This window comes from Acomys minous (assembly GCF_964271855.1).
Source record: "Acomys minous genome assembly, chromosome: 14".
Classification (NCBI taxonomy): domain Eukaryota; kingdom Metazoa; phylum Chordata; class Mammalia; order Rodentia; family Muridae; genus Acomys; species Acomys minous.
In genome coordinates this window covers 58,811,911-58,883,272 of record NC_140496.1, presented here as the reverse complement: position 1 = coordinate 58,883,272, position 71,362 = coordinate 58,811,911, and the positions used below count along the sequence as shown (strand labels likewise).

Here is a 71,362-nt window from a genome sequence, read left to right as displayed (position 1 = left end):
TAAAAGAGGGGTTCATGCCAGTTGGCTCTTCTAGACCCCTCCCCTGCCCTGCAGACTCACTACACGTAGCACTACAAACAGCCGCTAACGTCCGTAGAGTGCATACTGTGCATGCTGCATTACACGGCGTCGAATCTTCAAAGCAGCCCCGACAGTGAGGCAGTTACCCTGCATTTCCTAGAGGAAAAAGCCACAGAGACTCTGAAAGCTTAAGGGCTGTGTGTGCTGTCCTGCAGCTAAGTGGCAGAGCCGAGATGGGGACTCGGACAATCTGGAGCCTAAGCCCACGCTCTTCCCACTCTGCCTCTGAGCCTCTGCTGCATTCCAGGCTCCAGACAGGGTCCTCGGCGTACATTTTTTTTTTCAGCTCTTCACACCGTTCCTATAAAAGAGTTGTATCCTCAATTTTACATCCAAGAAACTGGAGTGTCAGTGGGATTAAGTAAACTTGCCCACGATCTTGGTTAGAATGGAAAGTTTGGGTTTGCACCAGATCTATGCTGTCCTGATGCGATGTGTCCTTCCGCGCACTAACCAGGTTCCCTGTTGTGCACCCAGGATCTGGCCGAGAGCTATAGTCTTGGTCTCCATTCTGGGCAAAGGGGAAAAGAGGAAAGAGACGGACAGAATAAGGTGATGTCTGCCAGCGACTGCTTCAAACAAAATACACCCACGTTTACAAAGACCCTGGAGCTGGTTGCCTAGCAACATCTTTCTGTTTCCTCTGTCTGCTCCATCCATCCTGACCCACCACCACACATCCACCCAGCTTGGTATGCCAGACCCTTTGAGCCCTCTTGCTTCCAGGCTACGCTGCTCACCTTTGCCTGATTCACTGGGGAAATGCTGACAGCTTGCAACCTGCAGGGAGTGCAGGTAGCATAGCTTTTTGTGACATGCACGACCCTGGGACAAGACAAAAAAACAGAGCTATTTTCCCTGCACGGCCTGCCCTTCAACAGTCGCAGGATATCTGATGCTTTGGGAAGGAAGGGTCTCCTTTTAGGCTTTTTGTCATGTCTCTACAGGTTTAAAAAAGAAAAAAGAGAGTTTTGTGTTTCCCATATACAAGGTACTTTAAATAGTCCTTTGAAATAAAAGCTTGATTGGGATAGAATTAGAGCAGGCTGTCTGTGTTCTGTTTTGAATCTTATCTTCCACATTTGAATTTAGAGCCTCTTAAATTTAAACTTATCTTCCTTTCAACCACCCTGAACAGCCTTGGGGCTCTTCTTGTCTTAGAGTCAAGTGAGACAGGGTAAGACGGACAGTGCAAAGTTTTCTGAGCTCTTTAAACATAAAGGCTGCTCAGAAGCTCTCTATTTCAACAAGTGTGGGAAGGAAGCCCCACTGAGTCTGGGCCATGTTACCACTCTCGCTGGCACTAAGCTCTTCTGCTTTTCCTGCCTCTTGATCTGTCAAAACCAAGACAAACATCTAAGAAGCCATATTTTGTGACTGTACTGCTAAAACAAAAGTTATGTACCCATTGTCTTAAACGATGTTCATTTCCCCCTTAATTCTAAAAGAAAGTGGAGTTTCTTCACAGTCTTCTGAGAGGACGGCGACTTGTGACACTGTGCCTATGATGCCAGCCGGTTAGTGACTCTGCTGAGAGCAGGTCAGCATGCAGCAATTGCTGCTGAGATACTGGGGACAGGAAAGATGCAAATTGTGGCATCTGCCTTCATAGAACCAAGGACCTAGCTGGAGGGCTGCGGTTTCTTACTTCATTGTATTCACATTTAAATAGCCAATACATGTCCCCTAAATATGGTCTTCATTTTTTTTAATACTCCCCTTAAAAGTCATCTAAATCGTCTGAGTCACTAAATTTCGAATGCAAACTGAAGACGCCTTTACCGAAAGCAACCAGAGAGTTGGCCCACGGAAGTGGACCTCCACCGAAGAGCTGAACAGTCTATTGTGAAAGCCCAGATTACAGGGGAATGCCCAGAGAGGTGAGAAGTGATACTGGTCCATGTGAAAACAGCTTGGATATAATATTTATAGAAAAGTCAATTGAGCTTCCGGATTGGGTTTTCATGAACATCTGTCCCAGATGGGAGATGCAGGGACAATACATCCAGTGTTGTGCTAAATGGCTTGAGATACTTTTGGAGAGGAAAAGGCAAAAACCAAAGTTATCTTCTTCCATACTGGAGTCTCATCTCTCAAGTCAGAGCCTGACATCCTATGTGTATTAAGTAAATACTTAATAGAATCAGTTGAATAAGCCTAGTGAGAGACTGTCTTTGTAGTTCTGGTGTCCAGAGCAGAGGCCTAAACTAAAGCTAATGCCATATTGTACTAGTTATTTTTTTTTTATCATTGCTGTGGTCATATACCCAACAAGAAGTAGCTTAATAACTGACTTGCCTTGCTCAGGGACCTCTGGCTGCCTTGCTGAGGTCAGGGACAAGGAGGTCACCACTGTATCCTAGGGCTGTGCTGACAGCAGTGGAGGTTAAAAGTAAAGCCAGGAGACATCCTGAGACCTGCCAACCACCTTGCAATGTGGCATGGACAAGGGGAAAGATGCCCACAGACTTGCTGTCTGTTGTACAGCAGGGCAGTCCATAGCCACACAGAGGCCTGCCTGCCCCAACTCAGGAGGGGGAAGGTCGACAGAGTAGCCTGCCACCACGTCACTGTAGATACCTAGAGGGCCACTTGCCATGCATCATGGACAAACGAGGTCACCCAGAGGCCAGCCAGACACAGGGCTCACCTTCAGTGGAGCCACTACAATGTGCAAATATGTGATGGACAGATGGGAGAGAAAGAAGTGGAATAGTTTGAGCATTGTGAAGGGAGCTGGAACTGAAGATGGGAAGGAGAGAGGAATAACCTGTTGTGAGAAGCCAGCCCCATGGCCCGAGGCCATGGGAGACATCCTGGCCTATGCTGCCACTGAGGACCATGTCTGGGCCTGTGGCTATGCAGAAACAGGGATCAGTGTCCATATCCATGGCTCATGTTACCAGTAGAGACCATGGGGAAGTCCCTAGCCCAGGCAGACACCTGGGACCATGTGGATGTCCAGGGGCTATGCAGAACTGGCCCTGCCCCTCACTGGCTGCAGTGGCTCTGAAGAGCTGGCCCTACCTCTCACTAGAGGTAGCACCTCACTTGGGCAGCACAGTGGAGCTGGCCTTGAGGGCAAGGGCATGGGTGAGGTGGCCCCGAAGGTATGAATATGAGGGAACTGGCCCCACCACTTGTCTGCTGTGAGGTGGCCTAGGCGATGCCCTCTGCACCCTCATCGCTCCCCACCTGAGGCAATTGGGAGAGCTGACCCAGGGTCATGAGAGCAGGTGAGCTGGCCCTGCCCCTCACTGGCTGCAATACTTAGGAGAGCAGGCCCTGTACATTGCCTACTCAGCACAGTAGCCTGGCCCTGGGGGAGGGGCCTCAGGAGAGCCAGCCCTGAAGGCAAGAGTGAGAGAGAGCTAGCCCTACCACCGACTTGCCATGAAGTGACATGGGTGAGGAGGTGATACCCTCCCCCAACTCCTTGCACCTTGCACTCCCTGTAGTAGTTGGGAGAGCTAGCCCCAGGGTTGTGAAGGAAGGTAAGCTTCCCTGCCCCTGATTGGCTATAGCACTCAGGAGAGCAGGCCTTGCACCTTGCCTGGGCAACACAGTGGAACTGGCCCAGATGGTAAAGGCATGGGTAAGTCAGCCCAGAGGATGTGAGAGTAGGAGAGCTGGCCCTGCCACTTGAGGGCTGCAGCACTTGGGAGAGTGGAGCCCACACCTCTGGGCAGCACAATGGAGCTGGCTCTTGGGGTGAGAGTGTGGGTGGAGCCTGCCCCAAAGGCATGAAAGGAGGAGAGCTGACCCTGCCTTCTGCTGATGGCAGCATGGGGTGGCCTAGCTGGAACAGTGCTGTATGGCTTGCCCTAGTGGTGCAGATAAGGGAGAGCCAGAGGGCTGACCAGCTCAGCTACCACCCAGGCTCAGATCCAGGGCTTTGAGTTGGCACACCTCAAAATCTATATTATCTGTGAACTCTTGGGGCATGTTAAAGGGCCAGTCCTGCTGTTCCAAAGCTGCATGACACGGGGCAACAAGATGATCAGAGGAGGCCTGGTGAGAATCCAATATTGATGGTTGTCACAGAAGCCAGAGACCCTGAACAAAACCAGTGTCTCATTGCAATGAACATTTGGAAGTGAAGATGTGTGGACAGAGGGATTTATTGTGGGACACACTGTGACACACTACAGCTTCCACGATGAAATATTTTCTATAATTTGCTTTGTTTGGTGTGTGTGTGTGTGTGTGTGTGTGTGTGTGTGTGTGTGTGTGTGTGTGTGTTTGCGGGGTGGGGGGGAGGTTGCAAGGATGGACAGGAAGATGAGTGGAACTGCGGTGTATGATGTGAAACTCATGAACAATCAATAAGCAGCCAGAGGAGGTGGTGCATGCCTGTAGTCCCAGCACTCAGGAGGCAGAGGCAAGTGGATCTCTGTGAATTTGAGGCCAGCCTGGTCAATAAACTGAGTCCAGGGCAACCAAGGCTACACGGGGAAACCCTGTCTCAAAAAAGAAAGAAAAAAAAGGAATGATGTAACCTAATAAAGGGTGGGTTTATTGGGGTTCACAGTATCACAGTGCAGTCCATCATTGTGGGAAGACATGGCAGCAGGACCTTGAGGCAGCAGGTCACAGTCCACTCGGTCAGGAAATGCAGAGAGCTGAATGCTGGTGCTAGATTTGATTTCTCTTTTCTATGTAGTCCAGGACCCATTCTGTGAAATGGTGCCACCCACATATTAGGTTGGGTCTCTCCACTTCGATTAATCCAATCTGGACACTCTCACACAAACATAGCCAGAATCTTGTTGCCATGGTGATTCTAAACTTATCTAGTTGACAGTCAAGGTGAACCATCACAGCTCTACCCCTAGTCATACTGACACCTAAACGCATCAATTTTAAGTCATTACTAATCTTCCAGACCTTCTAGCCCATTAACCTTCCAGTTCCCAGGCTCATGGCCATCCCATAATGCAAGATGCACTTGGTACAACTTGAAATTCCCATACGCTTTACAGTTACAATTTTGTTCAAAAGTCTACGTGCAGCATCTCTTCTGAGCCAGACCAACTTGTGGTAGTGAGCCCCTGCACAGTCCTAATCTAGGTGATGTACTTCCAATGCACAGTGACACAAAAGTAAGCAGAAGAATAGTGGCTGACAAAGATAGGCGGGGACAAAACAAGGCTGAAAAGCAACAAGGTCAACTCCAAATCCTATTTTCTTTCTCCTTTCCTTTACCTTCCCCCCCTCCTCCTTTTCTTTTTTGGAGAGACAGTGTCTTATAGTTTACTCCTAACTATGTCAAACTCACCATTATCAATGCCTCAGATGCTAGAACTACAGGTGTGCCCACTCACAATCATCAACATCCCAGGTGCTGGAACCACAGGTGTGCCCACTCACAATCATCAACATCCCAGGTGCTGGAACCACAGGTGTGCCCACACACAATCATCAACATCCCAGGTGCTGGAGCCACAGGTGTGCCCACTCACAATCATCAACATCCCAGGTGCTGGAACCACAGGTGTGCCCACTCACAATCATCAACATCCCAGGTGCTGGAACCACAGGTGTGCCCACACACAATCATCAACATCCCAGGTGCTGGAGCCACAGGTGTGCCCACTCACAATCATCAACATCCCAGGTGCTGGAGCCACAGGTGTGCCCACTCACAATCATCAACATCCCAGGTGCTGGAGCCACAGGTGTGCCCACTCACAATCATCAACATCCCAGGTGCTGGAGCCACAGGTGTGCCCACACACAATCATCAACATCCCAGGTGCTGGAACCACAGGTGTGCCCACTCACAATCACCAACATCCCAGGTGCTGGAGCCACAGGTGTGCCCACTCACAATCATCAACATCCCAGGTGCTGGAACCACAGGTGTGCCCACTCACAATCACCAACATCCCAGGTGCTGGAACCACAGGTGTGCCCACTCACAATCACCAACATCCCAGGTGCTGGAACCACAGGTGTGCCCACTCACAATCATCAACATCCCAGGTGCTGGAACCACAGGTGTGCCCACTCACAATCACCAACATCCCAGGTGCTGGAACCACAGGTGTGCCCACTCACAATCATCAACATCCCAGGTGCTGGAACCACAGGTGTGCCCACTCACAATCACCAACATCCCAGGTGCTGGAACCACAGGTGTGCCCACACACAATCATCAACATCCCAGGTGCTGGAGCCACAGGTGTGCCCACTCACAATCACCAACATCCCAGGTGCTGGAGCCACAGGTGTGCCCACTCACAATCACCAACATCCCAGGTGCTGGAGCCATAGGTGTGCCCACTCACAATCATCAACATCCCAGGTGCTGGAGCCACAGGTGTGCCCACACACAATCACCAACATCCCAGGTGCTGGAACCACAGGTGTGCCCACTCACAATCACCAACATCCCAGGTGCTGGAGCCATAGGTGTGCCCTATTAAGCTGGGCTTGGCTTTCCCCTTTTCCATTATAAAATCTCTCTTTGATTAGAGAAAAGAACAATTAGAGATGAACAAAACCAAACACATAGTATTCGAAGACACATGAGAACAAAGCAAAGTGGGGAATAAAGAAGCAGAGCCCATGGGAAAAGGGGAGGAAAAGGAGGAGGAGGGGGAGTTGGAGAAAGAGGAGGGAGAAGGAGGAAGAAGAAGGAGATGAAGAAGCTAAAAGCAGAAGAAAATAAATAATTATGGGAGCAAGGGAGAAAGAGAGTGGAAAACAGCATAAAGTGATGACGGCAACAGAGCTTGTTACTTTGAAAAGATCTACAATGTTGACAATTAACTAGATGGACCAAAGAAAAAGATGGGAGACTAAATTGTCAGAATAAAAACTGAAAATAGAAGAAAAGAAGAGAAGGGAGAGAGCGAGAGAAGGGAGACAATGAAGAAATAAAAAATATTATAAGACACTGAGAAATTGTACACTAACAAACTAACTAACATAGATGAAACCAACAAATTCCTCGAAGCAATAACAGCCTACCCCCTCGTTGTCAGAACAGAGCTACCACTAACGAGGAGACTGAATCAGTAAAAATAAAATCCTGGGCCAAATGGTGAGTTCCAGTAAACATTTTAAAAGCTATCACAATCCTCAGTGATTTTTTGGATTTTTGTTTTTCTGGGTTTTTGTTGTGTTGGGGTTCTTTTTGGTTTTGGTTTTGTTTGTTTTGTTTTGTTTTTTGTTTGCTTGGTTTTGGTTTTTCAAGACAGGGTTTCTCTGTGTATCCTTGGCTGTCCTGGACTCGCTTTGTAGACCAGGCTGGCCTCAAACTCACAGCGATCCACCTGCCTCTGCCTCCCGAGTGCTGGTATTAAGGTGTGCTCCACCAGCGCCCAGCTTATTTTTTTTAATAATAGAGAAGAAATAATGCTTCCTTACTCATTCCTTGAGGCCATCTGTGATTTTGTTACCAAGGTGACTGAATTTAGAATCACGCAGGAGACACACCTCTAGAAGTGTCTACGAGAACATTAACAAAGACATTTACCTGAGGAGGTAAACTCCTGCCTCCCCAACTGACTGCACAGCACCATATCATAGCTAGGATCCTGGACTGAATAAGAGGATGAAAAGGAGCTGAGCCCAGACATTCATCTTTCTGGTTCCTGATTGAGGACACGATGCGACCAGCTGCCTCACACTCCTTCACATCATGCCTGCCCTGCCATAAGAGATGTCCCCTTGCACTGTGAGCCAAAGAGACCCTCACTTCCTTGAGTTGGCTTTAGGTATCTCATCAGAATAATAAGAGAAGTCATAATATTGTATTGGCATCCTGATTTGAAAGGAGGACAAACGCGCACTTGAAGTCTGTAGACCAGTGTCGTTAAGAACAATGCAAATATTCCCAGTAAGGTACTAGTAAACTGTGTTTACCAGCATCCACACACTGAGACCAAATGAGATTGTTTACAGAATGCAAGGATGTTTCAACCTATGAAAATCAATGTAATGTGCCACATTAACAGAATTATGGGGGGGGAGAAAATACATGATTATTTCTAGGTAGAAAACAATAGACAAAAATGAACCCAATCTCATGATAAAAATGTTTCACAAACCATGAGCCGGAGGAGACTGTCAACATGAAAGAAACCATGCATGGAAACAGCAGAGCTAGCGCCACAGTCAGCAATCAGAGACTAGACTTTCCTTTTATGAACAGAATCAAAATGTTCATTATCTGCCATTTCTTTTGCATATAGTTCTGGAAATTCAAGAAATGAAATGAAAGTCATCCAAATCTGGAAAGAATAAGTAGAAGTATCTCCTTTCACAGAGTATCCAATCTATAAAGAAAACCATAAAGGCTCAACCAGTATTAGCCCTAACCAATGAATTCAACACAATAGCAGGACATGAAGTCAGCATACCATCAAAACAAACACAGTTGCGTTAGCTGGGCAGCCGTGGCACATGCCTTTAATCCCAGTCCTCAGGAGGCAGAAGCCAGCAGATCTCTGAGTTCAAGGTCAGCCCTGGTCTACAGAGTGAGTTCCAGAACAACCAAGGCTACAAAGAGAAACCTTGTCTTGAAAAACCAAAATAAACCAAACAAAAAACAGTTGAATGTTTATATATTAACAGTGGGTAATCTATAAAATAAATCACGTGGCCTGCCAAGATGACTCAGTGGATAAAAGTGTTTGATGCCAAACCTGATGACCTGAGTCCCTAGACTAACGTATTGGAAGAAGACAACCAGTTTTCCTAAGTTGTTATTAACCTCCACATGTGTGCCATTAAACATGCATCCACTCGCAAACACATACAGCCTCCCAACATACCCCAAATAAAAGTGCTAAGAGTCTTTAAAGAGAAATCACAAACTATTTTAGTAGAATCCAAAAGATTAAAACATTTAAGAATCATTTAATCTAGGAAAATTTTTTAAAATGAGTACAATGAAAACTACAAAATGCAGATGAAAAAATAAAAACTAAATAGAAACACAGCCAAAGTTCATGAACTGAAGGATTTACTGTTCTTAAGATATCAGTATCATCCAAAGGAATATTCACGTGCATTTCCTATCAAAGTCCCAACAATTCTGTAGAAATAAGAAAGCCCATCCAAAATGCATGTGGGACTTCAGGGGACCCTCAGTAGCCAAAACAGTCTTGCAAAAGAAAAAGAAAGCAAGATGGAAGATGGATGCTTTCTAACTTTGGAACCTACCACAAAATGTAGTAATCAAAATAGCATGGTACCAGCACAAAGACAGATGGACAGAAACGTGCAATGGAATAGAAAACTAGGAAACAAAACCTTGTATAGATGGCCCAATGATATTTTAGGGTTTTTTTTTTAAGCTTGTTTATTTTTTTATATGTATGAATTTTTTGCCTGCATGTATGTATGTGTACCAAATGCATGGCTGGGACCCACAGAGACCAGAAGAGAGTGTTGGATCCCTTGTAACTAGAGTTATACGTGGTTATGTACCACCATGTGGGTGCTGGCAACTGAACCTGGGTCTTCTGAGAGTAAGAGCTCTCAACCACTGAGCCATCTGTCTAGCTTGGTCCAGTAATTAAAAAAAAAAAAGATTTATGTATTATTATGTATATATGTATATACCTGCAGGCCAGAAGAGGGCATCAGATTTCATTATAGAGGGTTGTGAGCCACCCTGTGGTTACTAGGAATTGAACTCAGGAAGTCTGGAAGAGCAGTCAGTGCTCTTAACCTCTGAGCCATCTCTCCAGTTGGTCTAGTAATTTTTGTACCCGTTTGGTAGAACTGTTTGGGAAGGATTGGGAGGTGTGGCCTTTTAGGGGAAGTGTGTCACTGGGGGGTGGGTTTGAGGTTTCAAAAGACTGACCATTCCTAGTTAGCTGGATCTCTGTCTCACGTTTGTGGGTAAGATATAAGCTCCCAGCTACTGCTCTGGCATCACAAATGCTGCCTGACCCAATCAATGCTCACCTTGACCATGAACTCAGCTTCTGCAACAGTGAGCTCCCAAATTTAATGCCTTCTTTTATAAGTTGCCTTGATCGTGGTATCTTATACAACAATAAGAAAGTCTCTAAGACTGTACCAAACCGGTCAATGGGAAAGGATCAACTAGTGCCAGGAAAACTAGATTTCCACAGATGAAAAAATAAAAGTGGACCCTTGTCTAACGGTACATAATATTTTTTTTTTTTTTGCTTTAAATGATCAATGACCTAAGTATAAAAGTTAAAACATTACAATCGGGACACCAAGATAGACTCATGCATAAAGGAACCTGCTGCCAAGCCTGGTGACCTGAGCGTGATCCTTAAGAGTCATATAGTGGAAGGAGAAGTCAGCTCTCACAAAATCTTCTCTGATCTACACAATGATGTACACACACACACACACACACACACACACACACACACACGGTAGATAGATAGATAGATAGATAGATAGATAGATAGATAGATAGATAGATGTAACAAAAGATTTAAACCATAATACATCTAATAGAAATAATGAGTCAAAATGCTCACAAAATTGGGTGGAGCAATGATTCCCTGAGTGCAGTCTACTAGGCTAAGATCACTGGCTGCTCTTATAGATGATCTGGGCTCCATTCCCAGCACCCACATGGAGTCTCATACCCTCCTCTAACTCCCATTCCAACAAACCTGGTGCCCTTTTTCGACCTCCTTGGGCACTGCACACATATACATGCAGGCAAAATACTCATACACATAAAATAAAAATAAATATTTTAATGAGATTTTTTGAATTTTTTTTATGTAGCCCTGGGTAGCTTGGAACTCACTGTGTAGACCAGGCTGGCCTTGAACTCACAGAGATCTGCCTGCCTTGGCCTCCAAAGGTCTGGAATTAAAGCTATTTTACCACCACACCCAGCCAAACTCATTCATTTCTTTTTAATTATGCATTAAAAGACAGTATTAATAAAGGGAAATGGCAATCCACAAAAATGAAGAAAATATATGTAAATCACATTTATGATAAAGAATTAGCACCTTAAGGACTTCTAAAATTCAACAATACTAAAATACCCAATTAATAAATAGACAAACATCTGGACATGGTTGTGAGTGCCTCTAATCCCAGCATCTACAGAATTCAGAGGCTCCAGAGTTCAATGCCAGAGTGGGCTACATGAGGCAAGGCTAGCCTTGGGCTACACAGGGAAGCTTTATCTATACACACACACACACACACACACACACACACACACACACACACACACACACATACACACTGGGGAAGGACTTGCATAGACATTTGTTCCCGTTAGGCTTTATTGTTTATTTATTTGTTTGCCACCTTTGCATAAGTCAGGGACAACTAGGAAGAGGAAGACATCAATTAAAATGTCTCCGTCTGATTGGCCAGCAGGCAAGTCCAGAGAGTAATTTTTGGACTAATGATTGATGCGAATGGGCTCAGCCCACTGTGAGCGGTGCCACTCCTGGGCTAGTGGGACTGAGTTGTATAAAACAACAACAACAAAGCCAGGCTGAGAAAGACATTGGGAGCAACGGGAGCAAGGCATCAACCAGTGTTGCTCAGGGCCTCTGCTTTGGTTCCTCTTTCCAGGTTCCTGCCTTGAGTCCCTCCCCCTGGCTTTTCTTCATGAAAACCCGTGAGCTGTAAGATGAAATAAATCCTCTCTTCCTCAAGTCGTTTCTGATCATGGTGTTTATCACAGCCACTGAGGGCAAACTAAGACGTTTCTCCTAAGACAATGTGCTAATGGCCAGCAAGCTCAGTGAAGGATGCTCGGCAACACTAACCATTAGGAAAACAGAGATCAATACATCAAATAGAAGCAACCTCACTCATATCCATTGTGATAGATACTGTGAGAAACCAGAACAGCCAAAGAGCTGTTGGCGGGAACGCAGAGGATACGGACATCTTGTGCATTGTTTGTGGGTGTGCAAAGTGATATGGGATGTGGCAAACAATGTGGCAGTTCCTCCCCAAATTAAAAATATAGTTATCACACTGTCCAGGAAGATATATGGCATGTCCTTGAGCTTGTGCTCACTCCCCTTACACACACACACACACACACACACACACACACACACACACACGATAGATAAGTGTAAAGTAATAAATAGTGTAAAATAATGAAACCGCAGATCTGGACACTGAACATTGATTAACGTGGTACATGTCATGTTACGTTACGTGTGCTTCGGCACACTAAGAAAGACCGAGCGAGAAGAGTCTTTTTTCCCTCCAGCAACATTTTTGAAAGTCTCTTCTGTCTGCTATTAGTTGCATAACTTACACTGCTTCCCTATTGTTTCAGAAAACAAAGTGCATCAACTTAATGGCTTAAGCAACAAACTTGTTGTGTCATATTGTGCAAGTCAGAAGCTCACAAGAACGTGATTAGGCAGTCAAATTCCCTGTGAAGGCTCTGGGAAGAATTCATTCTCTTCCCTTTTCAAGCTTCTGTTGTTGTTGGTTTTTTGTTTGTTTGTTTTGTTTGGGGGTTGGTTTTTTGTTTGTGTGTTCGTTTGTGACAGGGTCTCTCTGTGTAGCCTTGGCTATCCTGGACTCACTTTGTAGACCAGGCTGGCCTCAAACTCACAGAGATCCACCTGCCTCTGTTTCCCCAGTGCTGGAATTAAAGGCGTGCACCACCACGCCCGGTTCCCTTTTCCAGCCTCTGAAGTCTGAGCCTTCATTGGCTTCCCACCTTCTCCACCTTGGTCAGCCACACAGCATCTTTCCCTTCTCCCTCCTCCTCTGCCTCTGTCTGTCTCCCCCTGATCTCTTCCAGGGCCCTTTGCTTTTGTTTCCATGTCTCCTTCTCTGTGTCTGCCTCTCCTGCCTCCCTCCTTTTAGGTCCCTTAATAACAATTAACTTTGGTCAACCTTGATAATCTAGGATTGTTCTATATCTGAGGAACCCTTTGATTGATCACATCATTTTAATCATTTTTGGCACATAAAGTGACATATCCCTAGGAACTCTGGAACCTCTTGGGGAGCCATTATCCACCCTACGAGACCACTTCATCTCTGTCGCAGTTCCTCTTTGCACCATATACCCCATGAATGCTTGAGTTTTCCTGCTTTATTTTAAAACACAGTAAGGGTGTCCCCCTGTACTTCTTCACCAGCGACCATACCATTCTTTAAATGTCAAGGTTTAGACTTTGTCATTATTCTTGTCTTCCCACTCTGTGCGACTAAAAATGTCTCAGGGGTGGGGAGGGGGCTCACAGTTAGAAATAGATGCTTAGTAAATGCCACCATGTGCCGAGACCTCTGCTAGCCTCTCTGCGTGCTCGTGATCTGCAGGTCCTTCTACAACCTGTGAGGCACACGCTGCTTCATGTAAAGGAGAAGACAGAGCACTGGTGTTTACAGGACCGACCAGGATCTCACAAAGGAACTGCACACCTGAGTAGTGGGATCCAGGAGCCTCAGAATATGGTGCTCCCTCCATTGAATTCAAGCAAAGTGTTTTATAATGGGGAAATAGGGCACATGACAGCACTTTGGAGCACTGCTTGTCTCGGTTGAGCTGTAACCTGTAACCTTGCCAGTGAGCCCATAGAGGCCGCAGGAACGATGTTTTCCCCTGTGGGGACCATAGTTTATTTCTGGGTGGTGGGATTTAGGACATGTTTGTTTGTTTATGGTTTTTTTTTCTTGTTTGTTTTTTTATCTTCTTCCTCTTGCCTCTTCCTGATGAACATCTTGATGTGTAGTATGAATTAACAACTTGACAAGATATAGAATCACCCAGAGATCTAGGTGGGAGTGTCCATGAGGGAGCTTCTAGAGGGGTGAACAGGTCAATGTGAGCTGCTCCATTTTATGGGGTGGGGTCCTAGGCAGGATAAAAAGGACAAAGCAAGCAAAGCATCTCTCTATCTCTATCTCTCCCCCCTCCCTCCCATCTTCTCTCCCTCCCTCCTATCTTGTCTCCCTCCCTCCCTCCTTCTGTCTGTCTGTCTGTCTGTCTGTCTGTCTGTCTGTCTGTCTCTCTCTCTCTCTCTCTCTCTCTCTGCTTTCTGACTACAGATGCAGTGTGACTGCCTGCCTCTTAGCTCCTGCCTTACCCACCACGATGGACCGTATCCCTGAACTACGAGGCAGGATAAACCCTCCCTTCCTTAAATTGTTTTTGTCAGATACTTTTTCACAGCAATGATACAATTTCTACACCATAAAATTCACTGAACTCCTCGATCTTAGCATATTGATGGAACTGTGAACATATCCGTATAATCTAATTTACAGCTGCTTAGTCATTGAGTGAGCCTGGGCTGAATTTTTTTTTAAGAAACTGCCAATTAAAAAAAAAAAAAAAAAAAAGAAACTGCCAAACTGCCAGTCCATTTTACTGTGGTACCAGCAGTGTTTCAAGAGCTCCACATTCTTACCAGGACTTGTTACTGTCCTTCTGTGTGTATGTGCATGTGTGTGTGCGTGCATGCGTGCATGCGTGCGTGCGTGCGTGTGTGTAGGTCAGTAGGCCAATCAGAAAACCCCAAGGACCCTCCCATCTCTACATTTCAGCAATGGCATTACAAGCATTCACCATCATATGGCTCCTGGGCATCAATTCAACCTCATGCTTGTGGGGCAAATACTTTCACCAACTTATCACTCCAGCCCCGCCCTTCTTCTTTATGCTGGTGATTCCAGTCGGTGTGGGGTGGTACTTAACTATGCATCGGTTTCCAGCTTCCAGTGGCTGATGATGGTGAACATCTTGTGTTAATTGGGGAAAAATACATCACTTTTATAACCATCTAAAACAGGCTAGAGATGTAATTCAGTTGACAGAGCACCCATGTAGCATGCACAAAACCCCCACATAAAAACAGTTATGATGCTGCGTCCATGCCTGCAACCTTTGTATTTGGGAAACAGAAAAAGGAGGATCAGAAATTCAAGCTTGGGCCGGGCGTGGTGGCACACATCTTTAATCCCAGCAATGGGAGGCAGAGGCAGGTGGATCAATGTGAGTTCAAGGCCAGCCTGGTCTACAAAGGGAGTCCAGGACAGCCAGGGCTACACAGAGAAACCCTGTCTCAAACAAACAAACAAACACCCAGAAATTCAAGGTTATCCTTGACTAAATAAGGAATTTGAGGTCGTGCGTGAGACCCTGACTCAAAAACTAAAAACAAGAACAACCAACCACAATACTAAGAAATAAAAAAGGATTTGATACCTTTTATTGTGAATGATCATCCAGATGACCTTAGGCCAACTGATTGCAGTATGAGAGGTTGCCTGGGTGTGTGTTCTGCATCTCATTAATGCTGCCAAAGCCTTGGGCTAACCTCTGCTGCCAAAGCCTTGGGCTAGCCTCTGCAGCAGCCCGATGGCACCACTGACTAAAATAAAACCTTCACCCAACTCACTAAGTGCTGGTATTAATGCTTTGCCCTATTAACGGGTTTTCTTTTGTGTGTATGTGTGCTTTGCTCTATTTCATCCTGTCAGTTTAGAGCCAATATTGTCATCTATAAAATAATATGTCATCTTTTCTTGCTTAGGTAATCTACTTCTGCGTGTCAGAAATATCCAGGAGATGCTTTTTTAAAAAGTGTGTGTGTGTGTGTGTGTGTGTGTGTGTGTGTGTGTGTGTGTGTGTAAGTACCTCCAAGACCAGAAGACAGCATCAGAGCTCCTGGAGCTGAAGTAACAAGCAGGTGATTGTGAGCAACCTAACATGGGTGCTGGGAGCCCAGCCCGGGTCCTCTGGAATAGCAGCAACAGCCATAGTAACCAACGAGCCATTTCTCGCCCCTAAGAGGTAGATTTTTTTCACCATTACATTTTCTGTCTTTTCTGAATCTAAATGACACTATAATTTTCCATAAGTAACACAAGCTCTCAATTATGATACATGAAAATCTGTGTTTAAGTGTTTCAAAGATTAAAACAAATGCTGGAGACTCATACAACTCTGTAGTCTCATTTTTTTTTTAACATAGCGACACAGTTTTAATAGATTGGAAAGTGTTCCAGGTAATCACTGCCTCAGAGAAGCTTGACCTCAGAGAAGAGCCACGTTTAATATAAGTTTGTATTAATGAGGAGAGCGAGCATGCACGTGATGTCATTGAACGTAAGACATGCCATTGAAGGATTTGTTCTGTCACATTTTAAAAATAGCTTGTATTTAGTCTTTTACAGTTTCAGACGTGTACACAGTGCATCCTGATCAAATCTATTCCCAACTTCTTCCTCCCGTTTTTATTTTAATTTCAATTTCAACCACAGAGGGAAGTTTTTCTTGCAATTGTAACTTACTGTTCACCTTTATGCATGAATTTCTTTAAATAATGCTTTTAGATGTGTTTATTTATGTGTGTGGATATTTTTCCTGCATGCGTGTATGAGCACCATGTGCATTCAGCACCTCTGGAGGACAGAGGAGGACATCAGATCTCCCTGGCAATGGCGCTACAGATGGCTACGCACCATCATGAGAGGCCTGGGTACCAAATCCAGATCCTCTGCAAGACCAAGTGCTCCTAACCACTGAGCTCTCCAGCCACACACGCATGTATTTCCTTATCTGCAGTCATTCATGAGCTAGCTCTTCCTTAAAGTCTCTGGGGTCTTCCTAAACAGTTGGGGGTCCTTCCATCTCTTTGACACCCCCTCACCATGTGCTTCTTACTTGGCATAGACGTCTGTTTTATTTTTGCCCATTTTACCAGCTGCCTTAATTTGCTCATCTGTTGCAATAAACACCATGACCAAAAGCGATGTGGGGAGGAAAGGGTTTATTTGGCTTGCAGGGTATCTGGTCCAGCATCACTGAGGGAAGCTGGGACAGGAAATAGACATAGAAACTGGGAGGCAGAAACTGAAACAGATGCCATGGAGAACCACATCAGCTACCTATCCCTAGAGATGGCTCCGCCCACAGTGGGCTGGGCCCACCTACATCAATTGCCAATAATAAATAAAAATACCCCCAAAGACATGGCCACAGGCCAAGCTGAGGCTCTCCAGTCCTAGGAGTGTCAAGGTGACAACGGAGCCTAATCATGGCCCCTGCCGTCCTCAGTCCCTTTGGTGCTCCCGACTACAGCTCCAAATCAAGTGTATTTAAGTCTCCCAGCCCAGCTCGCCTGTGTTTGTTTAGGCAAATGTGCAGTCATAAGGGAACGTAGTATATGTCTGTGTTTTAAAAAATGTAAATTGAGTGGAGCTTTAAGTCCTGTTTGATTTCTTACTCAAACATTGTTTATGAAAACTACCCGTGTGCTACATGTAAATCTAATTTATATTCCTGCGGGATGAATTCTCTTCCATCACACACCAGACGTTTTAATCTATATACTTCAGAATGCGTGCTTGCCTTGAAACACCACTTCTTGAACATCTCTGTAAATTCGCTGTCTTTACCCTGTTCTAGATGTCAGAGGAAAAATTCCCACAGATAGGACCCTGCAGTTTCTTCTAGTGACCAGTTCCTCTGGGGTAGGCACACAAGAAGGAGATTTCTGAGTTATAGACCCATGCGTGTATAATTTCTGTAAAAAAAATAAAAAATCTGCTGTGCCCTCCCCCTCTGGAAGAGCTGTAGTAGTTAACCCTCCCTCGGCAGTGTTCAGTCAGAGGCCTTGTTTCATCTTCCACCCTGCAACCCTTAGTCCTGGCTGGCTGTCTAGATTTTTCCAGGCTCGTGCGGTGAAGCCACCTCTCAGTAGTGCCCTGTGGTGCTCTCCTGTGATTGCTGGTCAAGGTGAACGCCATCTTTTTATAAGATATGCAAATTGCCTCTGCCTTCCCACTGTCCTTTTTGTATGTGGGTGTGAGCATATGTGGAAGCCGGAAGCCAAGCCAAGATATCACTCTTTTTAGGTGCTTTCTACTGTGTTTTTATCGAAACAAGGCTTTGCAGTGGCTAGAACTTGCTAAGCTGGCTAAGCTGGCTCACCAGAAAAACTCCAGGGACCTGATCTCCTGTATCCATCTTCAGTGTATTGGGATTACAGTCCCTCGGTATCAGGCCCAGCATGCTCACATGGGTTCTGCAGATCAAGCGCGGGGCCTCGTGCATACACAGTCAGCACAGTTCTCTCCCCAGCTCTTACTGTCCTTTTAAAAAAAAATCATATTTCTACTTTATTATTGTTGATTGCCATTCATTCTCCGTGCTACCGGTACTTTAAAGATTTCAGACCTTGCAGCTGCTTCCAGTGTCACCAGCCATTTGTCATTGTTCACTTTGTCTGGGATGTCCTTCACTAGAGTCAAGTCTTTTCGTGTTTGATTATTGTGAAATCCAACCATTTGTTTCTTAAAAGCTTTTGATTAGAGCTTTGCTTAAAAATTTCTCTACCAGCCAGGTGGCGGTGGCACACGCCTTTAATTCCAGCACTAGGGAAGCAGAGGCAGGCCGATTGCTGTGAGTTCGAGGCCAGCCTGGTCTACAAAGTGAGTCCAGGACAGCCAAGGCTACACAGAGAACCCCTGTCTCAAAAAAACAAAACAGAACAAAACAGAACAAAACACAAACACAAACAAAAAGAGATTTTTCTATCACCCAGGGAAAGACAGATATCCCTGTCTTTTCTATTAGCTTTAGAGTGTTCTTTTTGCATTTTGACATTTGTCCATCTTGAGGTGGACAATGTTTTGTTAATAGGTCAAGACAGGACTTCAACTCGTGTGTGTATGTGTGTGTGTGTTTGTGTGTTTCCCTCCACATAAACCTTTCTCCAAAGCACACTCCAAATAGCCTGCCTTAGTTGCTGTTCTATTGCTGCCAAGAAACACCAGGACGGAGGCAACTTATACAGGGAGGCGTTGATTTAGGGCTTGTTTATAGTTTCTAAGGGTTGGCCCACGATTGTCACGGCCAAGAACTTGCAGCCGACAGGCAGCCATGACGCTGGAGCAATAGGCAGTAGTTGAGAGATTGCATCCTGATCCATAGGCAGGAGGTAGAAAAAGTGAGACTGTGGGCCTTCGAAACCTCAAAGCTCACCCCTAGCATCACACCTCTTACACCACGGCTATACGTCATAATCCCTCTCAAACAATTCATCAACTGGGAACCAAACATTTAAATATATGAGTCTATAAGGGCCATTCTTATTCAAGCCACCACGCGGCCACGTGCTTATTACTTCTCACTGCTTTGTTACCCCTTTCCCTGGGGAAATGCACCAATGACAAACCAAAGTGTCATTCCACCAAAGCCCAGCTTGGAGAGCTCATAACTTTAGTTTTACTTACAGAGTATGGGTGAGGGATTGCTTATAGGTATATTTAGTGACCCCCCCAAAGTAGCCACACCATCACTCCCAATGTCAATGGTGAGTGACACTCCCCCCCCCCTTAGCTGTAGACGTAGAGTCACTCCGTTCCATTAGCCTGCCACAGACTACGTACACCGAGACTGTGAGACTGCAGGCAGCTTGAGCAGAATCACATACAACTGCCTGGGAGGTCCAAGAAGAAAAAGCTGGAATCTCAAGCAAAGGTCTAATGAGCCTCTTCTTCTGCTCCCCACCTTTCCCTCCCATGAGGGAGCATCAGTGGTCAACAGACCCAATCTTGAAGGTATCTACCTTTACATGGTCGCAGCTGTCCCATGGAGAGAGCGGCTGCTGTGTTGTGCTATGTCAGAGCTCTGCGAGCAGCGGCCCTAAACCCCACAACGGTCCTTATGGCATCGTTCTCAGATGTCTCACTCACCAGTTGAATGCTCCCATGCCTTTGGTATTGTTTTTTCAGAGCCTTTATTACTTCCATAGAAAACTTAAAATGAGTTTATCATAATTCCACAAATTCCTGCTATGATTTTGATTTGAATTGTGATGAGATATATAAAACAATGCCACCAGAGTGCTATTAAATTTCCCCAATCACTTGCGTAATCTTTGTTTTTCCTTTAATAAACCAATGGAGTTATAGTTCTGTGTGTTACTAGTATAATGCTAGTAATTTGACACTGTTTGCCATTATAAATAATGTCCTTTATATCAATATCATGTATTATCATACATATGTAACTTTATGAATGTCATATGATATATTTGAACTTTTGTGTCCTCTTCAGTGTTACATTAGAGGCGAGGGACATTAAGATGTGAGGGCCTCACCCCCTTGGCTGTAATGGTATTTAATCTACGCCATGAACACATTCACTGTAGGTTTCACTTGCGACTGATGGTCCCAATGAAACAAATCTTTACAAAGGTGCCTACCTGCACATTAAATTTGATCTTGATTTCCTCAAGATGTGAGTTAATGCTGTGTACAGAAAGACAAGTAGAGCGCTGCAGGCTGTAGACCCATGCACTGGGGTCAAACTTGAATGTGTTTCTCCCCCTGTCTTTGACTTTGAGCTGGATCCTAATCCTACAAGTCTTGTCTTGTCCATCCTTAAAATAGAGGAACAAGCCATCACAAAATCCCGAGGAGACGTGGCTTGCATAGGACTTGGCAGGGAGGGCCAGTAATGGTTCTTTGAATCTAAAGGCAACAGATACTTAAAGTAGCTACAATAAAGAGAAGAAATGAATTGAAAACTCCCAAGGTGTCTGTAATGGGTGGAAAATTATGCCCAAGCTTACCTATGATGTCTAAGGCAATTGATGACATTGTGAGCTAATAGCACATGCATTCATCAATCATGGCTAAAGAGCAAGACGAAAACAGAGTTCTCTTCTCCATCCCTGGGCTTTCTAGAACAGTCTAAGGAACTTTATTTTCTGGGAATGTGTTCTGGGTGAAGGAGGAAGCTGCTGTGGGTGGTGAGATATTCTTCCTCTGCAAAGAGATAATTTCAGCAGAATCCCAAATAGTAAAATAAAGTTAGCTGTACTGAAATGCAAATCTTATGTGTATTAAAATATATATGTCCCTGTTATCCAAGAAGAACCATTCCAAGACCCCAGGGGATGCTTGAAACCCAGACAGTACCAAATACTACATACATTCTTTTCCCCTACAGATAAATATTAATGTTATAGTATAATTTATAAAGGGGACATAGTAAGACATTAGCAACAACAAAGAACAAATAGAACCTTAAAGCAATATACTGTAATAAATGTTATTTAAATTAATGAATTACTTACTTCTGGGATTTTTCCATTCAGTGTTTTCTCATGATGATTGACCACAGGTAACTAAAGTCTTGGAAAAGGAAGGGGAGATTACTGTGGTTGAAACAAATAAGAATCACTTTCACTGCTAACCTCATCCTACTTCCCGTAGGGAAGGTGCCGGAACGAAGGACCATTATAGAGTGTGGATTTATAAGTAGTAGGACAGCATATGGTTGGCTGTGGGAGTCTCTGAGAAGCCTTCCCGGCGTCCCACAGCTGAAAGGGTGGAAGAAAGGCACTCAGGTTACGTCATGAAAGACTTGGTACTAAGGGCCAAGAAGATTTGAAGCCCAGGCAACAACATGCATGAAGAACTCAAGGACAATGTCAAATGCTTGCTCAAGAGCTGCCCTCCCTGGCCACGAAGCAAGTATATTCTTCTTGACCCAGGCTACTCTGCACACCATCTGGCTTTATGGTTCTCACTGGGCTAAGAGCTGCCATCACGGTGTTCGTCTATTCATTTGTGCTCGGGCTGTTTTCTCTCATCTCTTCGGGGCTGGGAATTCTGTAGGCGCTTCTATATCTAGGTCAGTAGTAGTAGGGTAGATTGGGCATTCAGTACACGCTGTGTGGATTAATGAGGGGAGCCCAGATCCAGCAGAAATGGGCTAACAGCTTGGATTAGTTACTTTCCTCTTTGCTGTGACAAAACACCCAGTGCAAGTGACTGGAGGAAGGAAAGGTTTCTTTGGGCGGCTGCCAGGCGCATCACAGAGAGGAAAGCAGTTGACCGCACCGCATCTGCAGTCAGGAAGCAGAGAGAGACAAACGCTGGCGCTCGGCCTGGTTTCTCCTTTTGATGCAGCTCCAGCCTACTGACCCGTGCCTCTGGTAAGCCTCTGGAAACTTCCTCCAGGACACACCCAGAGGTTTGTCCCCGTAAGCATTCTAAAACCTACCTGGCCGGCAATTCCATTAGGAGCCACACAGTAGTTTCTTGCTTCCTCCCATCAACAGTGACCTTTGTGGCAGAATTAAAAGGCACTTGGGGTTAAGGGCTATCTCACTCCATCTTCCTGGAACTTTATCCCTAAGAAGTCCCTGCCCTGATTTAACACCCCGTGAGTGCACACATTCCTGGTTTATCTTTAGATAATTATCCCTGAGAATAGAGTGATGTAAGACCCATGCCAGTGACCTTGGACGGATGAGTAACACCAGCAGGTTATGAAGCCCTGCAAAGGCGTGTTTTATTGCACGTGATGGGTGGAGCTGGGGGAAAGGATTTATATGAAGAGATATGCGATTGTTTCTTTTCTTTACTGCTACCCATCTCAGTTATCATCATTTTTAGTATAATTATCATTGACAGGGTCTTGAAGTTATCATGTAGCCCATGCTGGCCTTGAACTCATGACCCTACAGCTTCAGCCTCTGGGGTGCTAGGATTATAGATTCGTGACATTACATCAAATTTTAGTCTTTTGTTGTTTTTGTTTGTTTGTTTGTTTGTTTGTTTTCAGGGACAATAAAGAAAATGGGAGTATAAAGATGGCAGAGAACTAACAAAAACTTTTGAAAAGAACTTTTAAGAAAAATAACAACCCTAAAAGCATCAGGCAAACCAGTAGGGGGTGTTAAAGATAAAATGACCACTAAGAAGTCAATGGAAATGCAGTTACAGCAATTACTACATGCTCTGTTTCCCCATGAGCGAAGGAACTGACCTTTAAAAATAAAATTGCCTTAGATTGTTTTGAGGTGGTTTTTTTTTTCTTAATCTTATTTTCTGTGTTTCTGAGTTTGTTTTCAACTGTTGTCTGCACACACACAGACACACACACACACACACACACACACACACACACACACAACTGCAGCCAGGTTTGAGGGTTCACTACAGTAATAATTCCAGGACTTGGCAAGCTGAGGCAGAAGATTTCCCACAAGTCTGAGGCTAGTATAGGCTACAGATCTTTTCTTAACCCCTGTCAAAAAACCCCAAAACTCCAAGCATATTGTTGGAAATAAAGGTAAGAAAAATATGTTTTATTTCCTCTCCTGCTTTAAAAATCAATATTCTATCCCTTGCTACAAATATATAAGCTATGATGTTGTCAAAAAAAATTGAATCATCTGGGCCCACAAGTCTGTACGTTTTTAAACCATATTTTATGATACTCAGAAATGTTCACCTATAAGGTCTTCTATTTTTAAAAAGCCTAGGAAACTAAAGATAGAGAATCTTCTTCATTTGTATTACCTTATATTCAAAATGATTATGGGCTTCTGGGTATAATAACAGATGAATTTTATTTCTTATCTTTTGTAACAATTCCTCCACCATAATTCTGGCCAGCAAAAATCGCCCTTAAAATTCAAAAACGTTAATAAAAACTCTTAGATAGTTTTGTGGAAAAGTTTGTGCTTGATCTATCTTTTGAAGTAGGTCGGGGGTTGATTTTACTCTTCTATTTTAAAAGGGAACTCTTGAGGCATTGAGGCATTGTATAACCGCTCTGCCTGGAACCACAGAGTCCACACAGCAAGAGCTGGAATCTGAAAGAGAAACTGAGCTCCTGCCCTGACAGTGCAGATTTCCCACTCCACACACTTGCAGGGAGACACTCGGCCTGGGTGGCAACCTCTCGAATGACTTCCCCTTCACCCTGGCTGCACTTCCAAGAAGGCAGAGACTGCTGGGACAACCCTCTAAGCGTTGGCCAGGGGAAGGAAAGAAGCCTGGAATAGTTGCCAGCTTTCAATGGTTTATCGGTCTGAGACAATGTCAGATACAATTGCTGTTGTTTGCAGAAGCAGCATTCCCAGGCTTCTAGGTTACTTCAGTAGCATCGCGCTCTTTTCTCCTGGAGACGTCTGGAGAACAGGGACTGTGCCTAGTCCTTTTCAAGGGCTCCGGGACAAACCCTAGACACCAAGACATAGTTACTGGGGACTTCTCATGGGCATGCAATAACTAGACATCAGCTCTGGGACTTTGTACCCTGATGAGTTCAGCCTTGAACTGTGAATGCAGAAAGCAACAGTTTCACTAGACAGTGAGATGAACTGTTCATCAGATGGGCGGGGGAGGGGCGTGACTTTCTCCTTAGAGAATGAAAATTATCTGTTCGCTTTCTTTTCTCAGCCCAGTTCTTTTAATTTGTTGCAATTTCTTTTAACGTTAAAATATAATGACACCAATTTCCTCTCTCCTTATCATTGTCCTGCATGTGGCTCTTTTAATGTTTTAAATGCCGGTGCCACTTTTTTTTCTTTTACTTAGTCTCAGTTCTTGATGAATAAAAATACATCCCTCTAAAAAGGGGGAGAAATAGCTACCTGGATGCACCCATGGAAACCGGGCTTCAGCTGGTTCCAGATGGAAGCAAGGCATCAGTGTTTCTCCTTCAATCTCCTTTGACAATTCTGATGCTCAGTTGGGTTTGAGAACTGCTGATTTAAACTGTGAATCTTTGCCTCTGTGACATATTTAGTATCTGTGATTTATCTGATGCCAAGTCTTTGGTCAAGAATGCAGCATCCAATTATAACACGGATCCCACGGGGAAGATCAGTTTTTAGGATTTTCCATGTGGCTTCCAGAAATGTATTGTGGTGAAAAGCAAGTATTGTTGGGTAGTTTATATTTTCCCAATGTCTCAATGACCCCAAAAGAAGTTCCTGGGAGAATATTGTTTTCTTGATGTACACAGAGGCTGTGGCCCTCTTCCACAATCACAGTATGGGTTTCCTACAAAAATCCAATCTTTTATTATTGACAGGATGGTGTGAGAAAAGCATCCTTTAGACAGCAAACAAGAATACTCAAGCTGACATTTGTATTGAAACAGGACATTTACATTGCTAAGAAAATAGCTCTTGGGGACTGGAGAGATGGCTCAGAGTTTAAGAGCACTGTCTGCTCTTCCAAAGGTCCTGAGTTCAATTCCCAGCAACTGCATGGTGGCTCACAACCATCTATAGTGTGATATGAAGCCCTCTTCTGGCCTGCAGGTGTATATGAAAGTAGAGCACTGTATACAAAACAATAAATAAATACATCTTTAAAAGAAAGAAAGAAAAAAAGAAAGAAAATAGCTCTTATACCTGGCATTCTGGGACCCATGGCTCCCTCCAGTCTCCTCTCTCTTGCACAGCAGTTGGACCTAGACTCAGTATCTGCCCCCAGCACTCCCATTTTCCAAAGTGTTTGACTTTCTGGGCACCATGCATGGATCCCAGTGTAGGAAGATGAAGTCTTAACTGATTCCAGCCCAGAGAAGGGTGTTTCTGCTGAAAGGGAGAGGCGAGGGTAATGGATGCCACAGCAGCAGGAGCACAGAGACTTGATACTGTTCATTTGGCAGGAGAAAGGAGTGTAAAGAGACAGTAATCTCTCTAGGCTTAAAATGTGAGTAACTGTAGAGCAGTGGTTCTCAACCTGTGGGTCTCCACCCCCTCAGAGGCCACATAGCAGACATCCTGCATATCAGGTATTTACATTACGATTCATAGCAGTAGCAAAAGTTATAGTTATGAAGTAGCAACAAAATAATTTTATGGTTGGGGGTCACCACAGCATGAGGAACTCCTAGGAAGGTTGAGACCCACTGTCATAGATGAAAACTCAAAAGAGCCAGATTGATTGGACAAAATTCATTTTGCAAAGGAAAATAATGATCTTAAACACTTGAGGACATGATACTATGGGTGGAATAATATTAAGGCATCATATTTAAAGCCAGGCTTGGTGGCGCACGCCTGTAATCTCAGCACTCGGGAGGCAGAGACAAGCGGATCACTGTGAGTTCGAGGCCAGCCTGCTGGTGTACAAAGTGAGTCCAGGACAGCCAAGGCCACACAGAGAAGCCCTGTCTTGAAAAACCAAAAAGAAAGAAAAAAAAGAAAAAGAAAAAAAATCATATGTAAATGTAAGGAAGAGACCTTTTATTGGATTAAGAAAGAAGGCAGATGGTGAGGCTTCTGGAGCATAAGTGAGTTGGCAGGCTGGAAGTCGGTACTGACCGGCCAGGATCCTCAGCTAACTCCATCTTCTCCCTCTGAAGCACCAGTACATATGTGCAGAGCTCATGCCAGATTCAGGTCACCTCTCACCACAGCCACTGCCCTGCATGTCCTCCTGCTGGCTCCCTTGGTGGAACAAGAAAGCTCGGAAGTGGAGCTGAGTGGAGCCACCCTGCAGGGTAGGACACCTCCCTGAAGCTGTGCTGTGGAGCCCTGGCTCTGTGCTTGGAGGAGGAGAGGCCTTTCCCGGGAAAGAAGCCAGGAAGGGGGGCCGGGGTGGGGCGGGGTGGGGACTCCTCCTGAGTATGTAGCCCAGGCTGTCCCCACGCTCACAGAGATCCTCCCGCCTCTGCTTCCCAAGGGCTAGGATTAAAGTCATGCACTACCCTGGTCTGGTCCTCATGATTTTATTCCCTGAGCCCAGAAACCTCACAAAGTATTTTTTAACTTAATTTTACCTTGACAACAAGTTAGAAAGAGAAAGATTTTTTTTCCTACTCTGCAGTTGAAAACTATAGTATTTATGTGTGCATTTAGATACAGGTCTAACAGTGGGTAACAGAGAGAGGAGAGAGAAAGGAGAGGGAGGACGGGAGAGGAGGAGGAAGAGGAGGAGGAGGAGGAAGAGGAAGAAAGCTCAATGTTTTCTTTTTGACACAGAGTCTCTCTATAAAGCCCTGGCCACCCTGGAACTCAATATGTAGACCAGGCCGGCCTTGAACTCTGAGATCTGCCTCTTCCAATGCTGAGCATGTTGCCACCACACCTGACACATCCTTTTGCTTTGTTTCTGCTTTATTTTGTATTTCTGAGACAGGGTCAGGCTATTATGCCCATGCTGGCCTTGAACTCACCCCAGCCCTCCACTCTCAGTAGCTACATCTCTCTGGAGAAATGAGGTTTTTACGATGAACCATATGAATACTGAAGCCATCATGGAAAATTCCATTTTAAAGGAATTGTTGTGCGTGTGTGGTTTTTTTTTAATTGCATGTTTTAGATAACCCTCTTTTTATTTTTTTTTCCTTTTCATTTTGTTCAGAAGCAAACATTTCTGTTCTCAGAGCTGATTCTTTTTCTAGTTGTCCTACAGTGAGGGAAGTAAAGGAAGCTGCATGGTAGCTGGAAAGGGAAGGGGCTGGCAATCTTTCTTTGCCCTAAGTGCCAGCTCTGTGACAGCAGCAGGGAAAGCCTTTGTCCCCTGCCAGCCTCATCCCACCCCATATAATGGTGCAGAGCCTCATGCCAAATTATTCCTCCTGTAAGATTCTTTTTTTAAAAAAAATATTTTATTTAATTTTTAATTTATGTATATTGGTGTGAGGGTGTCAGATCTTGGAGTTACAGACAGCTGTGAGCTGCCCTGTGGGTGCTGGGAATTGAACCCGGGTCCTTTGGAAGAGCAGGCAGTGCTCTTAACCACTGAGCCATCTCTCCAGCTTCCTCCTGTAAGATTCTTATTCCATAAGCTCCTCTGGAAAAAAAAAAATCCAACAAGCCATGGGAAGAGCTTCATCCATGCAGAGGCCCTCTCCCAACTGAAGAACCGACTGTTGTCTGTTCGAGGCACCTGGTTGTACCCAGCTCTGCTACGGACACTGCAGGTACAGAGGAAACAGGCTGAAACACAAGGACTTGCTTGTCACATTCCCAACAGCTCTGCTCCTGGCTCTTCTTGTCCTCGTCCTCACCAACCCTTCCTCTTGGCATTAACAACGTCATTCCATGTAAACACAAGGCATTCTTGGCCCAGACAGCCTCGGTCAGGAAGCCCCACAATTAGCTCTCTGACTCCTGTGTTCTCCGAGGTGTGTGGTTCTGAGGTGGGACAGGGAGTCTGGACTGCAACTCCACATGCTGTGCACGCTACAGAAGTGTATCTCCTCTTGGGGAACAGGGATGGCCAGCCCCATAGGAAGCAGCAGAGTAGGGGGGCTTGACACTCCTCCCTGGCTGCCTACTCTTCCTCCTCCCCCTTCCTCTCCCCCTCGCCCCCCCCCCTTCCTCTATTCAAGAACTGCAAACATTCAATGCCCTTCCCTGACTCTTCAAGGACAGCAAGGTGATTTAAGCCACTCGTGTTTCTTTGACAAGGATGTCCAAACAGGAAGCCAAAAGAAACTGGCTTTTCAGTTCTCTGGTTTATAAAGGCTGTGTGTGGCTAGGGACAGACGAGGCCAACCGTTCCTGCTGTAGCTCTCAGAGTCTGCAGCCAGAGAAATCTCCCATGCATCGAGGTAACATGATATAAGGCGGCTGTCATTACTTAGAAATGAAGGTCTCTCCACTGCCCCTGGAATGCGAGCGAGCCTGTGTTTAGAAGTTAAGGCAGGATTTGTGCTGATGCTTTCATACCTGCCAAGAACAGCTGATGTGAACCAGGTGGCCTGCTTCAAGCAGAATTTAATTACCCAGATGGCAACTGCTTCTTAATTCAAAACTTTCATGGAGTCCCCCCCACACACCCTCAATTATGAAAACCGAGAGGGGGAAGAGAATATATTGAGTCTGAGTACTTCTGGTTTATGAGATTAGAGCCATGGGAGGGAAGTGTGGCCCTGGCCTGCTCCAACTCCTTGCATGCAGGTCCAGCCCCAAACATGATGCCTGCCTGGCACGGTGTGGCCACTGGTTCCTGGAAAAGAAGTGACCGGCCTGTAATTCAGCTCCCTCTTGGGTCCGTCCTTAGGAGGATAGAATAGCTCTCTCTGGCTAATTAGAGATTTTATTAGCAGATGGCATCGTCTTCTTTTTGGAAAAAAAAGGAAGGAATAATGGAAATAGGTTTTAAATTGTATCTGGAGGCAATGCGACAATATTTTCCCCCTAAGGCTGTTCAATTTCATCTCCTGCAGTGAGGGCCCTGGGTTTTCAGGCTTCTTACTCAGAAGGTGAAAAAAAAGCTCTTGTCTGGACAGCGTCTGCGGCATTTGGGTGGCCTAGTCTCCTAGTTCTTAACAGGTTCTGTAATAACTAGCTATTCAGACAGGGTGTTGGGTGACGTCTGCCACCTGACTTTGGGGGGGGGGCGGGAATAAGTTGGCAGCTAGGTTGTGTGTTGGATGAGAGCTGGAGGTAGAGAGGGAGAATGGGCATTCTGCTGTCATTCCACCCCCATCTCTTTTACATCAGTGTCTGTGGCTCTTCATCCTTCGCAGGCCCTTACTTCTCCCAGGCTGAGTCAAGTGTTTGGAATCAAGATAATCCTTTACACATTTGGAATGGTAACTAATAGTGGCCATGTTCTAGTGTTCCATGTATGCTATGTCAACACATTCAAGCCCTTATAGCAGCACAGGATATAGCTAATAAACCATGTAATTTTATAAATGATGAAAACACTACAATTGTGCGGGAAAGGCATATATGGTTGGGATACTGTTTTATTCAACAGTTTGGCATCTATCACCACCACCACAATCACACACTACCACTGTCAGCATCTCCACCACCACCAGCAGCATCTCCACCACCACCAGCAGCATCTCCACCACCACCATCAGCATCTCCACCAGCATCAGCACCATCTCCACCACCACCATCAGCATCTCCACCACCACCATCAGCATCTCCTCCACCACCATCAGCATCTTTACTAATCACCAGCATCAGCACCTCCATCACTTTCACTATCATTTCTATCATAATCACTATCATTTTCTCTACTGACAACTTCATCGATTTCATCAGCATCTGGAGCACCACCCTAATTATTGTCACCGTCATCACTGTCTCCACCTCTACCACCATGTCTGCAATCAAATATCAAATGGCCAGTTGGCAGGGACCTTTCAAGAAAGCAAAATGCTAAGATTCATTGCCACAAAGAACAAATATAACTTGAGCTTTTTGGGCAATCGAAGCTAAATTATTCATTAATTTGGGCTCTCCTTCCTTTCTCTATCCACTGTAATTCCAATCTTTATTGTGAGGTTGGTTGCCAGGTGGCTTAAATTTTCTTTAGTCACTGCAATTGCATTAAGCACTGGTTTCTGACAGTGCCAATAACAACAGAAAGACTTTGGTCTATTTGGGAGTATTATTTAACAACTTGTATCAAGAAAACAGGGTCAGGGGCGGGAATGCCCTGTCTTCCCAGCAAATTGTGTTGTCTCTGGGGGGGGGGGGGGGGGGAAGGGGGAAGGGGATTGTATGTTAACTGATTGTGAAAGGTATGTTTTAGTTCCAGTTAGTTTTTGCTCTGTTGGGAGGAAGTAGTGGATAATGGGAATTAAAAAAAAAAAAAAAAAAAAGGACAACAAATGAGTAAGCCACCAGGAAGGTATAGGGAGGAACAGATGTCTTGAGATTCTGAATTCAACAGGGCTAGAGGGGTGTTGATAAGAGGCTGGCTGTGGGAACCACGCACACTTTCTATTCTGCCAAAGAATTCTTTTCAAAGCCACACCCCTTGTCAAAACCCTGTCACATCTCCCTCTGGCCTCCAGGATGACGCTCAAGCCCCTGAATGGCTTCTAAATCCTCAACAGTTTGTATGCCACCACCATCCCTTTCCCTGCCCCCCTCCCACCCCCCCTCCCACCCCCTTCCCCCGCAAGCAAGCCATCCCCTGCTCCTCTCCCTCTCAACCCAGGCTCCAAGCATTATGAAGCGCTAGCAGACCAGCTTCGTGTGCACGCCCTGTGTTTGATTTGAGTTTCCCTGGTCCTAAATCAGTCTCTCCAGATCCAGTCAGGAATGTTGCCCCTCTCTGGGCCAAGCTGGCTGCTTCCTCCTCCGTGCTCCCATGATGCTCTCCTGAGACCCAGCTCCTCCCACCAGGTTGTCTCAGTGCTTGTCTCTCTTTCATGCTCAATGGTCAGTACTTCAAGGATGGAGTGAATTTCTTTTTAGTTTTTAATATCAACACCAGGCACATGTCGGACTGTGATAAGCCTTGAAACCCAATAATAGTTATTCTGGGAACATTAGGTTTTTGTTTTTGCTTTTAGCGGGGTGTTGTTTTATATAATTAATACAAGAATAACTGAGTTATGGGTTGGGGAAATCTCTATTGGAGAGGAAGTAAAAGAGGGAACACATCCCAGGGACTTCCTCATAGGAGTTCACATATGGGGTCATCCATCACTAAAATGGCAGCCTCCTGGCTAAACACAAGCTGTTAGGAATTGAGCTGGTTACTATTTTTGTACCTGACCTATTTTTCTGTTACTTCTATGACCATTACTAAAATTTCCAGACTTTTATAAATGAATCATGGTACTCAAGATGGCTTTATACTTTCTTTCTTTATTATTTTTTTTTCAAGACAGGGTTTCTCTTGTAGTCCTGGCTGTCCTGGACTCACTTTGTTGACCAGGCTGGTCTCAAACTCACAGAGATCCACCTGCCTCTGCCTCCCGAGTGCTGGGATTAAAGGTGTGTGCCACCATGCCTGGCTATACTCTTTCTTCTTAAATAAAGTAACTCTTTCCTAAGAAGAAAATGTGTGCATTCTCTGATGCCCAGTTCTGGCATCCTGGCATCTCTAGAAGAGTGATGTTCCCAGTAGGCTCAACCTCCACACAACATGTTTGATTGGTTTTGTATAGAAGATTTTCAGGCCAAGAATAGGGAACCCGTCTATCCCAGAGATGGCCTGTTTCCTCAGGGCTTGGCTTTCCTGAGGGCAGGCAGAAGTAAACGACAGTAAAAGGACCAGACAAACTCCATTTTGAAAAAGAAACGCCATTTTGTGTTAAACCTAGCCAAGGGCTGAACCCAGATTCCAGAAAAACCACAAACTAGTGTAAACAGAAAAACATCCCCTAGCAACACAATCAGCTCACCTTAGGAAAGTCCAAATTTACTCTCTGCTGGTCAAGCTGACCAGCAAGTGGTCTGGCACATAGCAACAACCAATTAGAAGAAGCCAGGCCAAAGTTCCTAACGCCCACATGACTGCTTCAACCAATCTTTTCTATAGGCCAACTCGCCCCTACACCTACTACCCAACCACGAAACACCAAGGCTTGTAACTTCCTGCTTGCAGTTTTTCTACCCAAATGCCATCTAATCATATACTGTAAAACCCATTTTTTTTTCTCTAAAACCTATAAAACCCCCTCTCAATTGAAACTAGAGGCCACTTCTCTGCATCTGCTGTGCCCGTCCATGGGAGGGGTGGCCCAGGTTCGAACCAGCAATAAAGACTTCCTTGCTGTTGCATTTTGACTTAGCTCTTGGGTGGTCTGTTCCGGAAGTCTCTCAAAATTTGGGCATAGCAACAGTCACCCCTGCTGTCTATTCTCCACTCAGGCTTGCCCATGTGGCGTGTGTCTGCCTGGAGCTGCACATCTAGACAGCTGAAGATGAAGCTCTAAGAATGTGGTGTTTCCCCCCACCCCACCCACACCCCCCACCCCATCCCCCCACCCCCCACCCCAGACCCCTTCTTTGTTGCCATTTGATTTTTATTTGCTGGTCCCCCACTAATGTTGACTCATGTAAAAAAAAAAGTTTTAAATTGCAAGGATGCTATACTGTTACTTAGTGTTTTGGGGCTTAGAAGAGGGGAGTAGTACTGTTGGGTGGTGAGTGTTAGAATGTAACCATCTTTTTTTTTTTTTTTTTTTTTTTTTTTGCTACTTTTGTGGATTCTTCTATCTTCACCTTTTCCCCAAACTTTCCCCTCCCTAACACTAGATAGGTGAGGAGAAGAAGATAGGAAGGAAAGGGTCAACGCTATCATTAGACTACTTCCTGCTGATGAGGGGCATGGAGTTCCTTGGGGCAAGTTTAATCTTTGCCATCAGGATCTCTAATTTCTTCTTTCTTCTTTGCACACGACTCCTTAAGAAACCACAACCAACAAACAGCAACCAACAGCAACCAACAACCCGCTAACATTTTATACCCTTTGAAAAGTTCCCTGAATTCCAAATGTCACACAATAACAGAAACTATCTGCTCCTGGCAAAATGACGTCCCTCTCTAAGGCAAATCATAGTCAGCTGCTATAGATGGTCAGAAACAGCCCTATAGCCCACACCTGGGATTAACACAAAAACATATTCACATAATATTTCTCTCTCTCTCCCTCTCCCTCCCTCTCTCTCTCTCTCTCTCTCTCTCTCTCTCTCTCTCTCTCTCTCTCTCTAAGAAACTAAAATTCTCACCAAACTACAAGACAGAATCTTGATTTGCAAATCCAGGAACCAAAGTAGAACACACATGAAACAGCTAAAAGATCTTCTTTACTGCTTTATTTTCAAACGCTGCTCTTAATAAGAGCAAATTATTTAAGTGACAGTTTCATTAGAGAGATGGTAAGTAAAAGACCTAGGACTTAGACTCTGCTGCGGTTGGTAATAGTCTATGACGGTCACCAGTTATAAGCTGACCCTTTGCCATTCCCAGGGCTACAACTTCAAGTCTTCTCCAGCCATTGATACGTGAAGCTGCACCAAGGAGCCTTCAAGAGGAATTACGAGCTGAGTAGGAACTGGGGTTTGGGAGGAAAGCTTACAGGAGCTGAAGTTATTTCTCTGCCAGTCGGGATGGCCAGCTATGAGCTATGAGCATGGAGCTTTTAAAATAGGCGGTAATGGCGTGGTAAAATGGCTCAGTGGGTAAAGGTGCTTGCTGCCAAATTTAACAACTTACGTTCGATCCTCGGGGGGCCCCACAAGGCAGAAAGAGAGAACCCACTTCTGCAAGCTGTCCTTCTGTATGCTGTGGCATGCCCCTGCCCCTAAATAAAAATGTGGGAGTGGTTTTTTTTTAATTAAAAAAAAGCAAGCAGGCAACAATCTATCTGCTTTCAAACAGGAGAAAGGAAATGGATTTCCCATGGAGGAGTAGAAACAAGCCAGGAAGAACTTTTCGGATGATAAACACAGTTGGCTTGGAGGAAGAAGAGGGGCTCTCTGGAGGAGCCTGGGAACGGGTAAAGTATAAAGAGGGATACTTACAATTGTTTACATGCTAACGCTAGGGCAAGCGAGGCCAAGGAAAATCTCATCATCCAAAATTCCTAGCTCATTGATGTCCCAAATATTTGCTTCCTATAGAAAATGCTAATTAGCTGCAGGCTCCAAGCCATCTTCTAAAGTCCTTAATTGCAACGTTGTGTTTATTCAATTCTGCAAGTGCTCAGTCTAAGTGCTAATGTTCTTGGCTCAGAACACTGACTTGCATCATATTTTTCATACATCTGCTGACTCTCTTCACAATGATTGGGTCCTTAGCTGTGATCAGAGCCTCCTCTTGGAGGCGTCCAAACCTGGCAGCCCTGAGGTCTGAAAATGCTGAGTCGGAGTCCATCCCTTCAGCTTTGCTCCAAGCTAGCAGCTTTAAAGAGTTGATGAGTTACACGCTGTGTTGCTTTACACTAGACATGCTCAAGTGTGTTCCTACGCACCAAAGCCCATCGTGCCAAGAGTTGCAGAGCAGAGGCTGGGGGTGGGGCTGTCCTCCCTCCCTCTGATGAAGCCTGGGACCCCCCCACCCCCACCCAGGCCAGAACCTCCTACAGAGGACTGCCCTGTCCAAAAGCACTTTCTTATGACCTAAGTCAGTGCGTGGCCACTGAAGGAGGTGGAATTAGCTGTGTGAATGACCCCAGTAAGGGGGATGGAGAAGACACAGCGACTGGACGCATGGAGTGGAGTCTCTAGGTTTAACGAGATGCATTTTGTGGATTTGGTGCATATATTCCTATTTTCCATTAAATTAACTTTATCTGTAAAGCCTATTTTGATTTACCATCGAGAGCAATATAGTATTATCTCTTTAAAAAAAATAGTTGATGGGTCAAGAAGCAGGCAGGAGAAGGATTAGGTGGCTGGCTCTTTGTCCCATCATCCTTGGAGCTAGAAAAGGTACCCAATTACCCAGTGTTTGGGGGGTCCAGTGTCCATTACTCCCTGAATCGCGGCTTCCTCATCATAAATGAAGGAACATGTGCATCTTTGATTTCTAAAATTTCACTCAGAAATCTCTCCTAAGAATGGGGGCTGGGGGAGATCCCTTTCAAGAAACAACCTCCAGTTACCACCTTGGGAGGTGTGTCTCTTACACCTGAGATAGTCACACTTCCATTTTAGCCATGGCTTGTTCTTTTACTTTGTTCTGTTTTTTGTTTGTTTGTTTGGTTTGTTTTTGTCGTTTCGAGACAGGGTTTCACTGTGTAGCTCTCGATATGCTGGAACTTGCTCTGTAGACCAGGCTGGCCTCGAACTCATAGAGATCCATCTGCCTCTGCCTCCCAAGTGCTGGGATTAAGTGCGAGAGCAAGCACCGCTGTCACCACCACCCCAACCGCCACGCCACCCCTGCCGCCACCGCAGCCAGTGCTGCTGCCACAGCAGCCACAGCCACAGCCACCGCCGCCTCGGCCTTCACTATTAATTCTGTACCCACATTCACAGCTCTGATTTCAACCAGGCAGGGAGTTTTCCCATTGCTTCTTCCATGGGAAGTTGGTTCTGTGTTCAGACACCAAAGGATGAAGTTCAGTGATGGTTTAAGTTTCCAAATTCAAAGCCAAACTCCCTCAGCCAAGCCACACCCACCCACCCCCTCCACCCACAGTTTCCCACTGCCTACAGTTGGAGCCCTGTAAGAAGCGCGGGGCAGGTAAAAACTATTGTATGAAGCCAGGAACAAAATACAGGGTATAATTAGAGGTCTGTAGTTACTTTATCCACCCTCCACCCTTGAATATAACTAGAAACCGGCAGGGAAAGGGGACGGAGGGAGAGGGGGAGGTGGGGGGGGGGTGTAGGGGCGAGGGCAGGGGGAGGGGATGTCTGCTGAAAGGACATCAGCACTCCATAGCTGCAGCATAAACAGCTCTGGAGGCTCTTTTTGTTAGTTTGTTTTGGGGTTTTGTATTTGTTTTTTGTTTTTCTGTTTTTTTCAAGACAGGGTTTCTCTGTGTAGCCTTGGCTGTCCTAGAACTCTCTTTGTAGACCAGGCTGACCTCGAACTCACAGCCATCTGCCTGCCTCTGTCTCCCGGCTGGGATTAAAGGCGAGGGTCACCAGGCCCGGCTCTGGAAGCTCATTTTGATGAATGATATAAGAAAGGAGACCACGGCCCAGGCTGGTGCTTTCTACATTTTTGTTGTTGTGCTTTTCCCCATTTAGATCAGGGCCTATATGGGTAATTAATTAATCTTAAACTAAGACCTTCAGCAAGCAAAGCCTCCTGCTCAGTAGCAGTCATCAGGCCAGGCTCTCGGGAATGCAGCCTTCCTTCCTTCTAGCTAGCAAACATGCCATTAGCCGGGCTGGGAGTGTGGCTCTGGATTTTGAGGTCTTTCTCCCAGAATCCTGGTGTTACATTCTGCTCACAGTTCCTTTGCTCTCTGAGGCCTGAACCGATGTCATCAAGTCTGTAGATCACCGGAGGAGATAAGAGCGGTGTTCTCCTACACACAGCAGTTGTTTCTAAGCAGTGCTTAGGATTGGTCTGAGGAATGACTGACTGCTAACTCAGCGGCTAGTAGTTTCGGGTCTTTCTCCTTCCCCTACACCTTCCCTCACTTTTTTTTTTCAAGCCCCACATCCTACAAAGAATTGACACTTGGAGTTGATAGGTAGGGATCTAAGGGGTTAACGTTTTCCAGAGATGGAAGGCGAGTTCCTCCTCTGAATCCTGCGCTTTCCCAGAGCGCTTGCTTTCCTGACATGGATTGATGATGATGATGATGATGATGATGATGATGATGATGATGATGATGGTGGTGGTGGTGGTGGTGATAACAATAATAACAATAGCAATGACACTATTTTTAATGTTGAATTTCTGCCTCTGCAGCCCCTACTAAGCCTCGGAAATGATAGCGAGAAGCCCCGCCCTCCAACTCTACCAAGCCAAGAGTGGGGTGCGAAGGGATGGGAGTGAGGCTGTTGAGCCCCTCCCCCGGTAGCCAAGGTTGCCATGGCGGAGGTGGGGCTGTGCTGTAGGGAGGTGCAGAAGTACAGACAGTTTAAAACATCTCCTTCTTGAGTCACCTCTTTTACTAAAGATGGATGTTCTTTTGGGTTTCTCTACCCTAAAAAGGAGAATCTCTTCGACTATCAGATTAACATCCTCTCCTCTTTTGACAAGGTTTCACTCATATGGTACTTTGAATAAATTTCCTTACTGGGTTTTTTTTTGGGGGGGGGGGGTCTTGAAGGAAGAGAAGTGTTAGGGCGCCCGCGCGCGTCTGTGTTCTAAAGCATTTCTCTAGCGGAGGAGTGAGAGGACCCAAGATGAAAGGAGCAAAAGAGAAGGCACCAAGAGCCTGGGGAGTGATCCGCAGACAGGCGCCGGCTCGGATTCCGCAGAGAGGAGTCCCTCGGAGTAACGCAGCTGCGGTCCAAGCCAGGCCGCACGAGATCCCTGACGCTCTAGAAAAACTGAGCAAGTGAGCTAAGCCCCGACTGCGCCGCACCTATAGCGGACTTTCCGCGCCCTACTCCGTAGGCTGCTCACTCCGGTCCCCGGTGTCCTGCATGAGGGCGCGCTCCGCAGCCCTCGCGAGACCCAGACACGCGCGTCCTGGGACCCGGCGCTCTCGGGCCGGCAGCCCGGGGCTGGCAGGCGCTAGCGTGGTCCGGGCCCGGCGGGGAGGAGTTAGGAGACGGGGGCGGAGCTAGCTGGAGCCGGTGTCAGGTTGCTCCGGTAACGGTGACGTGCACGCGTGGGCGGAGCCACACGCAGGTTGCATATTTTAGGAAGTGAGGAGGAGGCGCGGGCTCGAGCTGCGGCTGGGTCTGGGGCGCGGAGCCTCGGCGGGAGGAGGCGGACACGTGGCAGCGGCGGCGGCAACAGCGGCGGCAGCAGCGGCGGCCTCGGTCCCGGGCGCCGGCCGTCCTCCCTCTTTCCTCCCGCGGCAGCCCTAGTTCCCGCCTCTCGGCTCCCCCGGCCCCGCTCTCCCGGCCGGGAGCTGCTCTCTTCTCTTTCTAGTCTTCAGCCACAGGTCCCGGCGCGGGGCCCGCAGCGCCGCCACCATGGGGAAGGGGGTGAGTGTCTGGCGAGCCCGGGACGCGGGAGGAAACGGCTTGGATACTTGGCTCTTTGCAATGGAGGAGCGGGCGAGGGGCGGGCGCTGACCGCAGGCGGCAGGCCCGGAGGAGGAGCACCCGGGGCGGCATCCCCGAGCTGGGCGCCTGCCCTGCCCGCGCCCTCCGGTCGCCCTCACCGCGCGCCTTGCGCTTCCTTTCTCCCTCCTCCCTCCATGCCCAGGGGAAGGAGTGCTCCTCCCCTTCCCCCGGGGAGCTCCGCCAGGGCCCCCTCGCGGTGGCTGTTCTCGCCGCGGCCCGGCGCCGGCGAGGGCAGCCTCCGGGTCGAGCCTCCCTTCTCCTGGAGGCGCTGGGGCTCGGCCAGCTCCCCGCAGAGGCGACCGCCCTCCCCCAAAGGAAAAAAACTGGCTTCCCCTTACGGCAGAGCCAGCCCAGCGAAGCTGGTGCCAGAAAGGGTGTGACTTCACAGCCCAAAGATAGCCTTTAAGGTATACTTTTGAGAGCTTTAAAATGTGCCACTTTCCATAACAGGATGCGCCTTTGGTAACTGGTGGTGATGTCTTAACGGTGGGGAGGGGTGTGTGGATTTATGTCGGGACGATTCTTGAAGGGGGCCAGGCTGACCCTCCAGGGCCGCTGGGTACAGTCAGTCCGACAAAGCACTGGCGCCTGGACGGTTGATAGTGTTAGAAAAGCCATGCGGGTTTCCTACACTGTTGTCTCACCACCCAGGAGCGGGTCCAGAAGGGAATGAGGAATCCGGGTACAAACAATGCTGAGTTCCCACCTTGATTACTCCTATCCACCTCAGAAGAATTAGTTCCTGACCTCAAAACCGCTCAAATCCAGCGGATAAAAATTTACCCGAAATAACCCTGAACATATCAGTTCCTAGGTTGAAAAGGCACCAGACATGAGAATACAGGTGGGAGAGTTCACTCCATCCCCTCCAGGGCTGAGCAAACAGACGGGCTATAGACACTCCGCAGGTCCTGGGTGTATACTGACATGGGGCCAGCGGGAAGCACATTCTTTTGAGACTAAATAGATTTTGAAGGAGATCAGTATAAGACTTGGGCTAGATAGAGAGAGAATAGGGACCCTGGGAGTGCCCAGTGTCTGCTGCTCAGGTTTTGCAACATCACAGCAAAGAGCCTGTTGCCTGCCTGGCCTCCACTTCCCACGATGGAAAGTATCCTGCCATCTGTTCCTTCAAACCATTTATTCATTAAAGCCCCTTCTTTTCTCTCCTTTCCCCTCAAAAAGTATCTTTGTCAAGTGGACACCTTGAGTGGCTTTTAGGGAATGTAAAGACAGAAGGAAGGCTAGGAAGGTGAACTGACATGTTCAAGGTCAAATGGTGGTTAGTGACAACAGGTGCTCTCAACCTGTTGCTCTCAAGCTTACACATATCTCTATCGTTGGGCATCATTTTGTGTACAGAACTCTAAAGTTACCCTCCAGAAGAAATTGGGGGGTTTGCAATAATAAGTAAGCCAGGCAGATGTTTAAGTCAGAGTTACGCTCATAGGCCTGGGTGAGCCTCACATATGCACTGAAGTGGCCCAGAAACTGTTCAACTGAGAATTTAGTGGAAGTTCAACCTAAGTGTTTTATGGACTCTAACAAATGTCCAGAGTATGTAGTGTTTAGAATACTCTGATGCACTGGATGTTAGGGTGCATGCATGCATGCATTCATATATATGCACATGTCCTCCCCAGTGACTTGTGATGGCTGAACTGGTCAGAGGAATATTTCATAATGAAACGTTGGGATTTTTCCACATGGGGATTAAAATGTGGGTGGAGCGATGACTAAAGTCCTGTTGATAATTGGTTAACCAGGAAGCTTAACCGGCAGCTAATTTTTAAGGTCATTGTGATCCCCACCACCACTCGGTTTTCTTAAGTGCCAACTAGGGTCTAGGGGTGGGTAATATTTTCAGGTGACTCTTCCTAGCTTTCACGGGCTGGGTTCTGAACATTTGGTAGGAAAAATGAAGGACCAGCTTGCTGAATCATTCCTGGATAAAATAGGATTTTGTCCCTTTTTTCTTATTGAGTGTCCCTGCCAGTGACTCGCCTTAAATTCTCAATGAGGCCTACCACCCACAACTGCCTAGCTTATCAAGGTGCATATCATAATTGTTTAGAAATGCAGGAGACGCTGTTTTAAAGTCTATAAAAGATGTGAGAAGGGAGGGTCTTCCTAGCCTTTCACTGCAGTTCTGGATTTCGTTTAATATTAACTTAGAAACCTAGAAAAGAAACCCTAGCATATGAGTAGTGATTTAGAGACCAGGCAGGGAAAGAGGTTAGGGTGAAGGTGACACAAGGGGTAACGCCCGTCAGCAGAAATCCTAGTTGTATGGTAACATTATCAGCTGCCCTTTTGGAGCTAAACTCAAAAGTGTGACTAAATACCCACTGGCTGCTATAAAGCTAGTACTTTAGACTCAAAACACTGTAAGGCAGAGTCCTCACGTGGAAAGTGGCACGGCCTGGCCACGAGCAAGGAAGGAGTTTGTACCACTCACACAGTGGGGCTGGTCATGGGAAGCCCTGGGGAACAGAGAGGAGGCTCTGAGGTTGTTTCCACCTTTTGGCTTGTAGTTATACAGTGTAACAGTTCCCTGCCTGGAAGGTTCTCCGCCCCTGTTAAAAGGCAGCTCTTGGCTGCTTGCTGCCTGTTAATTTGTAGCGTTCTCTGCTGGCAAGTTTGTAACAATGGTGACTCACCTTTGGGTGGAAGGGGAGGAAAGGGGAGGCAGCTGTTAGAAATGCAAGAAAATAGAAATCAGCCCCCACCCCACCCCACCCCACCCCAAAAAGCTTCATAAAGATCCTGTAGAGCACTTTTTCAGATGAGGGCAAAACCTTAAAATCCCATGTAAGAGTAAAGAGTAGGTCCAGTGTTAAAGCAGGGACTTGGCATGCAGGTTGCTCCATCTCTGAGCTCTTTGAAACAAAACGCCTGAGGATTACTTAGCAACAAGTGCACAGAGCAGTGACTTTCTCTTCTGGTCAGACTGTTCTTTTAGGATAGCTCAGTGAGAGGGAGGCATTAACTAACTACACAGCCCTGAAGGAGTTTGTATGAAGAACTAAGTCAAATTTTTGCAATTTTGCTTCATTTGAGGACAAGCAGGTTTTTTTGTTGTTTTTTTTTTAAAGCAAACCCCAAACCTCTGGTTTCTGGCCTGGCCAGATGTAGAGTCCTCGCCCTGGGGATCAAATGGAGTCACCTATGTACTGTTTGTGGAGTAAGTGCCATGGCAGTGTGTGCAGCTGCCGGCCCGGGCTTAGGAAGTCATTAGGACTGGCAACCAAACAGACCTCCGTAAACTGCTGTTCTTCAGTCCCTGGTTCTTTCAAAGCAATGGGGCAGTTTTCCTTTGCTCTGAGAAGCATTGAAGAGGGAACAGAATGAGAAGTGCTGTTAACTGCTCTTCACTGGTACAACGGGGAGCACTTCTGATCTTTGCCCAACAAGCAAATCCGGTCAGTAGCACCTTAGACTTTCACTTTTCAAGTGAAGATTTTGACAGCGGTCATTTTTAACTTTTTGAAAGTCTCACAGGGAGAGCTAGCCATTGCTCAGCTAGAACATCAGTGTCCAGGGCCCCCTGCCAGCCAGCAGGCCTGAAGAAGAAATCCGAGTGTCAGATCAGATGGGCTCACAGTAATCAGAGTGGCTGGGTTTGGATAACAAAGCGCTGGGCAGACTGTTTCTCCATTCCTGCCAGCCCTGTCTAATTCTAGATTACTCTGAGGATGTGTCTAGTGGATGCTAATGTGAAGTAAAGGGACAGTTGCAATGCAACACCCTTAAAACTTCTTCATATTGGCGGGGTGGGGGTGCGGTGGGGGGGACGAATCAAACCAGGCCTGAACTCTCTCGCTTTGCCTTGAATTGAGCCTGTGAGGGGAAGTGTGTTCCTTGGCTGGAGCCAGAGTGACTGTTCTCTGCATATGACTCACCTCATTAGTTGTGCTGAAATCTGGTGTCAGGAATTCATAAGATGTTCTTAACATGAATTTGTTTGATGTTTGGGGTAACAGATTCTGTCAATGAGAAAAGCAGAATTTCCACCACCACACACATGTACACACGCATTTTCGTCCAGATTTGGTTTCCTTTGGGTCCTGAGCCAAAGGGATTTTATTTAACCCCTCAGTCCAATAGACTTTACTCTTTACTTGCTTTGTGGCATTACAATGAAATATATCTGGGCATTGTCTCTTACTGGGTTTTATTCAAACCCTGTTTGGTAATAGCCATCTCATATTCTCTGTTGGCGGTTTGAAAAGTTGATTGATGGTTGCTCTGGCTTTGTCTTTGAAGCCTTCATTATTTTGGGGACTAGTAATCACTGTAACGTTTTTTGTCATCCTCGGGCCCTGGTGTTTGTCTTTCCGCTCTGTTATCCTGATGTTATTTGGAGCCTTGGGGCACTCGGGGTGCTCAGCCTCTCTGTTGGCGTCCTCTCAGCTTCCATGGCACCAGGTTGTGTTTCTGTAAGCCTTCGGCGCCTTTGCCGTCTTCAACCCAGCAGTCAGTTGGCTTCCTGGGCTCCAAGCCACCTATTAGAGAGTGATCAGGACTTCCTGGAAGCTCAGGCACCACCCCCCCCTCGTGGTACTTGTACCAGTTACTACAGGGTTCTATTCTCTCTCAAACCAGAGTGATGGGGGGTGGGGAGGGCAGGTGGAGGGTGTTAAGGGGTAAGCAGAAAGTTTTGATTGTTTCAGGCCAGTGCTTTCAGTATGTGGGAGAATGAAATACATTTTAAGGCGAAGCAAATCTAAAATACAGTGATTCTTCACATACTTTATACTTTTTTTTTTTCAAACGGTCATGGATACATTGTGTGGCAGGAAGGGTGGATCTGCAGAGTTGTTTAAGAATCCACTAGGGAGGAAGATTAGATGATGTTCCCGTGGGGTGAGGGCACCCAGTGGCTGGGGCCGTGCATGAGCTCATCCCTGTGGCTGATGGGCTCCAGCCCACGTTTAGTAGATACTGAACTGGGTTAGTAGCCTTACAGGAGCAGATTTCCCAACATGTGTGCCTTCGGAAGTGACAGGAGGAACCTGAGGCCCGGTATGTGGGTCGGGATGCCCCACGGTTACCTCCTCTGCAGAGAGTTGCTGTTCCAGAAGGGTCACTGTGGGCTGGAGAACACCGAAAGGACCATGACTGTCTCTCTGCTGCCCTCCATTTGCCCACCACCACCCAGCCCTCAGATCCTCAGCCAGAAAAGATGTACCTAAACTGAACCGTTTAGGCTTTAGGACCAATTGGAAATGTGGCAAACTAGGCCAGATTGATAATTTCTTTACAGTATCTCCAAAAGCCGGCTCTATAGGAAGCAAGGAATTGCAGTAATGTGTGCAGCGACTGGGTCATCACAGTGACCTTTGCACAGCGCTGTGCAGAGGACCTTTACAGACAGAGCTGACTTTGAGGTTTTGATATGACAACATGGAACCTCAGGGGATACTCCCCCCGCCCCCCACTTTGTACTAACAGTTGGCTGAAGTAAGGCAGAGCCTACTGTAGTAACCAGCCGGATCAGCCTGCCTCTGACTTCCCTGCCAAGACAGAGTTTGCCAAATTGAGTTTGAAGGTGCTGTCTCCATAGCCCTCTTGGCCAGCTGTGAATTGAGCGATATTTGGAACAGTTACTTTGCCATGGTTGTGGCCTCTCTTGCTGGTCAAAAGCTTTTGCTCTCAGTTCTGGAAACAATGCATAGGTTGTTTGGTTTGGTTTGTTGGCTACTTTGTTTTCAGATTCAACTAACCAAATGATCAGAATGGCTTAGGTAAGTAAGCTAATCGTTATGACAGGCAGGGAAGTGAGACTGACTGACTGACTGTTCAAGGACGTGTAGCTGGCGGGTGGCAGCACCAGACTGGCATAGGACAGAGTTAAAAGCGCCATCCTAAAGTGAGTAGTGATCTTAGGCCTCTAGGTCCCTTTTGGGCACCTCAGCTGGAATTTCAGAAGTCTGGAAGGGACCTCCCGAGCTTCTGGCTGCAGAAGCAGAGGTGTTGGTGGAGAGCGGAAGCCTTAGAAGCCTGCCGCCTGCCCCTCCCCACCCCGTGCTAGTGGGAAGGGTGCAGAGCGGGGTCGTGCTGGTGCCCACGCAGTCTGCAAGTGGCTGTCTACTGGGGAGGAAGATCCTTACTTAAATCTCACTGCAGAATGGGTGTGTGTCTGAGGGGGGGTGGGGGGGATGGGACGGTGCTTTTGTAACTGTGCCTGTGAGTTCTGTGATGTGTGATCATCATCTTTATTGTAATAATTGGTAAATATGTAGCTGTTGCCTGCCTTCCCCAAACACATCTCCTCCTGCAAGTGATGAATTAACTGAAGAAGAGGAAGGAACAGTTTCCACTCTAAAAGGTCACGGGGATCTCTTGTTCCCTTAGTGTGAGGACCAGCATGTGCTTTTCAATGAAGTCTTATTTACATGTCTGTTTGGTCCTTTGTCCTTCCTGTGCAGGATTTTCTCCTTCTACCCACAGCATGTCTTCCTCATGTCCAAAGCCAATGGTAGCGAGTGGAGCCCAGTCCGTAGGACACATAGGTTGAAGTAATGTCACAGCCAACCTTGAAGTGTCACATGGAGTAATGCATTGCTGTAACTTCCTAGTTCTTAAATTAGAATGGAAAATGTTAACAACTTAGCTTTCTCCCTTTTATGTTATTTATTTATTTTTTTTTTTAGTTTTTCAAGACAGGGTTTCTCTGTGTAGCCTTGGCTGTCCTGGACTCGCTTTGTTAGACCAGGCTGGCCTCGAACTCACAGCAATCTGCCTGCCTCTGCCTCCCAAGTGCTGGGATTAAAGGCATGCGCCACCACGCCAGGCCTCTGCTTTCTCCCTTTTAACCAGCTGCCCTTTTGAGGGTTTTATAGCCTGTTGAATGCCCCTTCCAGATTTTCCTCAGAGCCACATAATGGGGCGTCCCTGGAGTTACAGTAACTCTGTTGGTGTGTGGTGCTGAGTGAAGATGTGGTCAGCATTTTCTAGTTGAGAAAGCAGAAGTTACATGTACGGTGCTCAAACAAGTGGGAAGAAGGTCACTGAAGTCCATGGAAGAAACACCTCACCACTCCCCTGCTGTGACCTTTGTTTTTAAAAGAAATAAGGAAAATGTTGTCTTACCCCACACCACAAACACATACTCTTTCAGATTTGAAATTATGGCTCTCAGTGCCCATAGGAACCTAAGGGTCTCTTGATCCACACCAAGAAGAGCTAGCACTAAATTGTCGTTTTTCTTGTGGGCAAGAACTGAATAGGACAAGCTGCCTAGTTCTTTTAGACAAACATTGCCTACTTGAAAAATTAAGAGTTTTGAAGAAGTAGTTTTACATGTTAATACTTTCTGTGTCCCTTTTACGGATGTCTCCATTTAAAACTGTGCCTTAAATAACATGAATTTATAAAGGGGTTTGTAGACTCCCCAGCTTTACGCTCAATAGCTCTAAAAATACAGAGAAAACACTGCTTTTGTGATGGGTGATAAAACTTTGGAAGATGTCCAGGGAGGGCTGGCTTGTGCAGTATTTCTCTTCTCCCTTTCGGGGTGGAAAATGCTGGAAGTCTGAGAGTAACCGAAGCACATAGACTGTGAGGCAGGGGGATTTTATGATGCTTCCCAGGTAAGCACATCTCCATGAAATGTGCATGGTCTATCTGGACTCAACTTCGTAGACCAGGCTGGCCTCGAACTCACAGAGATCCCGCCTGCCTCTGCCTCCTGGAGTGCTGGGATTAAGGGCGTGTGTGCCACCACACCTGGCCTGTCTTTTAAAAATCAGCTTAAACAGGCCACATATGTGAGACGGAGGGAGCCCTTAGCAGGCATCTCTAAAGTGGCTTTCCATTAGATATGTAAAGGAATGTGTCTCATCTCTGTTTTTACTCAATACATGTAGTGACTTTTCATCTTGACTCTGGCCCCAGACCTCCACTCAGAGAGCCACTTAGCGCTGTAGTTGCTCCACAGCGGAGAGAATGTGAGGAATGTTGACTGTTTTCAGCCTGCTCCACTCTGGACAGATAAGATGAAGCTTCAAGTGCCCTGCTCTCAAGGAAGAAGTCATTTGTCAAGTAACACGGTGTTGAATAGCGTCACAAACACCCACATCTCCAACGCCTACTAGTCTAATCAGGCTTTGTCTTTGGAGCCTTCCAAATTCAAGTGAATGCTATATTTTATTTCTTACTTAACTGTGACCGGAACACTTGCTCTTTTGGTTTAATTTCCCTTGGGGGAACAAAATAAATAAACGTGGACAGGAGAGTTCCCAGGTATTGCTTGAATAGCTGTTAATGCACTTAAAGTCAGAAGCGAGAGAGACCCATGAAATAATAGTAACAGCACCACCAAGCATTCACTGTAAGGCAAGCACGGGGTCAGTCTCTCCCTGGCATCCCGCCCCCGCCCCCGCCCCCTGCAGCCTGCGGGCTAGAGGCCTCTCCCAGGACAGACTTTGGAGTACCAAGTTCAGCTCTCATGCAGATAGGCTCAAGCACTTTAAACAGGGTGAGGGAGTGGAACGGTCTAAATTTAAACTATAGAATCAACATTTTCTCTAAAAATTCTTCCAGTTTCGAGAGGCGTAGGTGGATCCTGTGAATGATGTGGTAACGCATACGCTTTTCCTGCATCCTGCTTGTGTCAAAACATTTCCAGGGCCTTTCATTTTAGGAGATTTTATTTTAAGAATGGGCTGGAGAGTCCCTTTCTTTCTTTTCATTTCTTTTTTTCTTTCTTTTTTCTTCTTCTTCCTGCCTCCTCTCCACCCCTTATTTTAAAAAATTTAGGGACTTTTAGACATTTTGTTTTTTCCTGAAAAAGTGAAATGTGGTTTGTATCCTTATGTGAACATTAAAGATGTTTAAGCCATGCATGTTGTCTTTGCAATGAGAATAATTTGATCATAATGTCAGAGTGACATAATCTTATCATTAAATCCTCCAAAATGCTGACTGAGGTTGTCTGTTCTTACCGTGCTGTGGAAAGGGAAATTGAACCTTAGGAGTTGGTGACTTCCTCTAAACTTCCTTTACTGGTGGCTTGTGGGGCTTAAGACATCAGCGTCTGTCTGTCTGATTTCACAGTGCAAACTTAGACCCTGGACTGGGCTCAAGATTACTAATGGAAATGTGATTTTTCATTCCTTCAGTCGGCAAGGCAGAGGGCTGCAGAACAGGGATTTTAACATCATGGCCACTTCACCCCGAAGTGCAGGTAGCCCTGGCAAGCCTGTTACAACTTCCCTGTGGCTCTTTACACCCTAGGGTGGACAGAAGATGTTTGAGTGATGGTGGCAGCAACCCACCATGGATGGCTTCGTTTATGTACTGCACAGTATAAGCTTAGAGGTTGCATTGTGATGAATATTAATCCAGTGACTGTTCCAACGGACTGTGTCCCCAAAGCTCCCATTCCCCCACTACACACACACACACACAAACACACTGACTACACAACCTTGAGTTCCCAGTTGCTGTGCAGAGATCACCTTTTCACTTCCCCCTTCTCCCTTCTGTAGGTTGGACGAGACAAATATGAGCCCGCAGCTGTATCGGAACATGGCGACAAGAAGGGCAAAAAAGCCAAGAAGGAAAGGGATATGGATGAACTCAAGAAGGAGGTGTCTATGGTAAGTGCTGATAGGAGGATTGGTTTTGTAGTTCTTAAAAATCAATTGCACCTTCCACCTGTGCATGCATGCTTCTGCACCCTGCCCAACCATCAGAGAGCCGGCTTAAAAGCAATTACAGCATTTGTTTTGTAGTGGTTTCCTTCCAAGGTTGTAGAGGTCAATGCCAAAAGCTATTAAAATGTTAAACAAAGTCTTTATCCACCCTCCATAAGCAATGGAAGTGTTCTTGGTACCACACACAGTCTTTGCCCTTCTCTAAAGTATTCTGAGTACTAAAGACCATTAGCCTCTTTAAGCTAAGAAGTCTTCTGTGACTTAGCCCACCTAGGTCCTCATCTGGACAAGTGGTTCTCCACCTGTGGGTTGGGATCTCTTTGGGGGGTCGAATGACCCTTTCACAGGAGTCATTTATGTCAGATCTCCTGCATATCAGATAGTGACATTATGATTCACAACAGTAGCAAAATTACAGCTATGGAGCAGCAAAAAATAATTTTATGGTTTGGGGGCCACCACAACATGAAGAAGTGCATGAAAGGGTCAGAGCTATAGGAGGGTTGAGAACCACTGGTCTAGACATCCAAGAGTCGTTGAGTTTCTCTGACTTGTTTCAGCAGATGACACTGGGCCTCTGTCACTCAGCGTTGGCCAGCCCTGAAGAAGACAGCATGAGGTTGATGCTTAGCCTAGGCAGCTGTGGGAAGAAAGTTTCCTTGAGGATGGGTGATATGGGTGCTTTTCTTCTCTCTTGATTTTTAGGGTGTGTAATTTTTGTGTTCTGTTTTCCCTTAGGACGACCATAAACTGAGCCTTGATGAACTCCATCGTAAATACGGAACAGACTTGAGCCGAGTATGTACTCACTTGAAGCCTGCCGTACCAAACAAACCAGTTTTCCCTGCCGTATTTTGTTGCATTTTACTAAGAGCAGTGTACTGACAGCCACCGTTGGCCGTGTGACATGGGCAGAGCATGTATGCTGCCACTTCTCCCCTGAGACCTTGTGGGAGTGGACATTTCGTGGCACTACAAAGCAGTGAATTGGGAGTACCTAGTCCTGAGGGCGATTCCAGGCTGCTGCCCTTTGTTTGTCTATGTTTATAAGACTGAGACCCGTGTCTCGGCTAGTTGAGTTTTTAGCAGTTGCTATCTTTGTACTTTTCTCGACCTGGTCCATGATGGTATGTCAGAACTTCAGTCGCCCTGTTATGCATTCACAACTTGTACACAAATTTCAAAACACACATCCCTACCTCCCCCAGAAGATGTGTTTTGTATCTTTTAAGTTTTCTACCACCATTATGAAAAAATAGTCTGGGAAAAGATGGCATTTGCTGTTGCAGTCACAATCAGTGCAGTAACTTGAATGGATGTCACTGTCGCAGTGGCACAAGCTGAGGCCTTTGGAACGACTGCCCCTGGGGTCAGAGAGGGGCCTTGGGTCTTCTCAGACCCTCTTGCCGGTAGTTACTCTGTTCGCTGTGGGCCAGGCCATCTCTCCTCTAAGTGTTTCACCCATTATTTCTTGTTTTTACTAGATTCCGTATTAGATTCTGACAAGTGGGCATAGATTCAAAGTTTGAGTGTCTGGGACTCAGAGTTAGTCAACTCAGACACTGTGAGGCCCTGACTTCTGAGTCGGTTAGTAGCCTATAAGAGGCAGTCGTGAAATTAGGCAGGCTAGAAGAGAGCCCAGCCCAGTGCTTGGGGTGTGCAGAGGGCTCAAATGTTAGGTCATTGTTTTATTAACCTGGCAGTGGATAACCCAGCAGGGACTTAAGCCCGTGAGGATGCTAAGTAATCCTTGTTTTTTTTTTTTCCTTATACTGTTTCTTTCTTCTCTCCTCAATACTTAATAGTGTTAAAAAAAAAAAATAGCACGGGCACCAAGCACATACAAACAGGCACTTTAGGCAGAAATGTGTTCTGTTTTTGGATGGTACAGAAGCTATCCTGTTTTTTCCTCTTAATGTGAGTCTTATGTCTGCCACCGAGACAGATTCTAATGCCCATTAGACCATTAGACCATGCAGGCTGCTGTGCAGTGGCCTCTTCAGTGAACACCGTCAAACTGACAGGTTTCCCAGGAGTTAGCTGAACTCTGTGAGTGGGTGAGCCCTTCGCTGCCAGGCCAGTGTTTTTATTACCATTGTGAGAACGAACTTCTGTACTTACAACTTGGCTGTTAACTCAGTAAGAGCTTGGATTCCTGCTGAAGAATTTTCCTCCTCTCCTGTCTGCAGATCTTCCTCCCCTTTATAGAATCAACGCACAGAAAACCCTCAAAGCTCATAACTTTGCAAAAACCAAACCAGCTAGCTACAATAAGTATCTTTTCAGTATAAAACTTAGGGGGAAAAAAATCAGTCTGATTCAGATTTTCCACCGTTTCTTTTAAAAAGGAGTTTTAAATGAGGTCTTAGGGTATTAAGGGTTCCTAAGGGAATGGGTTTTGTTTGTCTGTTGGAATTCGCTGCTTATTTTAGTGGAGTTAGCCAGGCTTCACCTGGCTCTGCAGCTGGGGGCCTGTTTCTCCCCTGACTCTACTGTGGACTTCTTGTTACTCAGAGAGTGTTGTGAGGTGTGTGATGGCTTGTGACCGCTGGTGTGCTCTGTCTGACGCGCGCCTCTCTCCTCCTCAGGGCCTAACACCTGCAAGGGCAGCTGAGATCCTGGCCCGGGATGGCCCCAACGCCCTCACACCCCCTCCCACTACCCCTGAATGGGTCAAGTTCTGCCGGCAGCTGTTTGGGGGCTTCTCCATGTTGCTGTGGATTGGGGCCATTCTTTGTTTCTTGGCTTACGGCATCCGAAGTGCTACAGAAGAGGAACCGCCGAACGACGATGTGAGTTGTGTAGTTACAGGAGCGCTGTCACCCGCTAGACCCGTCTGGTCTTCCCTGCTCACGTTTACCCCTTCCTCTTCCACGCCAGGTCCTTCTACAGGGTGTCTGGCTGCTGCTAGTAGACGGCAGAAGTCAGATCAGCATTTGGCTGTATTCCACTTGCCTAGAAAAGTTTGTTCTTTAGAAGTTGTTGGAAAGATAGGATTGTTTTAATAAAGTAGCAGACATAGCTTCACCTGGAGTATTTGTGAAAGCCTTGTCAAGGTAGTGGTCAGGGTGTCTGTAACTGAGTCCATTTTCTACCTTTCTGCCCACAGCTCTAGAGAGATACACGTGAAGGCATGAGTTCCCAACTTCTCTTTTTCTTTCTCTCCCTTTTCCACCCTCCCTCCCACCTCCCACCTCCCCCCTGTCCTTCTTTTTATTTTCATCTGCATTGGTGTTTTACCTGAACATTTGTCTGTGTGAGAATGTGTGAGACCCTTGGAGCTGGACTAACAGACATCTGTGAGCTGCCATGTGGGTGCTGGGACTTGAACCTGGGTCCTCTGGAAGAGCAGCCAGTGCTCTTGACCTCTGAGCCATCGCTTCAGCTTGAGTTCCCTGTTTCTGAAGCCATGACCTCTCCAGATGTGTTTTTTATTCAATCTGAAATACCTGACTGTTCCCACGGCTCTGATGAGAGTCAAGGGGCCTGATTCGCCTGTTCCCTTCTAGCTGTACCTCGGTGTGGTGCTCTCTGCTGTCGTCATCATAACTGGCTGTTTCTCCTATTATCAAGAAGCTAAAAGTTCCAAGATCATGGAATCCTTCAAAAACATGGTTCCTCAGGTACCTGATGCTCTGTCCTTCCCTTTTGAGAGACTGACAGCTCCCAGAATATAAATCGTGAGGCTAAGATATTCTGAGCATTAAGTGCTGTCATCTATGCAGACTCTGAGGGCAAGGACGCTGTCCCGTGGGAATAGATAGCCCTGGGGTAACTGCTGGGCAGGCTGCTGTGCTTTGTGTGAAGACAGGTGGTGCCTTTGCTATAGTCTTAGGTAACTTGGGATAAGCACACTCATAATTTGGTTGTTTTATTTTGGACTTTACCCTTGCTTTGTTGGCATCCTTGTAATGGTGTCGACCGTTTTCCTTTTTTAAAGCAAGCCCTTGTGATTCGAAATGGCGAGAAGATGAGCATCAATGCAGAGGACGTCGTAGTCGGGGATCTGGTGGAGGTGAAGGGTGGGGACCGAATCCCTGCTGACCTCAGAATCATATCTGCAAATGGCTGCAAGGTAGGTTAGCCAGGGCTCCTCTCCTGGGCAGCTCTGTTCGTCCATGGGGTGAGCTGTGGGCCACAGTAGCCCATGGTGAGACTGGGAGAGTCACCTCGGGCTCATTTTCCTCGAATACAGGTGGATAACTCCTCGCTCACTGGGGAATCAGAACCCCAGACTCGGTCCCCGGATTTCACAAACGAGAACCCCTTGGAGACAAGGAACATCGCCTTCTTCTCCACCAACTGTGTTGAAGGTAGGAGGGAGGGAGACAGGCAGAGGGAGGGAGGTGGCAGGGGGAATTCCTCAGTTCATTGGCTCTGTGCTGATACCAGCAGGCCAGTGCGGCTTCTGATCTCCTGGCCCTGTATAGCAATCCCCTCCCCAGACTTTGCTTCAAAGCGGATGGCAAGTTACCCAGAGAGCCAGTCCTTTTTAAGTAAAGGACAGAAGTTTCCATGTGTGCGGTCTGTCTCTCTGTGAAACCAAGCACACTCTCTAGCATCCGGCTGACACAATTCCCACTTCCGGTTTCTCAAGGAACCGCACGTGGCATCGTTGTGTACACGGGTGACCGCACGGTGATGGGCAGAATCGCCACCCTTGCTTCTGGGCTGGAAGGGGGCCAGACGCCCATCGCTGAAGAGATCGAACACTTCATCCACCTCATCACGGGCGTGGCCGTGTTCCTGGGGGTGTCTTTCTTCATCCTCTCCCTGATCCTTGAGTACACCTGGCTCGAAGCTGTCATCTTCCTCATCGGTATCATCGTAGCCAACGTGCCAGAAGGTTTGCTGGCCACTGTCACGGTGAGAGGCCTGGGGACAGCAGCTGTCGCCTTCGCTCAGATCAGCTTGCGTGGGTGCGGGGCTCAGCCCTGAGCCTCTTAGAAAGAGCTGCCAACTTTTCTGTTTACGTTCTGTTTTGATGTCTGTGCAGTCTCTGGTACCACATCACATGGTAAACATTGACGGAGAAAATATTACCATAGCTTTGTCAGAAGCCCTAAAATGTATCCTATAATATAGCTCAGGGCCATGGAGGAAAATAGTAACTTGGAGGTCACTATGGAGGATAGACTTGATAAATTCTTTTATTTGTTAGTGCATTGTTTATTGGACGTGGGAGGAATCATGAAATCATGACTTGGAGGGAAGGTTGGAGAAATCGAATTTTAAACAGGTTTCTTGTGTATTCAAACGTGGTGGAGTTTGTGTCCTCCTGCAGCCTGGGTGAGTGTCGTCCTTTTCTGGCCTGCCCCGGCTGTAGGTGTGTCTGACGCTCACTGCCAAGCGCATGGCGAGGAAGAACTGCCTGGTGAAGAACCTGGAAGCTGTGGAGACCCTGGGGTCCACATCCACCATCTGCTCAGACAAAACTGGAACTCTGACTCAGAACCGGATGACAGTGGCCCACATGTGGTTTGACAATCAAATCCATGAAGCTGACACCACAGAGAATCAGAGTGGTAAGACGGGGACCCGCCTCACACTGCAGCTCCTGCTTACCTTGCCGTTTCTGTTCCGTGCCTGGGTGGGTGCAGAGGTGCAGTTGCACACACGTGGAGATCGGAGGACAGCTTGCAGGAGTCTGTTTTCTCCTACCATGTAGGTTCTTTACCCTGGGCCATCTTGCCAGCCCCACTTGCTTGCTTTTTTTTTTTTTAGCTCATGACAGTGTTTTGGGTTTTGGTTTAATGATTATTGTTGGCTGGAGAATGTATGTATATAATAATTAATTTGCCCTTGATTGAGAACCACACAAGGGAATGTCTTTAGTTAAAGAAGTGGGATGTGTCATTTCAGGGTTTTGTGGGGCTTTAATAGAAGCGATAGCATGGCACAGCAGTCACAGTTAACAAATCTTGGGGCTGGAGAGATGGTTCAGCAGTTAAGAGTGCTTGCTGGGTTTGCTTCCAGGCAGCTCATACCTGCCTGTAACTCCACTTACTGGGGATTGATGCCTTCTTGCCTCTCTGAGTACCTGCATGCGTGTGGCACACATAGAGAACACACATAGACACACACACACACACACACACACACGTTTGATTTTTTAAACAATTGATTTTTTAAAAAGTCAACACATCATTTTCCGGTCATGTTTTCTTGCTTCCATCAGGTGTCTCCTTTGACAAGACGTCGGCTACCTGGTTCGCGCTGTCCAGAATTGCTGGTCTCTGTAACAGGGCAGTGTTTCAGGCTAACCAAGAAAACCTGCCTATTCTTAAGGTATGCCCCCAGAAGTTCTGGTGCCTATTTGGTTGTTTGGAGTAAGGTGGGCTGTCAGGATGTGGTCAGAACGTAAGAGCTGCCACCATTTTTTTTTTCCCCAAAACAGCACCTTGCCTTTACAACTTTATTGCAGAATTCTTAGAATATTCTGTGGGAATCTTTGCCCTGTTAGCAAAGATTGTGTTACCTGCAATTCCAAAGTGCAATCCATAGCGGCTAGGGAAACAGGGAGCATAAAGTAAAAATCTGACCTGAGAAAGTCTTTGTTGGTGACAAGCCTAAGTAGACCCGTTTTCCTCTGTCCCTGGGATAGCTCCTAGCCAAGGGGGCAGGAAGACTGCCTCACTGATTCGAACCGTGTGTGCATGTTCGGATACACTAGACTCCAGTAAATCCTTAAGCCGTTTATGCTTTTAAAATAGCTTAGCTGTTTCCCTTATCTCCCTTGTGCTTAGCTTGCTTACTAATGATGCAAAGATAAGATCAAGGCAGGGTCCCAGCCTCCTGGAATACTCAGGCAGTTTGAAATGGCTGGGATTTTACTGTGTTGCTCAAGTGACAATGCAATCCCACAAGGACCGTGAGTTACAGATGGCAAGGAGCTGTGTGAGGCTCCCCGAGCTCCATCTGTCTTTTGGGAAGCTGCTGGCCTGTGAGAGTTGTCTAGATTAGCCCAGTCTCCAAAGCAAGTACAGCTGGGACATAACTGAGGTGGCTTGTCGTGTGAGGCCACACTTTGTTCGGTTTTTGGAAGGCAGTTTGCTTGGAGTTGGTTTAGGAGTGATATTCTTTATCTTGGGAGTCACACTGAAGATGGCTGCTTGATGTTTTACCTTACTTCAGAGTGGGCATTTTCTATTTTTCTTGACTTAAAAATAAATAAATAAATAAACAAACAGACCAGAAGATTATCAAGAGATATTTGAAGTATTTGGGTAGCTGAGCTGTGTCAATAATAGCATTACTACCTCTTCCTAATGAGGTTTCTGAAAGTAATTTTATTCTGCGTCAATAATTGGCTTTTCTTTCTTTCTTTCTTTCTTTCTTTTTTTTTTTCTCCTATCTCTTTTCTAATAATCAGCACCACCAGCCTTCCCACATAGGGTTGTTGGCCTTGTGAGCATTCATTTGCTCACCTGCATGTCTAGGCTTGTGTGTCAGAGGTCTGATATGTTCACCTGTATAGAAATTGTTTATAGGCAAAAGGCTCAATAGGTCAAAATAGTTGCGTGACCACGCAAGTAAGTAGATCATGGGGGCAGGGGGGAAGGTGAGTATCCACAAAGTGAAGACAGTGGCTAAAATGCAGCTGGTTGTGCTGCTGCCAGAGTTGGCAGTAGCTTCCAGCTCAGACTTCAGGCCCAGGTGATCCTGCACAACTGACTTAGGGGTAAAGCCTGGAGTCCTTTTGCTTTGCCCTTGACCCATATTGTGCCTGGCTCTGAACCCTGAGCTGTGTTCCTTTAAAGTCTAAGCCAATGAGTGATACTAACAATGTTTTCTTTGGGCTTTGTTTTGGTTTTGTTTTTTGTTTTCTGTTATGGTTGTCGTTGCTTTCCCGGACTTATAACCAGAGTCCAGTTGTGAGTAGTGTTGAGTGTGAGGCTTTTTAGCAGGCCAAGAGAAGCTGAAAATACACTGCAGTAGGTTTAAGGGTGTATTGGTGACGCGCGCTTTCACTTGAAGCTGAGTGGGTGGGGAACGAGCCAAGACTGGAGCCTGAAGCACTCTGAACTGCCTGGTCTGGGTCACTTCTCACCTGTTTTCTCTGCCGCTGACAAGATTGGAGTATGTCCAGAGTTTTCTATTTCCCAGTGATGCCATGTGAATCAGCCTTTCCAGGTCATTAACAGGCAATGTCTCTCTTCCCAGCGGGCAGTTGCAGGAGATGCCTCTGAGTCGGCGCTCTTAAAGTGTATCGAGGTCTGCTGTGGCTCCGTGATGGAGATGAGGGAGAAATACACCAAGATAGTGGAGATTCCCTTCAACTCCACCAACAAGTACCAGGTGTGCAGATCAGGGATGCTCACACAGGGCAAGGGGGGAGGCTGGGGCCGTGAGCTGGAGGAAAGGCAGTCTCTACTCAAGTTCTGCAAGGTCCGACTTTAAAGTTGGAAATCTTCTTTTTATTTGAATGTCAGTAGAAATGAAACCTCTCAGAATGTTGTTGTGGACCTTGGAGTTGGGGGCCAAAAGAGGAGGGAGAATGTGTGTACGCAGCATTAGCCAGCCTCTTGGGTCTTAAAGAGTTCAGCATTGTATATGAGAGCATCCATATAAGATGTGGGCTCACACACAAACTTAGACATACAGCAAGTACTCTGTTTCCTTCTGTTGTGTTCAATATGTATCATGAGACATTTAGGGGTTCAGACAGAAGATCTTAGATTGTTTCAAAGTAAATGCTAACTTGTCAGGAAAGCCTGCTTTCCCCCTCCCTCCCTGTTCCCCCCACCCTACCCAGCTGCCACATGAAGCCATTAATGTTTCCTCCTGAATAATCTTCACAGCTGTCCATTCACAAGAACCCAAACTCATCTGAGCCTAAACACCTGCTAGTGATGAAGGGTGCCCCAGAAAGGATCCTGGACCGATGCAGCTCCATCCTCCTCCACGGCAAGGAGCAGCCACTGGACGAAGAGCTGAAAGACGCCTTTCAAAATGCCTACCTGGAGCTGGGAGGCCTTGGAGAGCGTGTGCTAGGTATGCAGGTGACTGCCCGCGGCTCCTGAGCACAGCCTGCTATGGACAGCCACAGCAGTTACTTATTTCTGTTTCCTCTGAACATTTCTCCCATTCTTTCTAGAGCCATCCTGCTTATTTTATATGCCTGATGTTATTTAAAGCAGTAAGTGGCGGATATAAGTTTTAATGGAAAACAGTCTTGACTTAGACCTGTGGCCTAGTGATGGTCCGGTTCTGTGTGGCAAGGGGTGCGGATGGGGGCTTTTTTTTTTTTTTTTAATCTAACTTCATTGTTACAGCCGTGGTCTGTAAGCTTAGTCAAAATCTATCAGGTTTTGGTCTGCCTAAGTAATACCTGGGATGCCTGTGCGTGGTCCATGGGAAGTGACCGTTGACACCAGCATCAAACCATCAGCCGGGATGCTGCCTGTCTGTTATAGCCCAGCAGCAGCTAAAGCTCGGAACTTTATTTTGCCTGCTGCTTAGTGTATTCGGGCAAGTGGCACTTATAATATTTTATGTATTGATAGATACAGATCCATTATTTGATTCTTCCCGATGGGGTAGTTGAGAACCAACTGCCTGGTCTAGTTCTCCCTACAAGGCCGTTTGCATTTCTCCCACGTGCCTGCCCAACTGAAAGGGCACTTGGCTCTCTAGGTGGTCGTTCTGCTTTTACACTTTTCCCCAGACCCAAATAAGAAGGCTCCACCCTTCCTGAGCCTGCAGAACATCTTCTGTCCCTCTGAACAGACCATTGTACGGAAGTCAAAGTCAGGGATGCCTTATGTTTTAAAGTGATACAACCATATGGTACAGTCACAGCAGGATGTCTGTTCCAAGCTCATCTTCAAAGTTGCTCCTGTGAATGCCCACATTGGTGCTCAGTAATATATGACTAAATAGGAAGAGATGGCCTCTGTCTTCCAGATAAGGTAGCTAGACCTAAGTCATAGACGCTGGGCAGCCTAATGGTCTGGTACTAAACACTAGTGTTGTCAGTCCAGTGTTCCCCACATTGAATATTCCTGTCCCTTGATATTTCCTTCTGGTGGATTCTGTCCTTCCGCCATTTTTGTTCTTTCACGGACTATTATTCCTAAACGGACTATTATTCCTAAACGTGACACCTCCACATCAAACATCCAGCCCAAGATAGTCATGAGGGCTGAAGAGCTGCGGTTGCCCCTTACTGCCTGTAGCCCTGGGGACCCTAACAGGTGCCCTGCCCCCTGTGTAGGTTTCTGCCACCTCCTTCTGCCTGATGAACAGTTTCCTGAAGGCTTCCAGTTCGACACTGATGACGTCAATTTCCCTGTGGATAACCTCTGCTTTGTGGGTCTCATCTCCATGATTGACCCTCCTCGAGCTGCTGTCCCGGATGCTGTGGGCAAATGCCGAAGTGCTGGCATTAAGGTAGGCCCACGGGTCTCGTCGGCTCTGTCACAGAGCCGTGGCTCCCGGTCTGAAAACACTGCCCCGGGTGCAGGCAGCTACTTTCTCTCTCGGGGTGTCCATTAGTGTCTCATTTCCAAAGCCTTAGGTGCAGCCCTTAAGGATCGGATACTATTAAAATGTTAGGTGAGGAGATGTGTAGGGGCTGGAGAGGTGGCTCAGCGGCTAAGAGCGCTGGCTGCTCGTCCAGAGGGACCTGAGTTTAATTCCCAGCATCCACGTGGCAGCTCACAACCGTCTGTAAGTCCCAGGATCTGACACCCTCATGCAGAAATACATGCAGATAAGCCACCAATGCACATAAAATAAAAATAAACTATTAAAAACTAAAAACAAAACAAAAGGGTATATGCAAAATTGGAGGTGAGAAGCACCTTACTTTTTGATAAGAGAAACACAAGTAAAAGAAAAGGACAAAACACTTGGGGTTTAAGCTTTTAAAATGCAGTGAGTGAATGGCACATCCCCAGTGTTTTCAGTGACTTGTTCTCTGACTACCTTTTCTGAGAGCTCAACATCGTGGTGTGTTTACTCTGCCATTTTCACTCTTTTCATGCTTATGAAAATACTTGATGGAGAAATATAGAGGGATTTGAATTCAGAACACGGCTGCTCTGGTAAGAGATCACATCCAAAGACCTTTTAGGTTTGTGTGATCTGGCTGTAATACAAACATACCTTTAATCCCGCAGACAGAGGCAAGCAGCTCTGAGTTCAAGGCCAGCCTGGTATAGAGCAAAGAAAACAAAGATAAAGAAAAGCTTAGGTCCAGGCATGGTGGTGCACGCCTTTAACCCCAGACAATGAAGGTAAAGTTAGTGTGTAGAAGGAAGCACCCATGTTTGAAAGTGATGTTTGAGTGGCAAAATAAAAGCGGCAAATCAGAGAAGATTTGATAGAATAAGATATGCCCAACTCTCACTAGAAGAGAGAAAAAGGGGAGGCCAGTTAAGGGAGCAACACAGAGAATGCGAGGGAGGGGGCAGTTTTACTAGGAAAGCTTCACAGAAAGGGGTTCAATGAGAGAACAAGTTAGACACGAGCGTTTGAAGACAGAAGGAGCCAGAAGATTAGAGCAGGTTGCTGGAGTTAGAGACCAAGCAGAGCAATTCCGGAGCCAAGAGAGAAGCTAGGTTGAGTAAGTCAGCTGGGAAAGGAGTTTGAGCCAGAACAGCTGAGTTGAACCAGCCAACCCAGAGCTCAGAGAGAACAAGAAAGGGTGGGCTTAGGAAACAGTGAGTCTCAGAGGCTGAAATCACTCTAGGCCTAGGTTAGACCGTATGGAGGCTAGAAGCTTCCAGGACTAGGCCTAGGTCAGGAGGCAGTAAGCAGAGGAATACAAGTTCCTTTTACAGAGAAATTTGATAGAAATTATCTTTTCAGTACTTTGTTTCTTTTAAAAGGATATTTTCCTAAGTACTAAAAAAAAAAAAAAAGCTGGGGACATGGCTTGGTGGCTAAGACACCTGCTCTTGCGAAGGGCCTGAGTTTGGTTCCTAGCACCCATGTCGTGGAGCTCACAGGCTCCTGGGGATCTGACGCCTCTGGCTTCCAAGGACTCCTGTACTTGGTAGACTATTCCCCACCCCTTGATACAAACTCATACGTACACACAATTAAAATAACATCTGTAACTTTCTCTTTTGTAATTGAGAGCACATGGCAGTACTAACCAGGAGTATACCACTGCTGTAGTTCTGCCAGGATTGGATTTTCTTTTGGGGGGGGGTTTGGGTTTTTTTGGGGGGTTGGGATGTTGAGTTGGGGTTGGGGATGGGTTTGGTTTTTCAAGACAGGGTTTCTCCATGTTATCTTGGCTGTCCTAGACTCACTATGTACACCAGGCTGGCCTCAAACTCACAGCGATCCACCTGCCTCTGCTTCCTGAGTGCTGGGATTAAAAAGGTGTGCACCACCTCACCCGGCAGGATTTTCTTCCCTTTTTTTGGTGGTTTTAGTAAAATTTGACTTTTATGTTCTTGTAAAAGGAGATACAATATCTGCAGTATGATGTGATCACGTGGTATCATAAAATGGTGGTGGTGTGCTGTGGTTCCCGTCTGTAAACACATCTATATTTTTGGTGAACTGATGTATATCATCAATTTCCTGTTTCAGGTCATCATGGTCACAGGAGACCATCCAATCACAGCCAAAGCCATTGCCAAGGGTGTGGGCATCATCTCCGAGGGCAACGAGACTGTGGAAGACATTGCCGCCCGCCTCAACATTCCAGTGAACCAGGTGAACCCCAGGTACGGCAGAGAGCTTACGTGTCGTCTCTTCTTGGCTCTGGACCAAGTTTGTTTCTTGGCCAGAAATTGACCTTGTTGTTCACAGGGAGAAAGTCACGCTGACCCACATGGTGCTTGCTGTTCTGAGAGCTTGTTGTAAAGATGGCATTGGCCGGGCGGGAATCCCACCTGCAGAACTTGGAAGTAGGGGCGCAGAGGTGCTCAGGGTGCCTAGACCTGGAGAAGTCAGATAAATGGTCTGAACCAGCCACGGCGCTGTTAGTGTCTAGTCCGTTTCTATGTCCACACTGAGAAACTAGATGGGAAAGAGCAATAGTTCCGATAATTCTGGCAGCAAAGAGGGGAAGGAGCATTAAAGGGAACGTGGGTACCAGAAGGCCAGCAGAGCGGCTCAGGCCGTGGAGGTGCTTGCCATGCCAGCCTCGTGACCTGGCTGGAGGTCAGAGAACACAGCTGAAGGTAGAAGCAGAGAAGCAGCTCCACGAAGTTGTCCTCTGACCTCCACATGTGTGTCCTGGCATGCGTTCCTGCACACACAGGCACATGTATACATGTATACACACGCGCACACCAATTAAAAAAGCAAATAATGGAGACAAGTTAGACTTGTCTTCATTCTGTGTGGCCTAGGGCTTTCTCACCCCTAGTTTGGGTTTAGGAATGGGTTTTTTTCTCAGCTCCGCCATTTTAAAATGTGCCCCTGTTATTTCAGTCTGTCTGGTAGAGTTAGGGAGAGGAAGGTAGCAGGCAGCCCTTCCACAGGTGACTGAATGGCGTGATCTGTGTGACAGTCTATTAAATACCGAACCGGGGACCAGCTCTTAAGGGATGGGGAAGGAAGCCACTTGGGTCTCGGTTCTGTTTCTGGAGTACTGGTGAGTGGTTGGGTGACTTTTGTTACTTTCCTGGTCCTGACTGTAGAGATGCCAAGGCCTGTGTGGTGCACGGCAGTGACTTGAAGGACATGACCTCTGAGGAGTTGGATGACATTTTGCGGCACCACACGGAGATTGTGTTTGCCAGGACCTCTCCTCAGCAGAAGCTCATCATCGTGGAGGGCTGCCAGAGGCAGGTCAGTGAGCTGCAAGGGCCTCGGGGCCTCGGGCTCCAGGGTCCAGTGAAAGCGGTTCTATGTGTCTGTGTGGCAGGAGGAGGGACTCAGCCACGCTGTAGCCCAGAGCTCAGCCTCAGTGGGCTGGATCCTAGTGTGTGTCTGCAGTAGAAGTGGAGGTGGCCACGAGACTCTCCCCTAATATTTAACTATTGCTGTGCCTGCAGGGACAGGGCTGGCCACAGCGTCACTCACCAAGGTCATTCCGTTGAGTAGCCGTGGTTAACTGAGGAGAATATGCTTGCTGTCTTTTCTCCCTGTTGTCCTTGTGGGTGGGGCCCAAGTGAGCACTCTGCCGAGGCTCCGCGCCGCCTCAGCGGGAGAGAAGGGCATCCATAATCCGCTGAGTGGTCTCTCCCCTCATCCCATCCCTGTAAAGAAACCCACCCATCTCCTCCCTCTCTGGGCAGGGTGCCATCGTGGCCGTCACGGGTGATGGTGTCAATGACTCTCCAGCTTTGAAGAAGGCAGATATTGGGGTTGCCATGGGGATTGTTGGCTCGGATGTGTCCAAGCAAGCTGCTGACATGATTCTTCTGGACGACAACTTTGCCTCCATTGTGACTGGAGTAGAGGAAGGTGAGGGGACGTCTAAGAGGCTCACGCACAGCTCGCCCCAATGGGCAGTTAGCGCGCCTGTGCTCAGTTTCTCGTCTGCCTGTCTCTTCAAGCCGTACAGTTAAAAACGTCTTCCTTTCCTAGGTCGTCTGATCTTTGATAACTTGAAGAAATCCATTGCTTACACCCTAACCAGTAACATTCCGGAAATCACCCCCTTCCTGATATTTATTATTGCAAACATTCCACTGCCCCTGGGGACCGTGACCATCCTCTGCATTGACTTGGGCACTGACATGGTACGTGAGTGTCATGGCTGTACAAGTAGTGGTAACACATCGCCATATACTGCTACCAGGTCTCAGGGTTCCCGGGACCTGTGAGGCTGGTGTATGAAAAGACATTCTCGGTGAATACCCAGGGTTCTTTCCAGCCTCAGCATCATTGGCTCAGAGTCAGCTGTCACAGGGGCGATTTGTGTAATTTTACTTTAAAAAAAAAAAATTGGATTCCTTAATATTTTCCCTGTACCAAAAAAGAAATACATTCAGAAAAAGAGAGGGCAAAGGACTAGAGAGATGGCTCAGTGGTTAAGAGAGTCTGCCAGGCCTCTCAGTCAGCATACACTCACATATAAAAATAAATATTTTCTAAGAGGGAGCAAGCGTTTTATAAATAAAAGGTTGACAGTGCCCACTTTTGTCCTTTCTCCCTTCCCGTAGGTCCCCGCCATTTCCCTGGCCTATGAGCAGGCTGAGAGCGACATCATGAAGAGACAGCCCAGAAACCCCAAAACTGATAAACTTGTGAATGAACGGCTGATCAGCATGGCCTATGGACAGATCGGTGAGCCTTGTCCCTGTGTGGAGCAGGTGCTAGGAAGGGCCTGTGACAGGGAGATGTTCTGTCCGGGATAAGCTGTGGCAGGGTTCAGACTGGAGACTGACAGATGGGGAGACAACTCAGCCATAGAATAAGGCTCTGGGTTCAATTCTGAATATGTGACCAGGGAGATAGGGACCAGACCAGAGAGTCCTCAGCTACCTGGCTGGCGGCTTTTCTGAAAACTGTAGTTCTTTAAGCATTGAGGGTACCCTTCCTTGCAGAGCCCCGGGGAATATCAGGTGACTGAGTCTGCACTTGTCCGCTCTGGCAGCTTTCCCTGGGCTTGGGCGTAGGGTGGGGTAATATCCCTCTGTCTCACTGTGTGGAGAGTTTGACATCAAGAACCCTTTCAGAGCCAGGCATGGTGGCGCGCGCCTTTAATTCCAGCACTCGGGGAGGCAGAGGCAGGTGGATCTCTGTGAGTTCAAGGTCAGCCTGGTCTACAAGGCCAGTCCAGCCAGCCAAGGCTACACAGAGAAACCCTGTCTCAAAACAAAACAACAACAAAAGACACCAAAACTATCAGTTTGACAGTTTGCTCAGTGGATCCTCTCGATGATAGTGTTCCCACCCCCACCCCCACCCCCACCCCCACCCCCACTGGCTTCTGCTGCAGAGTGATGGGCCAACAGCAGATTTAGGAGATAGGAAATCCAAATGCCCTAATTTTTAATGCCTTTTGCCTTTCTCTTTCAAGAGAACCTGGTGAGGGCCATCATGAGACTTGATCTGGATAGCAGTTAGGGCTGTGAACACTTGGGAGAGGGGGCGTGGCTTAGCATCATATAGAAACTATGACCAGTGTCTGTTTCAACCCCTGGCAGCAGGGCAGTTGACTGAGCATGCCCCACACCTTTGAGGAAGACCAAGTTTTGAGAGAAAGATGACACTGTCCTGGGGAACCTGGGGTGTCCTGGCTGGATCGGATGACAGGGGAGAGGGGGTGGTCATAGGGTTTATCACTGGCTAGCAAAGTGGTAGTGTATGGAAGTCTTGACGTAGGAAAGAAATAATATTTTTTTTTTAGATTAAATAGTAGGAAAGCTGATTTCCTGTTGGAAGCAGCTGATGGAGAGAGAGAGAAGTCAGTGTTTTAAAAGGAAGGCCTCTGGGTCTTAACAGCTCTCAAGGAGCAGAGGGGCCCTGAGCCCAGTGCGTCCCATACCCCTCCCTTCAAGCCCACAAGGTACAGTGGCTGACACATCTTCTTGTGCCTTCATCAGTTGATGACCCAGGAAATCCACCCCATTTCTGTCCTGGAGTCCTTCGGGGCTGATGGGATGAGCAGTGGAGAGGGGGTCTTGGGTGAGGTCCAGCACTCAGGTGGTTTTTTTTCCAACCTAGGTATGATCCAGGCCCTGGGGGGCTTCTTCACTTACTTTGTGATTCTGGCTGAGAACGGCTTCCTGCCCTTTCACCTGCTGGGCATCCGAGAGACCTGGGACGACCGCTGGATCAACGACGTAGAGGACAGCTACGGGCAGCAGTGGGTAAGTAGCAGTGTTTGCTGGCGTGGCAGCCAGAGCTCCAGCACGGAGGGCCAGCAGCAGCGCTGCCCCAGCCACAGCGGGGAGGTGCGAGCCGAGCTCAGGTGCCTGCCTCGCCTTTCAGACCTACGAACAGAGGAAGATCGTGGAGTTCACCTGCCATACAGCCTTCTTCGTCAGTATTGTGGTGGTGCAGTGGGCCGACTTGGTCATCTGCAAGACCAGAAGGAATTCGGTCTTCCAGCAGGGGATGAAGTAAGTTGTGAAGGGTCTGGTAATTTTTTTTTTTGTTTGTTTTGTTTTACACAAGCCTTCAGAATAGATTCAGCATCTAACACCCATGACCAAGTTCCTGGAAAATCTCCACCAGCTGTGTCCAGCCTGTACCTACAAGCTGCATTAAATCCAGAACTGTGAAGAAAGCCCAACACAAAAGTTTTAAGCTTATAAGGATTCGGGGTTGGGGTGGGAGTTGGATTTTTTTTAGTTAGTTTGTTTGTTTTCTCCCAGTCCTCCCCCACCACCTGCAGCCCTCAAGCAGGTGTCGCAATGTCAAAATGCCGTCCACACCCGCAGAAGAGAATGCACCGCCCTGCCCGCCCTGCCCGCCCTGCCTTTCAGATCTTACTGACGACTCACCCAGTCGCCTAACACGCGGCGTTAGGAGAGAAATCTGCATTTGCAGCTGGTAAACTTTCGTCTCCCTTAACATTTTAGGAACAAGATCTTAATATTTGGCCTCTTTGAAGAGACGGCCCTTGCTGCTTTCCTGTCCTACTGCCCTGGCATGGGTGCCGCCCTCAGGATGTATCCCCTCAAGTAAGTTGGGCCTCTTGCATTCCAAGCGGTGTGGACATAGTTTGTGTGACTTTTCCCCTCGTGCCGCGTGAGTGTCTGTTCTTGCCTGCCTCTGGGTGGTGTGTGTACAAGTTCCTCCGCACTGGAGGGCAGGAAACCTGCCAGTAAACCAGACCGGCAAATTGAGACCTGCCAGGGCGGAGGATTTGGCCCAAGGTGAGGCTGCACAGGCCACAGGCTCTACTTCCTTGAAATTACTCAACAGCAGACTGTCGAGCCCCCAGGTCCTCCACTGTCACAGTCCAGCTGTCCTCAGAGCCACCTAGGAGGCCTGGACCTGAGTCCTGTTTGCTTGCCCTAGTCACCTCTCCACCTTTCTGGAGACTCCCAAAGGAGTCTGGAGAGGATCCCAGGTTCCTTTGAGTGGAGCTGAGCAGTTTAGAAAGTAGATTCCTGTGTTGCTCTGTGTTCAGGCGCAGCCCAGCCTTAAATCAGGGGAGTGACTTTGCTCTTCTCTTAGGCCCCAGGATTTACACACAGCCTGGCAGCTGGTGGAAACTTCCACATATATTCGCTGCTGCCCGGTAACTGGTTAAGGCTGAGCAGCTACAACTTGATTAAACATGTCGAGCTACGGAACATGGCGCTCTTCCAACACAAGAGCCATTGAGAGCATCGCTCTCTTGAATTCCACCCACCCCTGTCATTGCTCAGGCTCATCTGGACCATCTCTCGCACTGGCCTCTTGCCAACACTTCCCTCCACTGATCTCATCTTTGAATCCAAAGTCTTTGGCCTCAGCAAATGTGTATAGACATAGTCTATGGTGCAAGGTGGGGCTGGCGTCCGGGCTGTGTTTCACAGCCAGTCCAAGGCCAGGGGAGGTCAGTTCACTGTTAACCCCTTCTGCCTATGTCTTTGGTAAGAACGTCCCCTCCCAATCCATCAGCCCTGACAGCCCTTTGGGACTGAGGTCCTTGGAGCTTGTCTCTATGCAGTCTTGCCCTCCTGGCCCTGGGCTCGCACATCTCTTTGCTGGCGTTGCTGCTGCTCTCCAGATAATAATCTTGATGGCTTTGGTCACAATGTCTTTGTATTAAGTCCCATACACCCTGCACAGAGCATCAGGTGCATTAACAAGTGTTCAGGTTGGACTCTATTGGCCTGAGCTTTGAAGGAGAGGAGGAGAGGTCACAGGCTTTTTTTTTTTAGACAGCCCAGTGGGAAGTCCTGCGGAGGGCATGGCCATTTTTTCTGTGCTTTGGCTCTTTTGTGGCCTGCCTTGGTCCTGGCAGCTTCTACTCCATTTGCTCCATGCTTGTCCTCCTCCGGCTGAGGTGGTGAGGTCACCTTCCCGCTGTTGTTCAGGGCACATAGGAAGGGCGGGGACTGCAGAGCTGGCAGGGCCATCCTTCCTCCTTTGTTTACCCAGGAGCCTGTAGTCAAGGAAGCCTGGTGCCTGCAGGAGGCTGCCCAGGGCCTGTCTCTCTGCAGGAGACCGTGTGGCAGCCTCTCCAGGCCACCCCTGAAGACCTTTGTCATCTGTCAGGGCTCAGCTGGTCCTCCTGGATTCCATGGTCAGAGACCAAGTTCAGGGTCTGAATAAACTGGCTTCGACCCACACTGGCAGTTCTTTGTCTGCAAATGCCAAGGCGGAGACAAATGCACTTGGGAGCTCAAGCACTTTAGGAAAGGCACAAAGAAAGTGTTCCGCCACTCCCAGCTTGTCAACAGAAGATGCAGTCAGCTTAGGAAAGCCAGGCTCAAGGGGAAAGGGCTTCCCAGGTGGAATGGGGCTGGCTCTGTGACTCCCAGCCTAGCAGTGGAGGGAAATCTGCTTCTAGTGGTTTTGGGGGTTTTTTTGTTTTTGTTTTCTGGGTGGTGGTGGTTTTTTTGTTTTTAATTTTTTTTTATTCTGTGAATGAACCTGTAGTGTAGTCGCCCAGTGGTTTCCTGGTCACTTTGGGGATGTGCGCCTTCTCTGTCTTCCTGTGAGTCAGTTGGCTCGAGTCTGACCTAGCACTCACTCTATTTTCAGACCCACATGGTGGTTCTGTGCCTTCCCTTACTCCCTCCTCATCTTTGTGTACGACGAGGTGCGGAAGCTGATCATCAGGCGACGCCCTGGCGGTAAGTGAGCGGGGTCCGGGCTTCCTCCTGTGTCAGCTGACAGCATGTCTTCCGCATATGGAACCGGAGTAAGGTAGAAACAGATCATGGTTTGTGAGACTTCACAAAGTGCATAAACCTAATAGTAAACCTAATAACAACAGTATTCCTGGAGAAAGCTAATTTGTTACAACCGAGGTCTCAGGTACACGTATACCTGAGGTACACACACACACACACACACACACACACACACCAGATTATCCTTAGGGAGTCACTGTCCTGGTTGTTCCTGAGAGAGGTCTCACTCAGGTATGTCTCTCTCTTCTCTCTCAGGCTGGGTGGAGAAGGAAACCTACTACTAGGCCACTGCCCTGCACGCTGTGCAGCACCGCGCCACACACTGCACCCTCCCCCACCCCCTCTTTGTGTACTTCAAGTCTTGGAGCTCGGAACTCTACCCTGGTAGGAAAGCACCAAAGCATGTGGGGAGCCAGACGTCCTGGAATGAAGCATGTAGTGTAATGGGGGGCGGGGGGAGGGCTGCCTGAAAAACACCCTGTACAGGAAGGACAGTGGGGAAGGTTTATATGTGCCTTTTTGTTTTTGTAAAAAAGGAAAACCTGGAAAGACTGAAAGATTACGTTTTTTATCTGGATTTTTACAAATAAAGATGGCTATTATAATGGAATTCTCTCCGTGTCCTTGTCACTTCTTGGCTGCAGAGGTTATATGTGCTGAGCTGTGTGTTTCCACGTATGGATCCCCAGGTCAACAGCTCCAAAGCATCTCCCGGGGCTTGTTAGTAAAGGCAGCCCAGCCCTGATGAGGCTGTCATTTAATAAGCTCCCAAGGTGACTGACACTGCATCTGACAGCGGGGGACCAGGAGGAAACGGCCCCATCCTTAAGGCATATGAGCCTCTCTGGCCCGTTTTCCTGGGCACTGCCTCACTCACCTTAGCCTTAGCACCAGCTGTTCCTTGGCTCCTGGCTTCTTAGTGGGGAACACTTCACCTGGGTGACTTCCTGGCCTAGGTTAGCCAAGGCCTATGCAAATCTCAGTCCCTCAGGCCTTCCTGTTTGCTCTCCAAACCCTGCATAGCTCCAAGTGCCTCAGCCAGTTTGTCTAAGTGGGAAAGTCGGCTTGGCTGTCAGGCCTGTGGGCTCTGGTGCTGTGTCTATAGATTCCTTTCTAAGCTAGCGCCAGCAGCAGCAGCAGCAGCGGTTCAGGAAGTGGTGACATGCCAGAAGGCCTTGAGGAAAAGATGAAAGGGTCCATGTGCTTCAGGGTCATGTGGACGAGCACGTACTGAATACAGGGGCCTCCAGTCCTCTGCCTGTCAAGCCACCCCCAAGGAAGTGTAATGGCTGTACTCCCCCTGCTTCCAAATACTGACCATCATCTGCCAGACGCCCTGGTGTTTTCCTGAGACATGTCTCTCAGTCATGGTTCTGTGCTGCTCTGCCACCACCAGAGCTTCAAGCCTAGGAGGGGCATCTTAGACCATCTCCTGCCTTGGGCTCTTCGCTGGATCAGTGCTACTTACAAGCAAGTCATTCATCTTCAACAAGAGCTGTCACTCACACCAACATGGAAACTGGGCTGAAGCCAGCAGGAGACCCTGGAGTTAAAGGCTAACTGTTAGGAGAGGCTTCCCTGTGTGCTTAGATTGCCACAGGCCTGTTTGTCCCAACCCTAACACTTTGCATGTCTGTTTTCTGTCCGTCTCGGGGGTTGATTAGCAAGAGTACCCTCTGATGATGAAGGTCACTATTTCCTGGTTTAAGGATTTGAGTTAGCCTGAAGCCTTGAGCCTTCCTTGGAAGGGTAGCTTGCTGGCAGTCAGAGCCTCTCCGCTGGTGCTGATGCAGGAAGCACCTTGGAGGAAGCAGAGCTTCTGAGCCTCCACCCCTTGACCACCAGAACATTTCTGCCCTTTTCTATGTGATGATCACTCACTGTTGGATAAGTTGTAGTCAAAATTGATGTAGAAAAGGAAGCTAAGTAGCCTGAGGTTCAGGGCGAGCTGTTGCTGAAACCCAAGTCTGCTGGTGACTGGGGCTTCCCACCCTTGTAAAACTGAGCACTAGGCTATCAACTCCTTGTCATACTCAGGCTGCGTGAGCCTGTGCGGAATCTCTCTGGCACAGTCATCGTTGAAACAGCTCCTAAGGATGACCTTAGTGACCAGCCAACCGTCTGTTCCTTACAGATGCGCACCTGAGCCTGCCCTGACAACCCTTTCAAATGTTCCCCAAGCCTTTGGGCCATGTACCACTTGCTTTACTGGTCCTGTCTCTGCATTTGAATGTGCGTCTCATTGGCCTTGTGCATCCTGGGCTCCCACCCCTTTCGGTGGCTATGACACACTTTTCCTGGGCCCAGGAAGAACGATGACTTCCCTCTTCGGTTCATTTCCCAATCAGAACTCTGCTTCCTCCATCTCCCCTTAGCCCCAGCCCACTGAAGCCATGTGCTTGAATCACCATTGGCCTGATGGTCCAGCTATGGACACTTCTTAGCCCTCCCCGGCCTCAGCAGCACTTACGCCACAGGCAGTACCACTTCTGGCTGGAGCAGCTCCTGTCCTGCAGTCATCTCTGCTCACTCTAGCCCCTCTTCTCACACCTGCTCCTTGCTCCTTGATCTTCGGGATGGCCTCCTACTTGCCCTTCTCTCTCCTGGTTCTGTGTTCCTGCTGAGACCATCTCCACCTTTAATCTTATCCTCCCTCCCTGAATCCACTTGCATCCTGGGCATCTTCGCATATTCAGGGTTGAGCAGTTCATTTGAATATTCATCCTAAAAGGCAAACCTGTTCGAGCATCTGCAAGCATGAACATCCTCTGGGCACTGATGGCATCCATCCCCTTGTTGTTCAAACCAAACACTTGGAGGTATAGAGCCATCTTCCCATGCTGAGACAATCGTCAGGATGTGGGCTCCAACAAGGTGGCCAAGGACACAGGCTTTGTCTTCCAGTAGCTCAGATCCAAGTATGGCTCTTTGTTGATTGATTCCTCATTATGTATGTATGTATGTATGTATGTATGTATGTATGTATGTATGTGTGTTATGTATGTATGTGTGAATATGCATACATATGTGTGTATATATACATATGCACATTATATAATTATATAGTATATCAATAAATACAATGCCTAAGCAGCCATAATTTTAAATTGGATGCTTACTGGTGTCACTTTCTCAAAGAGAAGAGCTTGCTCTATCTGATCTGTTCCCAGGTTGTCACTAGCCTGTAGTTTAGGGTTCCTCCTCTTGACACTGAAGTTTGAAATCAGAGTCTATGAAAGAGCAAGTGCCTAGAAGTGGATATGGAGTCAGAGTGGGAGACCACATCAAAGTCACTAAGAAGACGAGATTTTCTTTTTTTTCGAGTCAGGGTCTCTCTGCGTAGCCTTGGCTGTCCTGGACTCACTCTGTAGACCAGGCTGGCCTCGAACTGACAGCGATCCGCCAGTCTCTGCCTCCAAAGTGCTGGGATTAAAGGCGTGCGCCACCACGCCCGGCCTGAAGGCAGGATTTTCAACGAGTGCAGGAGCATCGGTGAGGACGTTGGACCCTGCACTGGCCTGGGTTCTGAAGTATTATGGTTGGCCTGGGTATCACAAGATCCTATAAGAAGCCTTCTCTCCCAGTGAGATTGGACTGGCCCAGCAGATGGCCAACTTGGGCCCCAAACCCGAGTCTGTCTACAGTCCCCAATCTGTTGTATAGTCACCTGCCACTGCAAGCTCTGTCTGTACTCAGCTCAGAGCCTTACAAAGAACGCATCATACAATGACCAGTACTCTGTTCAAAGAGAAGGGCAAAGAGACCTTTGTCCAAAGTGCCATGTAGCTCAGAAGAGAAAACAAAGGACAATTCCAGGGTGG

General features: G+C 47.2%; 1 protein-coding gene across 1 annotated transcript; it reads left to right on the top strand.

Moving 5' to 3' along the window:
- Positions 1-37,810: 37,810 nt before the first annotated feature.
- ATP1A1 (ATPase Na+/K+ transporting subunit alpha 1) lies at positions 37,811-68,151 on the top strand. The gene is made up of 23 exons (XM_084755609.1): positions 37,811-38,083; positions 47,659-47,769; positions 48,565-48,624; positions 50,415-50,618; positions 51,336-51,449; positions 51,767-51,901; positions 52,022-52,139; positions 52,424-52,692; positions 53,153-53,351; positions 54,005-54,114; positions 55,990-56,124; positions 56,628-56,820; positions 58,043-58,218; positions 60,376-60,512; positions 61,434-61,584; positions 62,034-62,202; positions 62,326-62,480; positions 62,904-63,027; positions 64,411-64,556; positions 64,678-64,808; positions 65,271-65,372; positions 67,390-67,481; positions 67,797-68,151. The coding sequence occupies exons 1-23, from the start codon at positions 38,072-38,074 to the stop codon at positions 67,823-67,825; spliced, it is 3,072 nt and encodes a 1,023-aa protein (XP_084611735.1). The 5' UTR covers positions 37,811-38,071; the 3' UTR covers positions 67,826-68,151.
- Positions 68,152-71,362: the final 3,211 nt, after the last annotated feature.

What these genes read in the sequence shown, in the direction of transcription:
- ATP1A1 (XM_084755609.1), top strand. An exon ending in AAAACCTGCCTATTCTTAAG is followed by an intron (nt 54,115 to 55,989) that starts GTATGCCCCCAG and finishes CTCTCTTCCCAG; the next exon opens with CGGGCAGTTGCAGGAGATGC. An exon ending in CATCAGGCGACGCCCTGGCG is followed by an intron (nt 67,482 to 67,796) that starts GTAAGTGAGCGG and finishes CTTCTCTCTCAG; the next exon opens with GCTGGGTGGAGAAGGAAACC.